At 41.0% G+C, this 72,089-nt stretch overlaps 1 protein-coding gene and 1 long non-coding RNA gene across 3 annotated transcripts; one reads left to right on the forward strand and one right to left on the reverse strand.

The window, feature by feature from the left end:
* Positions 1-9,037: 9,037 nt before the first annotated feature.
* Positions 9,038-13,150, reverse strand: LOC144495957 (uncharacterized). Its single transcript, XR_013498365.1, has 2 exons — positions 12,946-13,150; positions 9,038-12,226 (listed from the first exon to the last, which is right to left on the reverse strand). It is a non-coding gene; the product is annotated as an uncharacterized LOC144495957 (long non-coding RNA).
* A 62-nt stretch (positions 13,151-13,212) lies between these two features.
* Positions 13,213-42,637, forward strand: tmem33 (transmembrane protein 33). Of its 2 annotated transcripts, none has more exons than XM_078216740.1 (8): positions 13,213-13,351; positions 14,959-15,012; positions 29,288-29,382; positions 33,860-34,047; positions 36,373-36,440; positions 37,949-38,082; positions 38,254-38,337; positions 41,313-42,637. In XM_078216740.1, exons 2-8 carry the CDS (start codon positions 14,971-14,973, stop codon positions 41,440-41,442), a joined length of 741 nt encoding a protein of 246 aa, XP_078072866.1. In that variant the 5' UTR covers positions 13,213-13,351; positions 14,959-14,970; the 3' UTR covers positions 41,443-42,637. The 2 variants fall into 2 exon arrangements, with proteins under 2 accessions (XP_078072866.1, XP_078072874.1); XM_078216748.1 differs by having other exon boundaries at positions 13,213-13,286.
* Positions 42,638-72,089: the final 29,452 nt, after the last annotated feature.

Here is a 72,089-nt window from a genome sequence, read left to right on the forward strand (position 1 = left end):
TAGGGAAGGAAAGGAGAGAGTGCAGAATGTAGTGTTACAGTCATAGCTAGGGTGTAGAGCAAGGCCAACTCAATGCGAGGTAGGTCCATTCAAAAGTCTGACAGCAGCAGGGAAGAAGCTGTTTTTGAGTTGGTTGGTATGTAATCTCCGACTTTTGTATCTTTTTCCTGATGGAAGAAGGTGGAAGAGAGTATCTTCAGGGTGTGTGGCGTCCTTGATTATGCTGGCTGCTTTTCTGAGGCAGCAGGAAGTGTAGCCAGTGTCAATGGATGGGAGGCTGGTTTGAGTGATGGACTGGGTTTCATTCATTTTGTTGCAGCTGTTACAGGCTGATTCCAGTGGTTGAGTCTTCAGTTCAGGTATAGTACAGTAGATTTCAGTTTTTTATCCAGCTGTGATCCTCCTGCCGACTGATTGACTTTCACAGTCAAAGAGAGAGTTTTAGGTGTTCCTGCAAAAGCTGCATATTTTGCAGGGGCCCTGCTTCAATTACTGGATCACCTTCAGTGTGGCAAACTTTCAGCTGCTTTTCTCGTGGAACACACACAGACATACCTTGGGCAGCTGTCTCAACTAACTTTTAACCCCCATCTTTGGATATTGGAACTAGAGCCCACTAGTTAGTCTAGGCAATTTTATCCAGTGTCTTTGGATGAGATAGCCATTATGCTCTTTTGCCTTTATCAGAGATGGCATTCAGTCTTTGAACCTTTTAGAATTACCTTGTCTGGAACCACAGGGAGAGGTTCCATTGTTCCTGAAACATCCTAGCCATTCATGTCAGTGGCTAGTGGTACGTTCTCAGCCATTTTTAGAGTCTGCATCCTTTTTAAAAATATAAAATCTCGGGTCTTTTTAAAGTCCAATATTTCTGTGTATAATTCCAGGATTCTTTTCTCCATCATCATTACAATTATCTTTTGCTTGGAAATTAAACACTGACTCCAGGGCAAACAAACCTCGTACTATTGCAGCTAAGATAATGTCTTGATATCCTAGCATGAGTTGGTACTGTAATTACAAATGATTGATGTTGTGTGGATATGGTTAGTGTGGATAGCTATTTTGTGGATTCCAATAGTCAGAAAAGTTTAATCAGAAATCCCCGATCTCAAAGAATGGTACAGAGAAGAATTGAATGGTCCCTTAGGAAATATGCCAGTGTGGAGACAGGTAAATTTATTTTATCCGGACACGAATTTCAGTAGCTCGGCGCATCAAGGTCCTTGGTTGCTGCAATCTATCCAAGATACTTAAAGTACTGAGATTATTATAGCTGTGGTTTAACAGAGAGTTTTACACCATAAATTACTGAATGGAAGAATATCAAACACCTTGGGAACACCTTCACATGTTGGTCTTTCATGTTCAAGCTTTGTGACTTTTCTAGCAAAGACTTTCTTACATATTCTTTCTATATATATATTGTTGGTTTCATGGAACTTCCTAGATCACTGCACTGTAAATGCTGTATGTAACATGTATCACGACCATCAGTCTTTGAAGTGGAAAATGTTTCAATTCAGCAATCAATCCGTCAGCATTTTACAAGCAAATCATCATTTTCATTGGGAGTGGAGGTGGTCAAAGTGAGATAATCAGGTCAGTCTGAAGGTGGGATTGGAGGCAATTAGAACCTGTTTATTTTGATGCCACCCCTGCAGTCTGTAAGATGCTATCTGATTAAGTGGAAAAAGGCACTAACGGTGGTTAGACTCACATTGTTAGATGTCTGTGAACCTGAGGCAGAAATATTTTTTAACCAGCTGTCAGTTTCAGAGTCACATTTATAGCTGTGCTTATTCAGTTTTTGACTCGAATAAAGTTTTTTTAAAAATAACAAACTTTTAAATGTCCCGTTAAAAACTTTCATTCTCCCTGCCTTGGAACTTTTTGCAGCACAGTATGCCTGGTTGTTTTAATTTAGTTAGACACATCAGCCAATTTGCACCCACAAACAACAGTGACTTAAATCATCAAATCTTCACCATTGTGAAGATTCACTGATAAGGAGGTGTCTCCTGGTTTGAATGCAGTTTGACTTGATCATTGCACTTTTGGAGTTGGCAGGCCATCTACATAACAGAGAATGGGTTACAACGGTGACAAATTTTATTTAATTAACAAAAAAATCACTGAAATTCCCATGCTAAGGATATTACTACAGTATACACTGTGACAGATTATTGACTTGTCTGTGGGTGTGCTGCACATCATGGTTATATTCGACAGCAGTGAAAACCAACTTCAATTTATTTAGTGAAATGCCCTTTGTTACTGTACACTCATTTGAGAGAGCCTGCACCACCTGTATTGAAACAGACAATATTTGTTGGGAAATGTGAGGTGTGATGATTAATAAAGTTAAACATCAAGCAAAGATTGGAGACAGTCAGTTTGATCCACTCGTGTGTAAAATTCAACCCCTTGGAATTGTTAATTCAAATCATCCATTTCGTGTAGTCCAGTCTATTTCAATTATGATTGTCATCTTTAATGATCCTGATTTCTAATTCAGGAAGATAAACCTTTTAAACAAGGTCAAAAGAGCAATGCATTAGATCAGTATTTAATGCACTCAATAGACATTTTAACACTGATAGTAATCAATTTAAAATGCATAGGTTAATGCCTCCATAAGACAGTGATCAGAGTAATGTCAAATAAACATGCCATATGTTTACACAATATTACTGTCCGCAGTCATGTTAGTCTCGTGTGATTTAAGGTTTTAAACACTGAAAATATGCTTTGAAATACACAGGTTGATAAACATTCAAAATGGAAATGTATGGAAATGTTTTTGTTTCCATGCTATCGAACCTTCATTGTTCCTTCTGAAAATGCCAAAACTAAAAGTTCCAAGTAATAGATGGCTACCACATCCGGTGGCATTAAGCTGAATATTTTCAGGTTGGTCCCATCCTAACATCTGGATGAATTCTGGGTAGGGAACCTGGACGTGGCTATGGTGGGCCTGAGAAGCAGCCAATGATGAAGCTGCCTCCGAGTGCCCTGTCCAATTGGGGATACTGGTCAGGTTCCATTCAGCATGGTGTGTGGGTGGCACCACTGGTCACCTTTGCAGTGTGGGAATTGCAGAACCACCAACAGGAATGGCAGTGGCATCCTCAGTGGAAGAGCTGCTATTGAAGCAGGGCAGGCATTAGCGGAGACACCGGGGCCTATTTTACCATTTTAATTCTAAGTGCTGGGCAGATTTGAAACTGGGATTGTTTTAGATCCAACTTTTAGACCTGTTCTGAGGCACCCCCATATATACTGTGCCTGCAAAAATATCACTGATTCCAAATCGCGCTGCAGAAGCCTGTGGGCGGGACCTAAAGTGCCCGAAACCCAGCAGCTCTGATCGGAACTGCCAACTGCGCATGCGCAGAAAAAAAATGATAGAATTCTGCTCACCTGCCATGTCCCTCCTGGGCCTGATAATGTCTCCCCCTGGCCCCCACTGACATTGCCCCACCTCCACAACATTATTGACCCCTTTATCCCCCCCACCCCCACCACCACCCAGACCAATCGTGGGCCCCTCCCCCCTTCCCCCCACCGATCTCAGGCAGAGTGATCTACCCTCCCCCTTCCCCTCACTGATCTCAGGCAGAGTGGCAGCGGACCACCTTCTCCCCCCACCCCCCCCCCCCCCCACCCCCACCCCCCCATCACCACATTGATCTCAAGCAGAGAGCCGTTGGACGCTCGGCACTTACCTCCTCACTAACCCTCACTGATAGAGCGCCCGAATTGGACTTCTATGGAGCATGTGTTTCGCGCCAATTCCGGATGGGCGAACGTGGTGGTAAAGGGGGAAGTGCTGGTAAAGTTGGGCGTGCAGCCCATTATTCAATTTAAATGCATGCATGATCCCAACTGTGGCCATTTTCAGGCCTTGGTAAAGGAGGAACTGCCACGGAGGTGGGCGCAGATCGTGCTACTTGCCTCACGCCCGACTTTACCAAACTTACATGCCCGAAAACGGGCGCAACGCGATGGTAAAATCGGGCTCACCATGAAGTGGCTGCAAGTGTTTGCCTTCTGCATGAAATTAAAGTTTGTAAACACATCTAAAACCTCAAGTGAGTTGTTCCTTGGACTCCACTGCAAAGATGGCTTCGGCCTCCTGACACAGCAGGGGACCCATGTGCTATTGGGAACATTTCTTGCCTCGCACTCATTAAGCTTCAGGAAAGGCAATAGGAGGCACCGTGTGTCATTTCCATTGGACAATGCTTCCAATGCTGTCTCTGCAAACCTGGAAAAAAATCAACCCATTCGCCAAAACTTTCTGCATCTGATGCTGATCAATCAGAAGATTACGCACTTACGTAACGTTGGCTCGATTCTCTCTCCACAGATGCTATCAGGCTTGCTGAGATTTTCCAGCATTTTCTGTTTTTGTACACATTTACCTGGTTACATTTAAAATGGTCGGTCCTCCGATGCAACATCCTCAAGAATCCCCTTAGCGCAGGAACCTCACAGAGGAGCGGCAAAGAGAATCGGTGCATATAACACAGCCCAGTGTTATGGCTTAAGTTTAACTATCCAGTGTGAATTTTATTGAATGGGTGAAGGGATGAATGTTAGTGAATGAATGAATGAGTAGGGTGACTAGGTGAGAAGTGATTGGGTTGGATGGATGAGGTAAGTGGGTAATGGGTAGGGAAGCAGTTGGGTGAGGTGGGTAGATGGGTTGCGCAGTAGTCAGGTAGGATCTGGTGTAGTGGAAGGATTGTCAGCTCAGGGAGCCAAGGAGGAGCCTGGGGTCAGTGTATATCTTGGTGGGTGGGGTGGGGGGTGTCGGGGGGCGGGGGGGGCAGTTGGGGGGGGTGGGGTGTTCAGTTCTGGTGATACCCGGGAGTTGGATTAGGAATTTTCTGTTTAATACTTCCTGAATAACTATCCAGGTAAGTACATGGAGCACACCAGGGTGATAGGGAGTGGGATAGCTTGATCTTGGTTTCAGATAAAGCTCGGCACAACATCGTGGGCCAAAGGGCCCGTTCTGTGCTGTACTGTTCTATGTTCTATGTACATCAGAACTGTGCAAAGTCTCCGACTTTAATTCAGACACAGCGGAGACTTTAGCAGATGGTCCCGGGGAGGAGAGAAATTGCTCATTGGAAGTTAAAACTTCCACATTCGGGTCTTCCACAGGGTCCCAATCTTGCATCTTGCATCTTATGTTTGGTCTCTGATGATCCAGCAGCCAGAAGATCTGTATCATTGTTTCCAGAAATATTTGTCTTATTCATACATGGAATGTGCATATCACTGGCTAGGCCAGCATTTATTGCCCATTCCTAATTGTCCTTGAAAAGATGCTGTTGAGCTGTCTTCCTGAACCGCTGAAGTCCATGTGGTATAGATACACCCACAATGCTGTTCGGGAGGATGGTTCAAGGATTTTGACCCAGCGACAGTGCAGGAACCGCAATATATTTCCAAATCAGGATGGTGAATGACATAGAAGGGAATTTCCAGGTGGTGGTTTTCCCATGTGTTTGCTGCCCTTGTCCTTCTGGATGGGAGTGGTCATGGGTTTGGAAAGTGCTGTCTAAGTAGACTTGGTAAGTTCTTGAAGTGCATCTTGTTTGTAGATGGTACACATTGTTGCCACTGTGCATTGGTGGTGGTAGGGGTGAACATTTGTGGAAGGGGTGCCAGTTCTGGATGGTGTTGAGCTTCTTGAGTTTTGTTGATGCTACTCTGATCCAGGCAAGTGGAGAGTATTCCATCACACTCCTGACTTGTCCCTTGTAGATGGAGCACAGGCTTTGGGGAGGCAGGAGCAGAGTTACTTGCTGCAGGATTCCAAGTTTCTGACCTGCTCTTGTGGCCACATTATTGAAATGGCTAGTCCAGTTAATTTCTGGTCAATGGTAACCCCCTGGATACTGATAGTGGAAGATTCAGTGATGGTAATGTCAATGAATGCCAAGGGGCAATGGTTAGATTTTCTCTTGTTGATGATGGCCATTGTCTGGCACTTGTGTGGCACAAATTTTACTTACCACCTGTCAGCTCAAGCATAGAATCATAGAATCCCTACAGTGCAGAAGGAGGCCATTAGGCCCATCGAAACTGTACTGACAACAATTCCACCCAGGCCATATCCCCGTAACCCCATATAATTACTCTGCTAATCCCCCTGACTCTAACAGGCAATTTATCATGGTCAATCCACCTAACCAGCACATTTTTAGACTGTGGGAGGAAAGCAGAGCACCCAGAGGAAACCCACACAGACACGGGGAGAACGTGCAAACTCCACACAGACTGTCTCCCAAGGCCAGAATTGAACCTGGGTCCCTGGCACTATGAGGCAGCAGTGCTAACCATTGTGCCACCGTGCTGCCCCGAATGGATGGATATAGAATGCATGGACATAGTTCATGTCTTGCTCCATTTTGACATGAACTGCTTTAGTATCTGAGGAGTTGCCAATGGTGCTCATGTTTGACATGGCTTTTTACCTTTGTGAATGAAGAACTGAGGCTGTTCAGCTGCAGGTTTGCCCACTTCTGCACCTACAGGATTGGCTTGGCTCTTCCCATTTTAAGGTATGTGTGGTTATCAGAAGGGGGTAGTAAAAGCTTTAGCTGTATTCACATTCCAATAGACTGCACCATAACCAATTTCAATGTACAGTGTCCATTGATCAGCACACTAGTAGACCTGATGAAATTGTAAGGGTTATTAGAACACCACAATGAAAAATAGTGGGACAATGGTACTTGCCCCGATGATAGGTTAGTACTTATCCCTGCTTGTTTACGCAGCTCTTTCTGCTCTAGTTGCAGCAAGCAGAGGCAGCAGGCATATCAGTGAGATTCTTTAGGTGATCTTTTTTCTTAATTTGATTTGATTTTTTATTGTTATATGTATTGGTATACAGTGAAAAGTATTGTTTCTTGCATGCCATACAAACAAGCATACTGTACATAGAGGAGGAAATGAGAGTGTGCAGAATGTAGTGCTACAGTCATAGCTAGGGTGTGGAGAAAGATCATCTTAATACGAGGTAGGCCCATTCAAGAGCCAAATTTCCTTAGCCTCCTAAATAGAGGCATTTTGTAAATGTGTTTAAAAGATGTTTAAAATGCACAAAAAATGAAATATATTTTTAAAAACTTTGGTTCATCTTGACATTCTGCTGTTAATTCCATTAAAAATTACTTTCATATGTAACAAAATGAAGCACCTGTAATTAGCTTCAGCTTAGGTTTATTGGATTTTGCTATGTATTTTAAGCAGTGTTGTTTATTCCAGTTTTAAGAGTCTCTCTGATGCAATGTTGATCCTTATTAATCTCTTAAGTAGCGAATTTGCTATATGTAGCTTGGCTATTTCAAATGCTTTAGGAAAGTTTAATGCTTCAAATGACATTTGCACGCCTCCTGGAAGATGAGGTGAACTATCTCTCTGATTGGTATTCCATATTGCAGTGCAGATTAAAAACTTGATCTCGAGATTATCTGACAGCTGCAGCAGCTGTTCTTGAGTTGGTTAGTACGTGTCTTCATACTTTTGTATCTTTTTCCCGACGTTAGGTGAAAGAGAGAATGCCCAGGGTACGTGGTTTCCTTGATAACGCTGGCTGCTTTTCTGAGGCAGCGGGAAGTGTAGACAGTGTCAAAGGATGCAAGGCTGATTTCAGTGATAAAAGATGGAAGGCTGATTTCAGTGATGGACTGGGCTTCATTCACAATCCTTCGTAATTTTTTGTGGTGTTGGACAGAGCAGGAGCTGTACCAAACTGTGATACAACTAGAAAGAATGTTTCTATGGTGCATCTGTAAAAGTTGGTGAGAGTCGTAGCTGACATGCCAAATTTCCTTAGCCTCCTAAGTAGAGGCATTTTGTAAATGTGTTTAAAAGATGTTTAAAATGCACAAAAAATGAAATATATTTTTTAAAACTTTGATTCATCTTGACATTCTGCTGTTAATTCCATTAAAAATTACTTTCATATGTAACAAAATGAAGCGCCTGTAATTAGCTTCAGCTTAGGTTTATTGGATTTTCATAGAATCATAGAAATCCTACAGTGCAGAAAGAGGCCACTTGGCCCATCGAGTCTGCACCGACCACAATCCCACCCAGGCCCTACCCCCATATCCCTACATATTTTACCCACTAATCCCTCTAACCTACGCATCTCAGGACATTAAGGGGCAATTTCAGCATGGCCAATCAACCTAACCCGCACATCCTTGGACTGTGGGAGGAAACCGGAGCACCCGGAGGAAACCCACGCAGACACGAGGAGAATGTGCAAACTCCACACAGACAGTGACCCAAGCTGGGAATCGCACCCAGGTCCCTGGCGCTGTGAAGCAGCAGTGCTAACCACTGTGCTACCGTACCGGCCAGCATTTTGCTATGTATTTTAAGCAGTGTTGTTTATCCCAGTTTTAAGAGTCTCCCTGATGCAATGTTGATCCTTACTAACCTCTTAAGTAGCGAATTTGCTATATGTATTGCCATATGTAGCTTGGCTATTTCAAATGCCTTAGGAAAGTTTAATGCTTCAGATGACATTTGCAAGCCTCCTGGAAGTTGAGGTGAACTATCTCTCTGACTGGTATTCCATAATGCAGTGCAGATTGAAAACTTGACCTTGAGATTATCTGGCCATTGCTGCTTTTGGACATTGAGCCTTTAAAATTAACAACATGTCTTTCCCTTCCCTTCCTCCATCTCTACATCCCTCATTTCCTTCCCTGCTTCCCCCCTCTCTCTATTCCTCATTTCCTTCCCTCCCTCTACCCCTCATTTCTTTCCCTTTCATTTCCCTTGCCTCCCTTCACTCCCCCCTCTTCCTTCCCTCCCTCCATTATTCCCTTCCCTTCTTCCTCTTCTCTTCCCTCCCACTCTCATTTTCTCCCTCCCTCCATCATTCCATTCTCTCCTTTCTCTTCTCTTCCCTCCATCCCACTCTCACTCTCTTTCCTCTCTCCATCATTCCCTTCCCTCCCTCCCTATTTACAAAAATAAGGCAACAGAACCATTGTGGTAGACTGAAAAAATATATTTCATTGCCAAGAATTTGGAAAAGATGAGGTAGTTCTTATCCCAGATGTCAAACTGCTGCTTAAGCTAAATGTTAATGTCAATATGGTATCAACATTTTGTATTTATAACAGCATTTTTGTTAATAAATGTTTTTCATTAAACTTTACAGACTGCTACAAATGTCTTATTGCAACATCAAAACAAATACAAGATAATTATATCTGAATAACAATTGAAGTGAACAATATATTTGAACAGGAAAATGTTTAAATGAAGACATAAGTATACTAACACAAAATAAATCAGATAAATGCTTTTTAAAAATCTTGCTATCGTGTCCTGGAACACATTTAAGAGCTTCTAGAGAGAGCTGAAAACTTGTGCCCGAGGGAACTGTTTCCATTATAACACTTATGACAAGGTCAGAACCATTTCCAAGGTAACAGCATTTTATGACACTTGAGAAAGTTAGCAAAGAGACCTCAAAGAGACACCATTAGTACCTTGTACTGCAGCAACACCTCGCTACCTTTATACTCCAGTTCCCTTGAATTAAAACCAGCATTCAATTTGCCTTCCCTATTACCTTCTGCGCCTGTATGCTAGTTTTTTGGGTTTCATGAACACGGACCCCCAAACCCCTTTGTGACACAGCTTTCTAGAGTCTCTTTCCATTTAAATAATCCACCTTCTATTCTTTCTTGCAAAAGGAACAATTTCACGTTTTCCTACATTGAATTCCATTTGCTAATATCCTGCCTATTCTGAAGAGCTCTGGTCCCAGCACTGATCCCTTTTGCATTCCAATGGTTACTGCTCTCCAACCTGAGAATGTCCCACACCCCCACCTTATTGCTACTTGCTGCTTTGTGTTGCCAGCCAATCCTCTATCCATGCCAGAATATTACTTCCAACGCCATGAGCTCCTATCTTGTTTAGCTGATTTTTGTGTGGCATGCTATCAAATGCCTTTTGAAAATCCAAATATACAATATCAACTGGTTCTCCTCTAGCTACTCTGGCTGATACTTCCTCAAAGAACTCATTTGTCAGACATGATTTCCCCTTCATGAAACCATCTGCTTGATCAGATTATGACTTTCCGAATGTTCTGCTATTCTCTCCTTAATAATTGACTCTAATATTTTTCCAGTACCTGAAGTTAGTCCAACTGGCTTATATTTCCCAGCATTTGCCTCCTTCCCTTTTTGAAAAAGTGTACCACATTGGCAGTTTTCCCACCCTTTGGCACAGTTCCAGAATCGAAGGATTTTTGTAAAATGAACACCCCCTTATGGAAACAAAATGAATTTTAAAAAATGCATTCACAATCTCTGTCACTACCTCCTTTAGGATCCTGAGGTGCAAACCATCAGGTCCAGGGAACTTGTCAGCTTTTAAGACTAATTCTTTGGCTCATAGCTTTTACTATTTCTGGTATGCTTTTAGTAAAGACTGATGCAAGATATCTGTTCAACTCCTCTGCCATTTCCTTGTTCCCTATAATTACTTCCCCAGTTTCATTATCTAAGGGGCCAATGCTTTCTTTTATCTCTCTCTTCCTTCTAATATATTATTTAAAAGTTCTGTATCCCGCTAGCTTGCTCTCATTGCTTATTTTCTCATTCCGGATTATTTTCTTAGTCTATCTTTGCTGCATTCTAACCTACCCTACTCTTCAGAGCTGCAACTAAACTTTGCCAGCTTATCGCTGAAAACCTCTGTCCTCGTTTGTGGCTGGGATTCTCCAGTGCCACTGAAAGTGAATGGAGCTTAAGCTGGAACACCAAAGTCTCCATTCTCACTTGTAGCGGGGCAGGCAAATGAGATTAGAAAATCCCATCCTATATGTTTCCGCTTTCAATTTCATGGTTATCCGTGGTAAAGAGAAACAATTCTTTGGAGAAATTTTTTTTTGGAGAAAAACTCCAAAGATCTGTGGATTAGGTTGATTGGCCATGTCTGGGTGGGATTGTTGTTGGAGCAGGCTCGATGGGCCGAATGGCCTCCTGCTCTGTCAGGATTGTATGAATTTCCGATGGCTGAGCAGTTGACAACCAGATTTAAGCTGATTGGTAAAGGAGCCGGTGGTGATATGAGAAAAAAAATGTTTCTGCAATGTTTGGATAGTAGATACAAATTCAATGGTGACCTTTAAATTGGAAATGGATAAATATTCTAGAAATATGGGGGAAGTGTTTCCAACAAGATTGCTCTTTTAAAGACTCAGCAGAGGTTGTACGGGCAGAATAGCCTTACAACATTCATTTGTATCCCACTTCAAATACTTCTTAAAATGAGGACCCTGTCTCTTCTTATAAGTGGCACAATGACTGCTGCCTCACAGCACCAGGGAACCGGGTTCAATTCCGGCCTCAGGTAACTGTGTAGTTTGTATGTTCTCGCTGTGCCTGCGTGGGTTTCCTCCGGGTGCTCTGGTTTCCTCCCACAGTCCAAAGATGTGCGGGTTAGGTGGATTGGCCATGCTAAATTGCCATTTAATGTTACATAGAAACATAGAAGATAGGAGCATGAGGAGGCCATTTGAGCTTGCTCCGCCATTCATTACAATCATGGCTGATCATCCAACTCAATAGCCTAATCCTGCTTTTTCCCCATAACCTTTGATCCCATTCGCCCCAATTGCTATATCTAGCCGCCTCTTGAATACATTCAATGTTTTGACATCAACTACTTCAAAGAACAACAAAGAACAATACAGCACAGGAACAGGCCCTTCGGCCCTCCAAGTCCGCGCCGCTCCCCGGTCCAGGATTGAATCCGGAATCCAGGATCCCTGCCCAATTTTCCAGCCTATCTACATCCTAATATCCTATCCACTGAGCTGTCCCTCACAGCTACGATGCTTTGTTCATCACAACCTATTAACTCACCCCCACCCCCCCATTCCAGACCATGTGATCTCCAGGGAGAGGCGAAAACCCAGAGTGAAAACCCCAGGGCCAATATGGGGAAAAAAAAATCTGGGAAATTCCTCTCCGACCCCCTGAGGCGATCGAAACGAGTCCAGGAGATCACACTGGCCCTGATCAGAAAATGCTTCCCAACCCTATTCATTTCCACTTCTGCTTTACGAACACCATCTGACTTTCCTGCCCCCGAGACAGGTTCCCAACTATCCGCAGTCTCGCTCTGTACTGGCACCAGCAAGATGATCATAGAATGAAGCCTTGAAACGAGAAACAAAGAACAATTAGCCCGCGCCGCTCCCTGGTCCAAACTAGACCACTCTTTTGTATCCCTCCATTCCCACTCCGTTCATATAGCTGTCTAGATAAGTCTTAAACGTTCCCAGTGTGTCCGCCTCCACCACCTTGCCCGGCAACACATTCCAGGCCCCCACGACCCTCTGTGTGAAATATGTCCTTCTGATATCTGTGTTAAACCTCCCCCCCTTCACCTTGAACCTATGACCCCTCGTGAACGTCACCACCGACCCGGGGAAAAGCTTCCCACCGTTCACCCTATCTATGCCTTTCATAATTTTATACACCTCTATTAAGTCTCCCCTCATCCTCCGTCTTTCCAAGGAGAACAACCCCAGTTTCCCCAATCTCTCCTCATAACCAAGCCCCTCCATACCAGGCAACATCCTGGTAAACCTCCTCTGTACTCTCTCCAAAGCCTCCACGTCCTTCTGGTAGTGTGGCGACCAGAACTGGACGCAGTATTCCAAATGCGGCCGAACCAACGTTCTATACATCTGCAATATCAGACCCCAACTTTTATACTCTATGCCCCGTCCTATAAAGGCAAGCATGCCATATGCCTTCTTCACCACCTTCTCCACCTGTGACGTCACCTTCAACCTTCCTGTAGTAATGATTTCCATAGGAATTAGGGGGACTAGCTGGGGTAAATGCATGGGGTTACGGGAATAGGGCCTACCTGGGATTGTGTTCGGTGCAGAATTGATGGGCCGAATGGTCTCCCTCTGCACTATAGGATTCTATGATTCTAATATGTTGGTAGCGCCTGGGTGGGATTGTTATCATTGCCGGCTCCATCGGCCTCCTCCTGTACTGCACGGATGCTGTGACTCTCTGAACTTGCTGCCCCATGTGCTGTGACTCAGCTCTGCGGAAGGGCGGCCCCGCCCATATCAGGAACTCCTCCGGGGAGGGGAGCGGGGAGACCACTGCGCCTGCGCACAATAGTGCCGGAAGCGTTTGCGCGGCATTCGGACTGTTTCCGGTTGACGCGGAGCCCGAGTTGAGGCCGAGCTGAGAGTGAGTCTCCCTGACAGCGCCGGCAGCGGGCCATCCCTCCCTCCCCTGAGTGTGCGGCTGACCAGGTGGGAAGGCCGGGCGGCGCGGTAGGGGGGGCCGGGGGAATGCTGCCGGGAACATTATCCAGTTGCGGCGATGGAGAGGAGCTGCCGGCATGGGGGAGGGAGGAGTGTCGGGGCAGCGCCATCTTCAGACTGGGACAGGGTGCGGCAGTGATCCAGGCCTCACCGCTTACCGGGAGAATGGACCTAACCCCCGGGCTGGCACATTACAGCCCGAGACGCCGGGCTACAGGGCTCGGCTGTTTGATTGTCTGTGTGGAGGGAGGAAAGTAATTACAGCCCCAGAGATTTCTGCCAGTAAGGTGCAACTGTCTGGAAATGTTAAAACTCAGCGATTGGCAAGTCTGCCCCAGCTGGACGGGCTGCCGAAACTGGAACCCAGCCCGAGCGGTCCCATTTTCTCACAGTCTAACCTCATTTTAACGTCTTAGTGTGACTTGATGAGGTGAAAATTTGGGAATCAGAGTCTGGAGAAGGAATTAGATGTGCCCATCTGCACTTCCACCCCTCACCTGTTTGGTCACCCTGTCACCTGCTCCCCCAACCAGGAGGTTGGAAATGGGATGGTTGTCAATGGAAACACGGGGGGGGGGGGGGGGGAGGGGTGGTGGTCAGTTGGAGGCACAACCCCACCTCTGTGTGCTTTGGGATCCCCCAATGCCCTTCAGGACCCCCCCCCCCATGCCCTTCAGGACCCCCCCCCCATGCCCTTCAGGACCCCCCCCCCCCAATGCTCTTCGGGACCCCCCCCCCCCAAATGCCCTTCGGGACACCCTCCCCACCCCCCCCCCTCCCCCTCCCCAAGTCTGCACCAACAGCAATCCCACCTCGGCCATATCCCCGTAACCTGACATATTTACCCCGCTAATCCCTCTAACCTACGAGCAGCTTTCATTCTTGAATTGCATTCACTGCTGCTTCATTACTGCTGGGCATCAATCCTTCTATATTTCAAACAAGGTTCTGCGAAGGTACTCTTCAACCCAACATATAATGTATGGGGAGAAGAGATTATAGGAAGATCTGCTTATACAATTGAGGAGACACTGGCATTGGTGGTTTTGTAATAGGAATATGATGTACAGTGAATGCCTAATTTAAAATAATTTAATTTTAACATCAAACTATCATTTTGTTTTGATATTTACAAATTTCCCTGAAATTCAGACATAAACTATCCGGCTCGGGTCACTGTCTGTGTGGAGTTTGCACGTTCTCCTCGTGTCTGCGTGGGTTTCCTCCGGGTGCTCCGGTTTCCTCCCACAGTCCAAAGATGTGCGGGTTAGGTTGATTGGCCAGGTTAAAAATTGCCCCTTAGAGTCCTGGGATGCGTAGGTTAGAGGGATTAGCGGGTAAATATGTGGGGGTAGGGCCTGGGTGGGATTGTGGTCAGTGCAGACTCGATGGGCCGAATGGCCTCCTTCTGCACTGTAGGGTTTCTATGATTTCAAAAGACCATTGACGTGAAGCTTTTCCTTGAAGCAGAAGTGCTGTAACAGTTGTGTCGGAATTCGGTGCTGGCATCACCCCATAGATTATAATTAGATGAATGGTCAGTGAATGCATTTTTTAAAATTTATATTTTAATTAAAATTTTGTTTTTCTTTCAGCATTATTCAGATATGGCAGATGCAACTAGAAATGGCCCTCAGGGTGGTATCTTGGTGAGTACAGCAGAATACTCTGTCATAGTTCATGACCAGTTACTGTCACAACCATTAATTTGTCTACTCTTTTGATCTTGTGTCTCCTATAGTTCTTTTTGAGCAAACTATGTGCACTGCTATCTGTTGAGATTTGTCTTCAAAGACAAATGCAGACTGTTTGATTTTTCACACATCATGTTCAGAATATGTTAAAGTAGTAGTAGTAATGGTCCTGGACTTGTATTCAGTGACTTGGACTACTGATCCCAAAACATGAGTTTAAATCTTTTCTTGCCTCGACCTTAAATTTGAGAATTTAACTTCAGTTTTAAAGCAAAATTTGGATATTGAAACACCAGGATCAATAAAAGTACGATAGTGAAGCTGTCAGATTGCAGTAAAAATGTAACTCTTTCACTAATGTCTTCTCCTCTGCTTCAATTCCCCTCCCTTTCAAATCTGCCGCATCACCTCGCTCCTCAAATAAAAACCACGAGCCCTTCGTCCTTACAGACTACCATCCTGTCTTCAACCTTCCTTTTCTCTCCAAAGTGCTTGAACGTATTGTTGCCTTCTAAATTTGCGCCTATCTTTCTAGTAATTCATGTTTGTCACCCACTAAGGAACAAAACAAAAAGCAGCTTTCATTCTTGAATTGTGAACAAATCTACTTCTTTACTACTGGGCATCGATCCTTTTACATTTCAAACAAGGTTCTGCAATTGTAAATACTCTTCAACCTAACATAATGCATAGGAAGATGAGATTACAGGAAGATCTGCCTAAACAATTAAGCAGATGGTGGTTTTGTAATAGGAATATAATGTACAGTTTGTGTCTTCCACACTACCAAAATTACTCTTACTAATATCGCAAATGTCATCCATGTGACAAAGGCATGTCATCTCTCACCCTTCTTGATCTATCCATAGCCTTTAGCACATTTTCTAGCGACCCCCCCCCCCCCACACACCACTACCATCCAACTTGTTGCGACTGCATGCGCCTAGTTCCATTTTTATCTATAATTGTGACCAGAAAATTGCCATCAGTGGTTTCTCTTCCCATTTCTGCATAGTTAGTTCTGGTGTTCTGTTCTCTTCAGTACTGGTTGAGCAGAGACTTTCTCCAATTAAATATCAGGAAGACTGAAGCCATTGTCTTCTGTCCCCGCCACAAAATCCATCCCTCTACCTAGCAACTGCATAAGGCTGAAATTGATTATTTGCAACCTCGGTGTCAGATTTGACAATGAGATCAATGTTCAACCACATAGCTGTCGATTGCAAAGTTGAGTAGAGTAATTGTAGATTGAGAAGTATAATGTTAGAATTTGGTGTTTGTAAAATTATAAAAAATTGTAAAATGCTAAGATGTGAAAGCATTGCATGGTCCCTTTAAAATATGGTGCTTTTTCTGTGCTTGGAGAGTTTAAACAAATGCAGGTGAAATGGGGTCCCAGACTGAAATATTTGTATCGAAGGGCCAGGCAGCAGTGTTGCCAAGACAACAAACAAGCTTTTAAATTTTTTTGAATCAGTTTAAATCAGGCACTTGGATACCAGCAATCTATTAGATTTGAATTTGATGGTTTTGGCAACTTGGGACCAATCCTATTGTAGGGGATGTCGATATGCCATCACAGGTATAAAAGAAGAGGGCAGTGGGAAAATAAGCAGAGAAAGCAACTGCCATTTGCCAGAGTAACAGCTTCATCCATGGCTTAAGACAAAGCCTCATCTCGATAGCGAAGGTACCAAAGAAGATACAAGTTCCAGACTGAAGAATCAGCAGAGAAAGCCCAGAATGTTCTGGGAGACACCAAACCTGGTTGTAATTTAGAGAGTGACTAAAATTCAATTTTTTTTGTTAAGTGGGAATTGTATTTATCTAAACAGCATTCCATTGGAATCCTGTTTTATTCAGTTTGTTAATAGTTTAGTTAACTTGTTCACTGTTAGATAAATTGTTACTTGACTTTAGAGAGAGTGTCAGGTAGTTATTTTGATTTAACCACTAAAATTGCTGAAGAGCAGATCGTAACACTTGACACTCACTTTTACAGATTGAGGTGAGGCACTTCTTTGAGTGGTTAGGTGTTAGTTCTCAGAGAGGGATCCACCTCCGCTTCATAACACTGACCATCAAGAAGATCGCCTGTATACACCTCTGATATTGCTGGTCTCCACCCTTGCATCAGATCTTATGAAGTCCTCATTCATGCCTTTGTTAATTCCAGTTTTGACTTTTCCAATCCAGTCCAGGCCAGCTCCTCGTGCTCTACCCTCCATAAACTCGAGATCATCTAAAACTCCATCTGTGTCCCAACTTCAACAAATGCCTTCGCCCAAAACTACTGACTTAACATTGGCTGCTGGTTAAACAACATCTCAGTTTTAAAATTCCAGTCATTGTTTTCCAATTCCTCCAAGGCCTGGTCCCTTCCTACCTTTATAATGCCCTCCAGCCCTAAAACCCTCCAAGATATCTGACCTTTAATTTTGTTTCTTTAAGATCCTTGGTTTTTAGCACTCCACCATTGCTGGTGTGCCTTTAGCTGCTTAGGTCCTAAGCTCTGAAATTCCCTTCCTACATCCCTTTGCCTCGCTACCTTGCCTTCCTTCTTTAAGGTGATCCTTAAAATTTAGTTCTAACCAAGCTTTTGGTCATCTGTCCTAATATTTTATGTGGCTCGGTGTCAAATGTTTGTTCATAATGTCTCTGTAAAATATATAGGAACATTTTATGTTAAATATGCTATGTAAATACAAGTTGCTGTTTAGGGAAGAATATCTTTACCCAGTCTTGTTTATGTGGTACTAGTTCAAATTGATTGTTATCTACTCTCTGAAATGCCTAGAAAGTCAGTTGTATAAAACCAGGACAATTGAGGATGGGTACTAAATTTGGGCATTGCACAAACACCCAGATCCGAGAAGGATTTTTTTTGGAAATCTCTAGTTCTAATAAATCATACATTAATTTTACAGTTTTACCTCTGGCTCCTGAAGATTGAGCTGCAGAATCTAGCTAACTTTATATTTTACGCTCCCCAGAGGTATCCATTTGAGCTTTACAGAAAGAAAAGATGATTGACATCCTTAAAATTTAATTGTGTTCTTGTCTCACCATGTCTCCTATTTTGTCTCCGCACAGTGCTCAGTTGAACTGGGTTTTTGGAATAAACAAATTTGAGTTAACATTTTAAATATATTGCCTGTATAGGTGTTCCTATTCTGCATGTTTTTTCATGGCAGAGACATCAAACCACATTCAGTGCACGTCTGTTATTGCAATGTATGTTTAGAAGTTCCTTGGCTACTAGAAGTCCATAGTACCAATATTTAAATGTCACTATTGAAGGAACTGATGATTATAGTCATTGATTTTTTTCATTTGCAGCTTGTCTTTTTTAATGGGATTATTGGCGCCCTTACTACTTTACTCAAAAATAGACATTGCCAAGCTATTTAGTAGGTTGTTGGAAATATTTATGGGAATCCATTGAACATCCTACTCTTGGATTGGATCTTTGGTCAATTTTCCCTGTATGTTTCTGGCCCATGAGTTTGGAAGTGTGTTCAGTTTTTCTTTTCCACTGTTGCCTGGTTATCATCACAGAATCTATGAGAGTTTTTAAGTTTTACTTCCTCTACTGATTGTTTAATTTTTAAGTCCCTAAATTTCACAACTTCAGCTACTTCCACATCCTTTGACCCCTCCCTATTTTCATAATCCTGTCTAGGGATCCACTTCCCCTCATAGATACCCCATATGTTTCCTCTAGTGATCTAACATGAGTGGTTGTTTTCATACTACACTGCATAACAACACTCTTTCTTTCTCCCCCCCGCCCCCCCCCCCCCCCCCCTCCTCTTTAAATCCAACCAGACTGTTGGATGAAAGGCTTCTCTGCCTGTTGGCCTTCTCATCCACAAAAGGTTTGGGCATTCTTTCTCCAGTTCCTGGTGCTCATGAGCTTACAACACTAAAATGTCTCTTATTGAGCATTCATTAGCAAGATGATTTAAAGAGGTCACAGATTGGCTGGTTATGGAAATAGAACAAACATGGTGCAATATAAAGTCGGGGCTAAATTTTGTTACTCGGACAAATGTTGAGGGAGATTATCTTACCCTCCAGTACCTCAGCTGGCAGTAAATGAAATGGGAAGAATTCCATCCCGCAGTATTATCATCCCTCACCTTGAGTTTATTTCTTAAAAAAGTTTAACAGATATGTGTTTTTTCACGTGCAGAAATTTGTCTTTAATCTCACATCTTTATTATGCAATTAAACTGGTGTAGCTCAAAACAATTATTTAACTGCTTCCTTTTCCCCAAACTGAAAATGAAGGCGAGCAAGCAGCAACACAGGTATGAAAATGCCATCTCCTGCAAGTTTCCGTCTTGTTGCACGCCATCGTTACTTGGAATCATATCGCCATTCGGTTATTGTCGCTGGTCAAAAATATGGAACTTCCTTTTTGACAGCACTGTAGATCTACCTACACCACATGTGCGGCAGTGGTTCAAAACGGTGGCTCAACGACACCCTCTCAAAAGCAATTAGGGATGGGCAATAAATGCTGGCCTTGCCAACAATGCTCACAGCCCAAGAAGGAATTTTTAAAAAGCCTTCAGTGTCTGCTGTACTACACTCTTGAACCATAAGATGAAATTTAAACTCTTCAGGATTAATAACGGTGACAGTTTATTTTCATGTTATCTCCTGAGCAGTGCCATGAAAAACCTGCCTGATCCAAATGCACCATCTCCAATAGATTAATTTGGATGGGCAATAAATGCTTGTCTTGTCAGCAATATATACATTTGAAGAATGTATTTGGTTACTATGTTGTCACATTTTCTTTGTACATAAATTAAAAAAGCTGAAGCTTACTTGACATTGACGGAGAGAGAGAGACAGCGTGGTTTCTGGTTGCTTTTAAAGCTAGAACAGTGACACTCCCATTATTAATTGGTTTTACATTCCTCCCATTTGCAGCCCATAATATTCCAGGTTGTTTAAGTTTGGGCGCAGAACAGCATGTTAGAGGACCCTGTTGCTTCATGACGCTTGAAGTTGCATAATCAAAGCTTCCCACAGGGGAGATGCTTTCCCCAAAGAATCCATTATTGTATTGTTGGCTGTTACTTTTATCCAGTTTAGTTTCCATCACCTTTTATTTATTTGATATCAAAAATGCTGCATGGGTCATAACATTTAATCTGAAAATATATTGATAAAACCTGACAGGAGTTTCCAAAGAAAAACCTCATTTAAACAGTGTCATTTTACCTCTGATATCTGTCATGCCTGTAAATCAGGCAATGATTGGATTTTAATGTTAAAAGTTCTATCATGTAAGATCAAAGCTCAGGGCTATAATTCTAAATATAGCTTCGAAAGCCAGCATCTATGTGCAACCCCTTTCCAATTTCACTGGGTGGCAGAGCAACAAATGCAGTTTTTATGTATGCAGTAAGAAAACATCCAAAGGCACTTCACTAAGGCAAACTAAGATAAAAATGAATGCTGAGCCAAAGGAAGAGGTAGTCGGAATAGTAACTAAAAAGTCTGTACGAGAGGCGGATTTTGAGATGGGTTTAAAAGAGGTTTTTCAAGAAAGAGAGGCTCTGGTGCATAGGGAGGAAATTCTAGTCATAGTCATAGAGGTTTACAGCATGGAAACAGGCCCGTCAGCCCAACTTGCTCATGCCATCCAGTTTTTACCATTAAGCTAATCCCAATTGCCCACATTTGGTCTATATCCCTCTATGCCCATGTAACTGTCTAAATGTTTTTTAAAAGACAATTGTACCTGCCTCTACTACTTTCTCTGGTGGCTCGTTCCAGACACTCAACACCCAGCACCAATCCCTGAGGCACACCATTGGTCACAGGCCTCCAGTTTGAAAAACAATCCTCTACAACCACCCTCTGCCTTCTGTCGTCAAGCCAATTTTGTATCCATTTGGCTACCTCACCCTGGATCCCGTGAGATTTAACCTTATGCAACAATCTACCATGTTGAATCATATGACATAGGAGCAAAAATAGGCCACTCGATCCATCGAGTCTGCTCTGCCATTTAATCATGGCTGATACTTTTCTCATCCCCATTCTCCTGCCTTTTCCTCATAACCCCTGATCCCCTTATTAATCAAGAACTTATCCATCTCTGTCTTAAAGACACTCAATGACCTGGCCTCCACAGCCTTCTGCAGCAAAGAATTCCGCATATTCGCCACTCTCTGGCTGAAGAAATTCCTCCTCGTCTCTGTTTTACAGGATCGTTCCTTTAGCCTGAGATTGTGCCCTCTGGTTCTAGTTTTTCCTACGAGTGGAAACATCCTCTCAACTTCCACTCTATCCAGGTCTCTCGGTATCCTGTAAGTTTCAATAAGACCCCCCCCCCATCCTTCTAAACTCCGAGTACAGATCCAGAGTCCTCAACCGTTCCTCATACGACAAGCTCTTCATTCCAGGAATAACCTGTCAAAGGCCTTGCTCAGGTCTATGTAGACAATGTTGACTGCACTGCCCTCATCTACCTTGGTTACCCCTTCAAAAAACTCAATCAAATTGGTGAGAAATGATTTTCCACTTACAAAGCCATACTGACTGTCCCTAATCAGTCCTTGCCTCTCTAAATGCCTGTAGATCCTGTCCCTGAGAATACCGTCTGACAACTTACCCACTACAGATGTTAGGCTCAGCGACCTGTAGTTCCCAGCTTTTCCCTGTAGCCCTTAAATAAAGGTGCAATATTTACCACCCTCCAATCTTCAGGCACATCACCTGTGGCTATCAATGACTCAAATATCTCTGTCGGGGATCCCACAATTTCCTGGGATGCACTTTATCAGGTCCCGGGGATTTATCTACCTTGATGCACTTTAAGACTTCCAACACTTCCTCTCTCTAATATGTATAATTCTCAAGACATCACTATTTATTTTCCCAAGTTCCCTAATATCCATGCCCTCCTCAATAGTAATTATTGATGAGAAATATTAATTTAGGATCTCACCCATATCTTGTGGCTCCGCACATAGATTACCTTGTTGATCCTTAAGGGGCCCTATTCTCTGCCTAGTTACTCTTTTTTGCCCTTTATGTATTTGTAGAAGCTCTTTGGATTCTCCTTTTCCTTATCTGCTAAAGCAATCTTGTGTCCTCTTTTTGCCCTCCTGGTTTCTCTCTTAACTCTACTCCGACACCCTCTATACCCTTCTAGGGACCCACGTTCATAGCTCCTTGAAAGTGGAGTCAGAGGTGGACAGAGTGGTGAAGAAGGCATTCGGCATGCTTGGTTTCATCAGTCAGAACATTGAATACAGGAGTTGGAATGTCTTGTTGAAGTTGTACAAGACATTGGTGAGGCCACACTTGGAATACTGTGTGCAATTGTGGTCACCCTATTATAGAAAGGATATTAGTAAACTAGAAAGAGTGCAGAAAAGATTTACTAGGATGCTACCAGGACTTGATGGATTGAGTTTTAAAGAGAGCTTGGATAGACTGGGACTTTTTTCTCTGGAGCGTAGGAGGCGGAGAAGTGATCTTATAGAGGTCTATAAAATAATGAGGGGCCTAGATCAAATAGTCAATATCTTTTCCCAAAGGTAGGGGAGTCTAAAACTAGAGGGCATAGGTTTAAGGTGAGAGGGGAGAGATACAAAAGAACAACACAGCACAGGAACAGGCCCTTCGGCCCTCCAAGCCTGAACCGATCATGTGTCCCTAACTAGACCATCCGTTTGTATCCCTCTATTCCCAGTCTGTTCATATGGCTATCTAGATAAGTCTTAAATGATCCTAGCGTGTCTGCCTCAACCACCTTGCTTGGTAGTGCATTCCATGCCCCCACCACCCTCTTGTGTAAAATACGTCCCCCACATATCTGTATTGAACCTTGCCCCCTTACCTTGAACTTGTGACCCCTTGTGTTTGTCATTTTGGGAAAAAGCTTCCAAGGGCACCCTATCTATGCCCTTCATAATTTTATAAACTTCTATTAGGTCACCCCTCAACCTCCGTCTTTCCAGGGAGAACCACCCCAGTTTACTCACTATTGTCACTATAGTGGTTTGGGTGGCACATGTGGTAAGAAATATAGCCAGGTGGAGTGGCTTCATTAAGGGGCAAGGTGTTGTCACCTGTGACCCAAATTTTCGTCAGAGCCACAATTTCGATGTGGTTATCCAAAATGAGGTTGTAACTAGCAATGTTTCTAGCCTTTCTCATTCCTCTCCTATCCCAGAGTCTACTGTTCTTCACCTAGACCATAAGACATAGGAACAGAATTAGGCCACTCGGCCCATTGAGTCTGCTCTGCCATTCATTCATGGCTGATATTTTTCTCATCCCCATCCTCCTGCCTTTTCCCCATAACCCCTGATTCCCTTATTAATCAAGAACCTATCCATCTCTGTCTTAAAGACACTCAATGACCTGGCCTCCACAGCCTTCTGCGGCAAAGAGTTCCACAGATTCACCACTCTCTGGCTGAAGAAATTTCTCCTCACCTCTGTTTTAAAGGATCGTCCCTTTAGTCGGAGGTTGTGCCCTGTGGTTCTAGTTTTTCCTACTGGTGGAAACATCCCCCACATCCACTCTATCCAGGCCTCGCAGTATCCTGTAAGTTTCAATAAGATCCCCCCTCATCCTTCTAAACTCCAACGAGTACACACCCAGAGTCCTCAACCGTTCCTCCTGAGTTTATTTAATTATTAGTTCATCACAATTTCTTCTGCAAGTCATCTATTTGTCTATAACTTCCTTCATTGCCCCAATTTATTTGACGTATTTCAACCCATTTTCTTTAATTCCCCTCAATTTATGAATCTGAGCTTATTTGTTGCTAAAATTTGCCTGAGATAAGGCAACAACAAATTTAAATTTAGTTCTTAACTTAGAATATAGTTTTTTCAAAATGTCATTGACCCTACAGAACTGATGTCCTTACTGTTGCTCCTTGAAAGTGGAGTCACAGGTGGACAGAGTGGTGAAGAAGACATTCACCATGCTTGGTTTCATCAGTCAGAACACTGAATTCAGGAGTTGGAATGTCTTGTTGAAGTTATACAAGACATTGTAAGGCCACACTTGGAATACTGTGCGCAATTCTGGTCACCCTATTATAGAAAGGATATTAGTAAACTAGAAAGAGTGCAGAAAAGATTTACTAGGATGCTACCGGGACTTGATGGATTGAGTTATAAGGAGAGGCTGGATAGACTGGGACTTTTTTCTCTGCAGCGTAGGAGGCTGAGGGGTAATCTTCTAGAGGTCTATAAAATAATGAGGGGCACAGATCAGCTAGATAGTCAATATCTTTTCTCAAACGTAGGAGAGTCTAAAACTATAGGGCATAGGTTTAAGGTGAGAGGAGAGAGATACAAAAGTGTCCAGAGGGGCAATTTTTTCACACAAAGGGTGGCGAGTGTTTGGAACAAGCTGCCAGAGGTAGTAGTAGAGGCGGATACAATTTTGTCTTTTAAAAAGCATTTAGATAGTTACATGGGTATAAAGGGATATGGGCCAAATGTGGGCAATTGGGATTAGCTTACGGGTTTTTAAAAAAAAAAAGGGTGGCATGGACAAGTTGGGCCGAAGGGCCTGTTTCCATGCTGTAAACCTCTAAATGTCATTGCATTTAATAAATATTTCACCTAAATTCCCACTCCAGCCAAAAGGTCAATTCACGGAATTTCAGTGAAACCCCCTCCACACAGTAAGGCAATAAGTCTGATTTTGTTGAATTGATTTCACTCTATTCCCTATCTGATTCTCTTTTTTCTAATTTCCATCACATTAAACCCATATTTAAATTTACTTATTGATATGAAAAAACTTAAGCAATTCATTGCTTTGGAGATTTGATTTCTGCTTCTCTTTAGCTTATTACTTTGCCACAAGTCAACATTTACTTAACTAATTCATTTATTCAAGCACTTCATTTGTTCAGTTCATTACTAATTACATCTAATTCCTCACCCAAAAGTCTAATGAATGCGTAATCTCATAATGTTCCTAACCCATATGCAGATTAATCAATTTAAACCAATACAGTCTGAACTACCTGTGCACAATGCCACAGGCATCTTTAATGCACATTACACAAAAAATCTCCATAGGATATGCAGTTCTTATAAGATCTGCATTTACTCAAATACTTTCCTAGTTGCAGTTTGTTCATAATACCTTTATGGTTAGAAAATAAAGAATCCTCAAACTTAATTGTGAACAGACCAGAGGTGATCTACCTTGCATAATTCCAAGTACCCACCTTGGCACACAATTGGAAACATGTCTGGAAACCAGCCATGCTTTCAGAGCACTGAAGATTCATCTGAATGAAGGACCTATATTAACCTGATTGAATTGTTGAGAATCCAAATCACAGACTGGCTTTCACATGTGTTATAACCATGATGTGAAGTTGTCGGCGTTGGACTGGGGTAGGCACAGTAAGTAGTCTCTCAACACCAGGTTAAAGACCAACAGGTTTATTTGGTAGCACAAGCTTTAGGAGCGCCGCTCCTTCATCAGGTGAGTGCCTCCTGACGGAGTGCCTCCTTCAGGCACTCACCTGATGAAGGGGCAGTGCTCCAAAAGCTCGTGCTACCAAATAAACCTGTTGGACTTTAACCTAGTGTTGTGAGACTACTTACTATGTATTGTAACTGCATCCTTAAAATTCCCAGTGAGGGGGGATATGGATCTGTAACTGGGTTATGATCACGATTGGCTGTCTGTTTTCTGTAGGAAATATATACTGCTTGCTTAAGGCTGAGTCTTTTGGTAGTTTCACAAAACAATCTCTTCACACAATTGTTCTGTGCTCTGAAATTGAAATCGTTTGGCATTTTACCGATATCCATTTTCCATTTGGACATTTCTTTGGTTCATTCAATTATTTTTGTCCTTTCTAATTGTGGGTGGTTGTTTGAACAATTATGTATCATTTACTTTGTTTCTCAGACTGGTAAAACGTGGGAAGTAGTGTTCTAGAAGCATTAGAGCTGGGACCACTTCATTTGCATAAGATTTAGACTTGGGAATCAGGAAATTTAAAAATTTGCAGATGGTGGACGCAGTTAATATCGTGGGGAACAGTGACAAAATATAGAAATACATTAATAAACTTGCAGACTGGGTGCGTGATTGGCAAATATACTTCAATATAGATAATTGTGAGATTCATTTTATTAGGCAAAATAAGGAGGCTACATATTCCTTGGGAAATGTTTCTAAAAAGGATAGGCGTCTAGATGCACAAATCAAAAAAAGTAACAGTGCTGATTAATAAGACTATTAGAATAGCAAATAATGCACCATGGTTCATATCTACATGGGCAGAATTAAAAGCAGGAAAGTTATGTTAAACTTGTTTAGAACCTGGTTATACCACACACACTACTGTGAACAGTCCTGGTCCTCAAATGATAAAAATATATGGAGACAGGTGCAGAAATATTCATTCAGATGATAGAACTGAGAACTAATACCTGTCAGGAACGATTGAAGTGGTTGGGACTCCATTCGCTAGAATGTAGAAGGCTTCAGGGTGACATGAAAGGGGTTTAAAATTATGAAAGGCTGTGACCTTCTAGATATTGAAAAGTTGTTTCCACTTGTGTCAGGACCAGAACTATTGACCTTAAATTTAACATTGTAACTAATCAATCCAATGGGAATTTGTTTCCTAGAAAGTGGAACTTGCACAGGCGCAGTTGAGGCAACCGGCATCGTTGCATTTAGGGGAAAGCTAGATTAACACATTCAAGAAAAATAAATATAAGGATATGTTGATGGAGTTGAATAAAGAGGGATGGTAAGAGGCTCATGTGAATATAAACACCAGCATGGGTTTGTTTCAATGCTATAAATACTATGCAGTGTCTCTGTACTTGATCTGTAACGCTTACAAAGTATTCCTTAGCATTTGGTATTATTAGACTATTTACCTTCCCATTTATAGGCACCATTCCCGCATTTTCATCTTTTCAGCTTGTTACATTAGCCTTCCTTCTGATACTTCTGTGAAACACTATTAAGATTACAACTGGAAATGGGGTTTTATTAAACTTCAAATAAGTACATTAAACAAAATAAGTTATTGTACTCAAAATGTCATTAAAGCCAATTAGCAATCCTAATATATAGCACAGGACAAATCATTACTAGAGTGATTATGGCACAGGAAATGGCCATTTAGTTCATTGAGTCTATGCTGGCTCTCTGCAGAGCCGTTATAGCCAGTTCCATTCTACTGTTGGAATTTCTGTTTAAAGGATACTTGCAATTATAACCAAACTCAAAGGAAGCTTTTAGAAAGTTCGAAATTTCATCAGATCAACATCCTGGGGATAAACATTGAGCAGAATTTGAACTGGACCAGCCGTATAAATATAGGACTATGAGAGCATGTCAGAGGCTGGGAATTCTGCAATGAATAAATCATCTCCTGACTCCCCGAAGTGTCTCCACCATCTACAAGGCAGCAGTGTGATGGAATACTCCGCTCCTGCCTGGAAGAGTACAGTTCCAGAAACACTAAGAAACTTGACATCATCTAGACATAAATAGGGTACAAAACACTTATTAGGCCAGGCCATAGTTTGAGTACTGTGTGCAGTTCTGGTAACCACACTATAGGAAGGATGTGATTGCGATCGTGTGCAGAAGAGAGTCGCCAGGATTTGGCCTGGGCTCGAGCATTTAAGCAATGAAGGGAGGCTGGTAAGCTGGAGCCGTTTTCCTTAGAAAACGGCGCGACATCGAGGGCCGAAGGGCCTGTACTGCGCTGTAATGTTCTATGTAGAGCAGAGAAGGCGGAGGGGGCATCTGATCACAGTGCACAAAATTATGAGGGACATAGGGTAGATAGGAAGGAACCTTTCCCCTTAGTGGAGTCAATAACCAGGGGTTTTACATTTCCCTTCCACTCAGAGGGGTCAAAGATTTAAGTTAAGGAACAGAAGATTTGAAGGGGATTTGAGGAAAAATGTTTTCACCCAGAGTGTTGGTAATCTGGAATTCCTGGTAGAGGCGGGAACCCTCAGATCATTTAGGAAAGTATTTAGATGAGCATTTGAAATACCATAGCAAAAAGGCTATGATCCAAGTACTGGAAAGAAGGATTAGAATAAATAGGTGCTTTATGGCTGGTGCAGACACGATGAACAGAAGAGTTAAGTACTCCCAGACCAGGGTCACAATATATATAATAGTCAATAGTGCAATTACACCCGAGTTCTGAAATGCTGCATTTCTCATATTAAACTACATTCTACTGGAATTTAACTATTCCTAGGTTTATCGTATTTTAATCTTTTTGTATGTTGGGATTGGAATGGTAGAAAATCCCAATTGTGTCCAACGCAAACATGGCAAAGGCTGAAGCTGCACAGCTCTACAGACATTGGCAGGGGCAGCTGTCAACATATCCCCAAAGCTACACTGGCTACTGAGGGTAGGGGGAATAATCTTAAACTTAGAGAAACGCCATTCGGGGGTGATGCCAGGTGCATCCCTTGCACAAAGAACAATGAAAATCTGGAACTCTGTAGGGACTCAGTTCCAGTTATCTGTCAGCCATACTGTGCAGAAATCCACTTCCTTCCAGTTATAAGAGACCAAAGTTGGACGACGAGTTACAGAAAAGAGCAGGAGAGATAAAATCGAGAATGAGTAGTTCTCGAAACAACTACTGCAAAGCCCTCAGCTTCTTTCATCCAAAAGCATGCTCCCAGTTCCCAATCCCAGGTTTTTTCTTTCTCTGGCTCCTGTGGCAACACTGTTTAAAACCCACAGCAGGCCACGGCACATTTGCAAGCTTAGCAGTTGGGAGCCATTGGATTAGTGTATGGACCAGTTCTAATGAAATATAAACCATTTGTTGCCGTTACAGATGCTGTTGGACCTGTTCAATTTATTTCACATTTTGGGTTTGCAATGTTTGATTATACTTTGTGAAGAAAACCACTGCTAATTTCGAGGAACTTTTAAGTTACAAGTTTACTCAATACTCCTGTTGATCTATAAATAATTCGCAGGTGAATGTCTAGTACTTGAAGTAAATTGACATTTGTGATTTTGGTAGATGTGCAGACTTTTCTAATATTGCCTGTGGCTTCTCTTGACCTGATTAGACCTATCTCACCTAATGCAAGGATTCTTTTCAGAAAGAAGCGATTGTTATGTAAACACTCATCAGTAAGTTTTTGGCACTGAGTATTTTATTGATAGTCCATAATTAGTTTACAAATCTGTGTTTCAGCAATTCATGATGGCGAACAAACTGGAAGCTGCCATGTGGCTCTCTCGGCTCTTCACAGTGTACTGTTCCATCCTCTTTATCTTTCCTTTCATGGGGTAAGTGTTGTTACATTTTGGATCCGTATTAACACAGAAGGCTTCTTTAAAAATAGAAATACTATGATGTGTCATTAAGTTTGTACATTGATGCATTTTATATTAGTATATTTTGGAATTGTGGTGATTTTGAAAGATCAGAATTGTTACGCCACAGAAGGAGGCCATTCAGCTTCTCAGGTTTGCATCGGCTCTCCAAATGAACATTGAATTTTGTGCCATTCCTCAGATTTTCCTCTATACTCTTGTTTTCTATTCAAATAATGATCGAATGCCCTCTTGAATGCCTCGATTGAACCTGCCTCCACCTCACTTCCAGACTATACATTCCTGATCTGAAGCACTTCTTTTGTGAAAACGTTATTTCTCACATCATATTTGTTTCTTCTGCAAATCACTTTAAATCTGTGCGCTCTCATTCATGATCCAGTTACAAGTGGAAACAGTTTCTCCCTATGTATTCTGAGCAGCCCCCTCATTAATTTTAATACCTCTATCAAATCTCCTCTTAGCCCCCTTCTGTCCAAGGAGAACATTCCCAACCTCTGCAATCTACCCTCATAATCAAAGTTTCTCATCCCTGGAACCATTCTTGTAAATCTCTTCTGCATTCTTTCCAGTGCATTCACATCCTTCTTAGTGTGCCACCCAGAACTATGTGCACTGCTCCAGCTGAAGTCTTGTACAAGTTCAGCATAACCTCCTTGCTTTTGTACTCTATGCCCCTAATAATAAAGCCCAGTATACTATATGCTTTAAATGATTGATCTTTCTACCGGTCCTGTGTGGTGCTGAGCCCAAAATATAATTGGATGTTTGAAATTAAAGAATTGGGCACTCTAAATTAATCTACAGTCAGTTCCAGCAAATAGCCAGCAGAAAATCGGACCTGGCCAAAGTTCGTATATACAGAACTCAGGCTGCTGGGGCATGTCTGGATCCGGGCGGATCGATAACCAATAAAGTGATCATTGCTCCTATTTGATATACAAGGGCCTATTGTCCGCAGCCTAAACGGGGCCAGACTCCAGGCGCCCGGGGTAGGCTCAGGTGTCTTGTCAACAGGTCATCAACTAGACTATTGGGTGCTGAGACCCTGCCTCCCAAGACCCCATTGGCAAAAGGCCAAGGGCAGGTGGGAAAAAAGCGCGAGGCCACAGGGGGATAAAATAGACATTCCGGATATCTTGGGAGTGAAGACTCAAGACGGGAGACGACCCAGACCAGACCAGAGGTAAGGAAGAAATGGCCAGTGAGAATCACCTTCATAAAGATGAGCCAGAGGGACTGGATCTACAGCCTACCAAGCCATCTTTATGGGTAATATAGCCGAATCCTGGGTGCTTTCTTGAATACATAGTGGATAATTTACAGGTTAACTATTTAATACAGTTTGTTGGTTTATATCAGTGTCTGTCCTTTGTTCTTTTCATAAATAAAGACACCTGGGTAAAACTTTGACTAAGAAGCTGGTTGAAGTATCTGAATTGGACAGATACAATACCTGCTACCTTCAAAGATCTATGCACATGTATACCCAGATCCCTCTGCTCCTGCAAGCTCTTAAGAACATTACCCCTTATTTTCTATTATCTTGTTCTTTCTACCAAAAAGCACCACCTCACATTTCTCCATATTGAACTTCACCTGCCACTTATCTGCCACTCCATCAACTGTCTATGACCTTTTAAAGTTCTACACCTCTTCACAGTTTACAGTATTTCCAAGTTTTGTGTTATTCACAAACTTTGAAATTGTCCCCTGCATACCAAGATCTAGATCATTAATATATATCACTGACCCCAGGGAAGAAAAACAAACAAACCTTCCTCCAGCCCAAAAAATATCCATTGACCATTATTTTCTTCTTCCTATTACACAGCCAATATTGTATACATGCTGCTATTATCCATTTTACTCCATGAGCTATGAATTTTCCTACAAGTTAGTTGTGTGATACTGCACCGAATGCCTTTTGAAAGTCAGGTGCATCACACCAACAGCATCACCCTCATCGATCCTTTCTGTTTCTCTTCAAAAAATCTCCAAGTTAGTTAAACATGTTTTTCCCCTTTAGAAATCCATGCTGGCTCTTCCTACTCAACCCATGTGTTTCCATGTGCCTAGAATAATTGCTTTTAGAAGCTTGCCTCCCACTGATGTTAAACTGATCAGTATGTAATTGATGGGGCTATCTTTACAACCTCTTCTGAACAAGGTGTAATATTTGCAATTATCCATTTCTCTGGCACCTCTGAAAGATTATGGGTAGTGTCCCTGCAATTTTCACTCCTTTCCTTCAATATCCTTCGATGCATCTTATCTGATCCCGGTGCTTTGTCAACTTTAAGTACTGACAGTCTATTCACCACTTCTTCCTTATTAATTTTGAACTCTGCTAGGGACAGAGTTTTCTCATCTGTCAACATGGCCTGGGTCGCACCTGCCTTCTTTGAAAAGATGGATGCTAAGTATTCATTTAATACCTCAACCATGCCCTCTGCCCCCATCTACTAATAAAGAAAATGGTGCAGGGGAAATTAATGGGGTTAAAGGCTGACAATTCACCAGACCCAGATAATCTGCATCCCAGAATATGAAAGCTAGTGGCAGAAGTATTGGATGCATTGGGTGGCCATCTTCCAAAATTCTATAGACTCTGGAGCAGTTCCTATAGATTGGAGGGTGACAAATGTAACCCCACTATTTAAAAAGGGAGGGAGAGGGGAAAAAAATGGAGAATTACAGACCAGTTGATCTGACATCAGTAGTGGGAAAGATGCTAGAGTCTATTATAAAATGTGATAACAGAATATTTGGAAAGTTTTAATGGGGTTGGACAAAGCCAGCATGGGTTATGAAAGACAAACCATGCTTAGCAAATGTACTGGAGTTTTTAAGGATGTAACTAGTAGAATAGATATGGGAGAACCAGTGGATGTTGTGTATTTGGACACTCAGAAGACTTTTGTTAAGGTCCCTCATAAGAGGTTACTGGGTGAGATTAAAGCACATAGGATCGAGGGTAATATTTTGGCAGGGATCGAGAATTGGTTGCCAGGCAGGAAACTTTTTTTTCCCGATTACCTATGAAAGGATATACTTGCCTTAGAAAGAGTGTAGCAGAGGTTCAATAGGCTGATACCGGTGTTGGCTGGACTTCCCTATAAGGAGAGATTGGTTTGACTGGGCCTGTATTCACTAGAGTTTAGAAGGATGAGAGGAGATTTGATTGAAATGTGTAAAATTCTAACAGAGTTTGACAGACTGGATGCAGGGAAAATGTTTTCCCTTGTTGGGGAATCTAGACATGATGTGGAGATGCCGGCGTTGGACTGGGGTGAACACGGTAAGAAGTCTCACAACACCAGGTTAAAGTCCAACAGGTTTATTTGGTAGCAAATACCATAAGCTTTCAGAGCACTGCTCCTTCGTCAGATGGAGTGGAAAATGTGACGAAGGAGCAGCGCTCCGAAAGCTTATGGTATTTGCTGCCAAATAAACCTGTTGGACTTTAACCTGGCGTTGTGAGACTTCTTACTGGGGAATCTAGAATCAGGGAACACAGTCTCAGGATAGGGGGGTAAATTATTTTAAACTATGCTTGCCTTTATTAGCCAAGGCATAGAATTTAAGAGAAGGGAGGTTATCCTGGAACTATATAAACCATTGGTTATTCCACAGCTAGAGTATTGTATGCAGTTCTGGAATCCACATTATAGGAGGAATGTGACAGCACTGGAAAAGGTGCAGAGGATCCAGGGATGCAGACATTTACTAGGATGTTGCCTGGGCTGGAAAGTTTTAGTTGAGAGAGATTGGATAGACTGGATGTTCCTATTGCTTTGAAACAAATTGCATAATGTATGTTGTCATATATGTATTTAAATGGTGGTTATTTCGGATTTTTTATTTTATGGTGAGACACTGGGGAGGATTTGCCTCGCAATCCACTGCATGTTTCAAGATGGTAGAGGCAGCCAGCCACTGGTCCCGCCATTGTCAATGGGATTTCCTGTTGAATGCAACCGCCTGCCTGTCTGATCTTCCTCTTAGCCTTACTAGCCTTAGTCTCTAACTCCTCCTTGATCATTTCACTTGCTGACCTACTGTTCAAGTTCCCAATCCCTGTCGCGCTAATATAAATCTCTGCAGTCCTCTAATTCTGGCCTTTGGCACACCCTTGATTTTCATAGTTCCACCATTAAATGCCAAAGCTTCTTTGCTTTGAAAATTCCTCCCTGAATCTTGTCACTTTTTCTCCTCCGCTAACCTAGTCCCACCATCAGGTTCAGAATCCGATGAAGACCTACAATAATTAACACTCAATCCATAGATCTGTACTGTGTATTGATTGCTTGTATAAGTGATACTTACTGCCTCCAAGAATTGTAATATGAAGTTTTTAAAAATCCTAGAGTTTTTCAAAAAATGATGTGAAATATATTTATTAAAATCTGATCCTTTGTTTTTATAGGTTATATGAGGCTGCCAACTTTTACCAACGTGCCCTGTTGGCAAATGCCCTTACCAGTGCACTTCGATTACACCAACGCTTACCTCACTTTCAGCTGAGTCGTGCTTTTTTGAGTCAGGCCCTGTTAGAGGACAGCTGTCACTATCTCCTTTTCTCATTGATTTTCGTCAACTCTCATCCTGTTACAAGTATCCTTTAAATGTTGGCTGCATCTTAATGTAGTTAAGATTGCCTTACAACATAGAAATATTTTCTGTGCGTAAAAACTGACAGTCCAAACTAGCTTCCAACTATACTTCTATTGGTAAAATAATTTAAGTAATTTCTGTTGAGTACATTTTGTTAAGATGTATGTATTTTGCTTATTTAGGAGTTAATCCCAAATAAGATCTGTTGCAACTGTAAATATATATGTTCGTCTAGGAAATATTCTGTGATGTGGCTCATCATAAATTGACTACATTAAAAGGGCCGGATATTTTTATGGCAATTATTGTGTTCAGAGATTAGGATTAATATTAGCATTAGGGGCAGCCCTGGGATTGAAGGCCTGACGATCACTTTTAATGGGAGTGTCTCAAAGTCAAGAAGCTCTGGGGCAGAGAGGAGGAGTGTAAGGGTTTCAGGGTATTAAAGAGGAAGGTTCTATGAACACTGGCACAGAACCTCTAATTTGCGCAGGTTATTCCAGGATGGAGGTCTTGGGATGTGGGAGCAATGGGAATGTGGTTTTGGGTTTCTGAGCAGTGAAGGGGGAGATCCCAGCATGTTGGATTGGGGCTACAGTTCTGGGGAAGTGAGTACAGGGGGCCATAGAAACCAAGAGGTAAGTTTTGTAGCAGTGTGGAAGTCCAGGGTTTTGATAGTATTTGGCAGTATTGGCAAGTGTACAGTGTGTAGCAATATACTGTGGGAGGGTGGAATAGCAAAGTGGGACCCAAACTCACTTCGATCCTTTTGGAAATATTATATCCCACATTACAGACATATTCTCACTCATTAGCCCATAGACCCTGATTTTACCCATTATCAGCTGGTTTCTGTGATTTTATTCCTACCTTAAAGCAATTTAAGGTGCATTTTCTGCTCATAAAAATAAAATGAGCAAAAAGACCATCCTTTGTTAATATAGTGTCCCACTTTTAATGTATTGGAAAACAGAGTTTCTATTTCAGGCATGCCTGGCTTTTTAAATTTACATAAGAGCTAACACCTGTTAATAAAATGCTCAAAATTGTTTATGTGGATCACAAATTTATATAATCCTTAAGCTTCTGATTCAGCTGGGACCAGTTTGTTAACAAAACTTTCAGCAGCAATACACTAACCCATTCTCTATTAATGATATTGGTTCTCTAACCCGCAGCAAACAAACTACAATTACAGATGCTGCTGTTCACAGGTGTTAGCTCTTATGTAAATTTAAAAAGCCAGGCATGCCTGAAATAGAAACTCTGTTTTCCAATACATTAAAAATGTGACACTATATTAACAAAGGATGGGATCTTTAGCCCATATGCTCCATGCGCGGGATTGCTGGTGGGGATGCAAAATCCAGAGAAAAGCAGAAATCGTGAATCTTGCTGGTGAGGTCGCGATTTCTGATTTTCCCTGCACCTCGCCAGTAACGTAATCAGGTTCAGGTGCTATGGGTGTGAACCTGATTTTAATAAATTTAAATACAATTATGCAGTCCCCTTGCCAAATTATCCCCTCACTAAATATTCATACCTCGCCAACGTGACATCACATTGGCGAGGTTCTTGGCAGGTTTGGCCAGGCATAACCCTGTTGAAGGGATCCCTTCAGGGGTACAAGGGGGGAGAGGAAAATGGCCAGGCAGTGCAAACCTGGCAGTGCCATCCTGTGCTGATTGTGGGGGATGGGGGAGGGGATGTGAATGCTGGCAGTAATGGCAGAGGGGAGGGAAGCTGACTGAGATGGTCGGGCCAGCCAATAAGCTTCATTTTCTGATCAGGGCACCCTTTAAAGAAGGCGCCTTAATCTCAGTGCAGCCAGTCTTGCCGGCTCTGAGGCCCCGCCTCGCTAGCATAACAGCATAAACCATGCTCACTTTATTTTCCAGACTAAGAGCCGCCCCCCACCCACCCCAATCCTGACTATCAGAATGCACTTATCGAATCTTCAGTTTCTATTGATGCATGTTGAGAAATTCTGCAGACTTCATACTAGCTCAAATCAACATCAAAAACTTATTACCAATCATTCCTTCATTTAATTCGTTTTGAATCTTGTGTGGAAAATGGTTGCTGTATTCATCAATGTAACAACTGTGTTTCTGAAGTAATTCTTTAGCTTTAAAGTGCTTTGGGGTTTGCTGAGGATATAATAGGTGCTACAAAGTGCAACTTAATTCAGCTTCATAATGAAGTTCCTGAATATAGAGTATTTCCAGATTCATGGTAATTTCTAACTTAAGTCCGTTAATATAAATTTTACTTTGCAGTTTTATTACTATAGTGAATGGTATCTTCCTTAATTATCTGCTTTAGTGAGTATTTTTCCAGTTTTCCTGTTTTCTCTGCTGCATGCGACAGCCTACACAAAGAAAATATTTGATGTAAGTATTGGTGTTTTTGAATGATGTCCTGGCCTGCATGTTAGTGGTCAAAGTTTATCACTTTATTGAAATGTAACATGTCTTTTTAATCTTAAATTGACAAAATTGAAACACTACATTTAAAAATTACTATGGCACTTTTATCAGAGATGAAAATGAATGTGGATGTGATCCATAGTACCATTTCATGAATGCTTTGCCACCAGCCAAAATATGTGGCAGGCTTGCATTTGTATATAGGAGACCCATGTTACAGAATCTACTAACCAAGGATGAAAGCATTTTTTAATTTACTATACTGTGGAATTTTGGTTGCTAACTGTTGAATAGAATAGTAAGCAAACTGTTGTGTAGTATGCACAAAATATATTACTAAATTACCTTTCCAGTGATTTTGATGAAGAGGTAAAAATATGGGTCACATCACTTCCACAGTGCAAAGATCCAGGTTTACATTTGGATGTCCATCATATGAAACATATATCATGCAGCATTATTTCTCCCATAAGCATTGTACTGAACTAAACAAATTTCAGTTTTATTTTGCATTTGTGACTCAGTTCGCGTGTTAAATGTACTGCTAACTGTTCTTATACTGCACATAGTGCTAGTACAGCGATCATTCACTCGGGGTGGCTCTGCGGCACGGTGTTAGCACGGCTGCAGCACGACACCAAAGACTGGGGTTCAATTCCAGGCTCAGGTCACTGTCTGTGTGGAGTTTGCACGTTCTCCCTGAGTTTGCACGTTCTCCCCCTGTTTGAGTGGGTTTCCTTCAGGTGCTCTAGTTTCCTCCCACAGTCTGAAAGACGTGCTTGTTAGGTGCATTGACCATGCTAAATTCACCCTTGGTGTACCCGAACAGGTGCTGGAGTGTGGCGAATAGGGGATTTTCACTAACTTCGTTGTAGTTAGTGTTAATGTAAGCTTACTTGTGGCACTGATAAATAAACTTTAAACTTACTGTCGGGGGATTGGCAGGGTAAATACGTGGGATTATGTATAAATGTGCCCTTTATTTGAAATTATCTTTCTTAAGGGACTGACTGATGCCACTGCTTGCAAGAGATATCAAAGGAAGGCCCAAATTTATAATTAAAACAGAGAATGCTGGAAATTCTCAAGTGGGGCAGCACCTGAGGAGGTAGTAAACTGAGCATTTCAGGTCAATGATCTTTCATCTCACCTGAAATATTCACTTTGTTTCTCTCTCCTCGGATACTGCCAGACCTGCTGAGTATTCCCAGCATTTTCTGTTTATACTTCAGATTTCCAGTATCCACAGTATTTGGCCTTTGTCCCACATTTATAAGGGCTGACTATTGGATTTTAAGAGAAATTACTCTGAGATCTGACTGTCAGCAGCCTTGCAGTTTTCATAACTTTTGGGTAGTGTTGGGACAGTTATTTCATGTTGCATAAATCGGCATTCAAGTTTCTATTTACAGCCAGCAATTAGCTGGAAGGGCAGTCAGTATTCTTTCATTGTCCTCTTTCTTTCCTTTCAGATCCTGGGTCCAGCCAGTTTGGCTTTTCTGAGATCCATTTTGGATAAAATTTCAGCCAATCAGCAGAACATTTTGAAGTTTATTGCCTGCAATGAAATTTTTCTGATGCCAGCTACAGTCTTTATGCTTTTAAGGTAATATATCTTCAGTAGACCCATGAACCTTTGGCTCCACAAATTTAAATTAAAAGTACATTTGCTGTTTAAACAATCTAACTATTTGCATATATGTTTAATAGTTCAGAAGTAAGTAATTGAGAGGGATGAAGTACTGTGTAATAATTTTGTATTCTTCCACTTTTAAAGTGGGAATGGAAGCTTGCTGCAGCCTTTCATATACTACCGATTTCTTGCACTCCGTTACTCCTCTCTCAGAAATCCCTACTGCCGGTAAGTATTTTCAGTTTTACAGATATGTTGGCTAAAGGTCTTAGAGGTACTAAATCTAAACTGAAATCAATCTTGGGGTGGACTGTAAAATATTTAAACGCAATTGTAATTTTTTTCCCATGCAGGTGTTTGCTTTGGTCTAATAGCAGAAATAGTTATTTGCATGTATACACAACATACCCCCTAATGGTTAAAGATTCACTGTATAACCGCTTCCTAATCTAAAAGTGCCAACTCCAACATGGTTAGAAACACTGGCTTTATAGAAATAACAATATTGCTGTTGACTGTTCTTCTATAGAAATCAGTACTAGATGCTTGCTTTTCATGGTACATATCAATGATTAAGACTATTGAGGGAATGATTAAGAAGTTTTTAGAGATGATTTATGGCCATGTAGTTAATAATGAGGAAGGAAGCTGTAGACTGTAGGAATATATAGACTGGTCAAGTGGACAGAAAAGTAGTAAAAGTGATTCAGACGCAAGAGTGCTACTAACTGAACTCACCTGACAGTGATGATTTTTGTCAACCCTCTTTCCTGGATTTAGAGGGGCAGGATTCTCAGGTGGGAAATTCAAGTGAATCATTACATCAGAATCTGACAATCACACAGTTGATTGGGACTTGTACACCAACGGAATGAGAGAGTAAGCTTGCAGAAAACATAATAACTGACTGCAAAATCTTCTATAGATATGTGAAGAGAAAAAGACTGGTGAAGACAAATGTAGGTCCCGTACAGTTGGAATCGGTGAATTCATAATGGGCAATAAGAGATGGCAGACCAGCTGAACAAATACTTTGGATCTGTCTTCACTAAGGAGGACACAAATAACGTTCCAGGAGATAGAGGGAAGGAAGAACTGAAGGAAATTCTTATTGGTCAGGAAATTGTATTGGGCAAATTGCTGGGATTTAAACCCGATAAATCCCCAGGACCTGACGCTCTGCATCCCAGAATACTTAAGGAAGTGGCCCGAGAAATAGTGGACACATTGGTGATTATTTTCCAGCATTCTATAGACTCAGGAAGAGTTCCAATGGATTGGAGGGTAGCTAATGTGACCCCCATTTTTTTTTTAAAAAGAAGGGAGAGAGAAAACGGGGAGTTAAAGATCAGTCAGTCTGATATTTGGTGGTGAGGAAAATGCTGGAGTCGATTATTAAGGATTTAATAACTAAGCATTTGGAAAGCGGTGACAGGATTGGTCCAAGTCAGCATGGATTCACTAAAGAAAAATCGTGCTTGGCAAATGTTCTGGAATTTTTTGAGAATGTGACCAGTAGAGTAGACAAGGGTGAACCAGTGGATGTTGTATATCTGGACTTTCAAAAGGTTTTGACAAGGTCCCACTAAGAAATTAGTGAGCAAACGTAAAGCTCTTGGTACTGGGGGTTATGTATTGATGTGGATGGAGAACTGGTTGGCTGCCAGGAAGCAGAGAGTGGGAATAAAAGGATCCTTTTCAGAATGGCAGGTAGTGACTAGTGGGGTACCACAGGGTGCACTGCTGGGACCCCAGCTATTCACAATATACATTAATGATTTGGATGAAGGAATTGAATGCAATATCTCCAAATTTACAAACAACATTAAGCTGGGTGGCAGTGTGCGCTATGAGGAGATGCTAAGAGGCTGCAGGTTGACTGGGCAAATGCAATATAATGTGGATAAGTATGAGGTCATCCACTTTGGTGGCAAAAAACAGGAAGGAAGATTATTATCTGAATGATGGCAGTTTAGGAAAAGGGGAAGCGCAACATGAAAGCTAACGTTTATTTACTAGTCACAAGTAAGGCTGACATTACTGCAATGGAGTTTCTGTGAAATTCCCCTAGTAGCCACAGTCTGGCACCTGTTCGGGTCAATGTACCTAACCAGACTTGGGTGTCATGGTAGAACAGTCACTGAAGGCTGGCGTGCAGGTATAGCAGGCGGTAAGGAAAGCTAATGGCATGCTGGCCTTCATAGCAAGATGAGTTGAGTACAGGAGTAGGGATGTCTTGCTGCAGTTATACAGGGCCTTGGTGAGGCCACACCTTGAGTACTGTGTACAGTTTTAGTCTCTAGCCTGAGGAAGGACATTCTTGCTGTTGAGAGTGTCCAGTGAAGGTTCACCAGACTGATTCCTGGAATGACAGGACTGACATATGAAGGAACACTGAATCGACTGGGCTTGTACTCACTGGAATTTAGAAGAATAAGAGATGATGTTATAGAAATATATAAAATCCTGATGGGACTGAACAGGCTAGATATGGGAAGAATACTCCCAATGTTTGGGAAGTGGGGAAGTGCATAATTAGGGGTCATAGTCTAAGAATAAGGGGCGAGCCATTCAGGACTGAGGTGAGGAAGAACTTCTTCACTCAGAATTGCGAACCTATGGAATTCCCAGGTTCAGAAAGCTGTTGGGGCCAATTTTTCAAGATGGCGCCGGAGTGAGGCGACGACTTGCAAGCTGTGCCCAGCATACCTTCTAATTCTATCTTTTACACTCATTCTATGCTTCCAAAACTTCATTTGAACTCTTCTAAGCTCTCTAACAATGCTCCTTCTCGACACCCTAGCTATAACAGCAACACTACATTCTGCACCCTCTCCTTTCCTTCTCTATGAAGGGTATGCTTTGTATAGCGTGCAAGAAACAATACTTTTTACTGTATCCCAATACATGTGACAATAATAAATCAAATCAAAAGTTTGTTAGAAATGTTCAAGAAGGAGCTGGATGTGGCCCTTTTGACTAAAGGAATCAAGGGGTATGGAGAGAAAGTGAGAATGGGATACTGAGTGCATGATCAGCTATGATCGTATTGAATGGTGGTGCAGGGTCGAATGGCCTACTCCACCTATTGTAGGATTCTATGATTCTTTGTAGTTGAATTTTGTTGCTAATTATAGAACTTAAATAATCCTGACTCCTATCTAAGATGTTACTAACTCTCTCAATTGTGTTTTCATATGCAGAAATCTCTTTTCGGAGCTGAAATTGTTATTACAGCACTTAATTATGAAACCTGCCTGCCCTGGAATTTTGCGAAACATGTGTCTTAACTGCATTTCTTTTATAAGCCGATTGGCTCCCACTGCAAATTGAAATGAGCTGGAAACAATAAATACTCAATGAAAGATGAATAAATATCCCGAGCAAGTGGTATCCGTGTTAGTTGCTGTCAATCCCAGATATATTCCAAAAGCCTCTGTATTTTTGTAAAAACCCCTTTCATATGAGATTTTATCTTGTAAACTGAAACAAAACTGAAATTCAGTTTTAAAGGATTTCAGTTAAATTGCTTAACTGGAATAGTTACTTAAGATATTGAACAGCTAAAATGTTAGTATTGGCTTTTTAAAAAAACTGATTTAATTAGGTACTGATGATCAAATCAAAATTTACTTTTAGTCAACACAAGAGGAAGGGAAGATGTCGTCAAAGGTCTTGTTACGCACTTGTTGGATGTTCATGATCTTCTATTGTGATATCTGTACGCAAATGTTATTTTCTACTTGTGTCCTTGGGTACTGGTACCTGCCTGGTAGGGACTGAATAGGGTCTATCTAATTCACTGGGTTACAGATCATAGACTGTGTGCAGCCTGAAGTGCTATATGTAGAATTAAGCACTGGTAAACTGACATTGGATGAATTGTTGCACTGTACTTGGACGTCTGTTTGCCAGTCAAGCAGAATACCCAATAGTTTATCAGAATGAGGTTTGGATAGTATGAATTTAGAGTTGGATTATGATAATATTCTGAAGTAAATATTACTAGAGTATGAACTAAATTTGTGCTGGGGGTCTTTGCAGAATAAAATGTGTAATATAAACTGGGCATTGAACACGCCAAGTGTATTCTGAAATGTGTTCGGCAAAGCGTTTCACATTATCTTCCTAAAAAGGTCTGATGATTTATGGCAGACTTTCAATATTTGAATGTATGGATATCATCTTTAATGCATGTAACTTTGTCCCAGTGATTGCACTGAAATAATTCCTCTGTAGTTGCAAACATTTTCATCTTTCCTGTGAGAACCTGTATTGGTACAGAATGTTCACAATGAAATTCAAGCTAAATTAGCTAGTAAATTTAAAAATAAACTTTTTGTAAAATATTATGTTATAAATTTCTTACTTTACAAACCAAATATTTATGGAACCAATTTCTCATCCCTACAAATGGAAAAATTACAGTTTTGTGTTTTTTTTAGATTTCTGTTGTCTATGCTTTGGAATTTATTGTAGGAAATTTTATTGACTGAAATTCCTGTACCTAATAAAGCTTAACACTGAAGTGTCTGTCTTATTTTCAACAATCCAACTACTGCATTAAAATGCTCATTAAAAATATTTAGAGTTAGCTATCAGTTAGGCATTGCTAAAGCACAAATTTTCAATCTTTTATTTGGAGGCATTTTCTTGGTTCTCTATCATAGTCGACTGTCCCTCGATTTGAAGATATATCTACTCAATTGTGAGTTTCTGCCATGGGTCTTATGACTGAACACTGATTCTCAACCTACAGATAGCTTTGAACACATGGGGCAGGATTTGTTTCCTGCTGCTCTACCTCATTATTTTAACAGTTGTTGCTATTTTGAATAATTGGTAGCATTCTCCTCCCAACCATTAATGTCAGTGCCACTACACTTCAAGAAGTATTTGAATGTCTCAAGTATTTGCTTTGTCCCACTGTGGAACACTGATCATCTGAGAATTGAGAAAACAACCTGGCTGGGGAGATGCTTTTCAGCCTCTGTACTTTGAAGTTGACTTTGTAAGGGTTTTGCCTGAATGCTTATGGAACTAGCTTCAAGAAAGACACTAGTGTTTGTTTGATCATTCTTCCATTGAATCTGGAGGATACCATGGAAGTATTGCTGATGGTAGTTTTTCTATTACTCTTGTGTGTCACTGGTCTTGCTGCAGTCCAGGATTGGGGTGACAACAACTGCTCTGTCCACTACGACTTGTCAACATTTGTTGGAGATGAGGCTGGAGCCGCTGATTTGGTATTGGATTACTTCATCAATAGTGGTCTTTTGAGGGAGGTGGTTGCAATAGGATGTGCTTAAAATATTTCAGTGTCTCCTTTAACATATGGGAGGTAGAATATTTGGCTGACCAGGTGTTGGTTGATATGAGTTTTGTTTTGGCTAGACTCAAAGATGGACAGAGTTTCTCAAATGCAGAATTGGTCACCCTATTATAGAAAGGATATTAAACTAGAAAGAGTGCAGAAAAGATTTACTAGGATGCTACCGGGACTTGATGGATTGAGTTATGAGGAGAGGCTCCCAGGTTCACAGCCCCGCCCATTACCACTTCTCAATAGCCACAAGACTTGACAAATGGACCGTGATGGAAGCCTGTCTGTGACTTAATTTGATGAGGTGACCTTGGGGTGCCAACACAGTCCACGTGATCTTGACAGGTTGGTGGTCAAACTTTGGTGCCATGTGGAACCACAATGATTGGGGCTTCCTTGCCATTGCAGCCTTTAGAGCTGGTGAGACTCTGTTGTCTTTTTTCTACCATTGAAGATCTTTTCACCACACTGTCTGGCATCTCCCCCTAACTTTACTGCCATGCATCAAGTGCCCTGACAACATAACTCGACAGATTATCAGAGTGCACAAGCCTCTCTACCACATTAAGCCAGTGATTCATGTATATCATCAGCACGTGGTAAGACTTGAAATTACGAAGTATTGGTTTGTATCCTGAGCCTAACTTTGTTTTCAGTTGTCTTTATCAACTCAAGGTTTCTGTGCATTCATGCATCTCAGTAACTGCTTTATTACTTCCAAATGTGAGCCACAAGTGATCCATCGAATAAATAGGTGCTGGAGTAAGCCTTTTGACTCTTTGTGCCTGTTCTGTCATTTAACAAGATTATGGCCTCAATTTCACTTTCTTGCCTGCTCCTTTGTAGATCAAAAATCTGTCGAACTCAGCCTGAATATGTTTAATGACTCGGTCCTCACTGATTTCTGGGGTAGAGAATACACACAAACTAACACACAACTAGGAGCTGGAGTGGGCCATTTGGCCCCTCGAGCCAAGCCAGCACAATTTGGTAAGATCATGGCCAATGTGATTGTGCAGCCTCAACTCCACTTTCCTGTTTACCCCCTATGACCTTTGACTCCCTTATCAACCAAGAATCTGTCTAACTCAGCCTTAAAAATATTAAATGACTGTGTGCTCACCGCTCTCTGGGGACGAGGAATCCACTGATTTCATCAAAGAAAATATTCCTTATCTCTGTCGTAAGTGGAAGATCGCTAATGTTTAGACCCCTAGGTCTAGTCTCTTTCAAAAATGGAAAATTCCTTTCCTCATTTATCCTGTCAAGTCTCCTCAGGATCTTGTACGTGTCAATGATTGTCAGCCTGTAATTTTTTTCAATATGCCTGATGGAAAGTAATAAGGGCAGGAGAGGCTCCTGGTCAGCCATACTACAGGAGGCAATGGCAAATGACTGCCAAGCATAATAGTGGGCAAATCCAATAGAAGTCCATGGTTGCCAATGGCCTCTTAGGGTATGGTACCTGAAGGAGGAATACCTTGTATGTAGATTAGTAAAATGCACAATGGGCTAGCATTGTACCTTGAACTTCAAGATAATCATTACTAATGAACAAAATTGATAATTCAATCTTTCTCAACTTTTTTATTTCACAAATGTGCCTGTGTTGTTTATCAATGTGTCAAAGGTGTCTGAATAGTACAACTGATACTGTATTGAATCTGTGCTGCTAGGTAGATAATGTTATTTTACTATGCATCAGGTGTGGCATCATGATATTAGTGAATTGTAGTGTATTGTATCAGCTGTTACACTGCTGCTGATAGGCATACTATAAATTTGATGAGTTGGGATGAAGATAATTCAATCAAATTTGGTTGCAATTCAGATATCATGTATAGTTGAACCTATGCCACCAGGTATGGGGAAAATTGGGAGTGGTGAAACTGGAATATTTTAAGTAAATATGAATACTGTCTGTTCTCAATCAGGCTGCAGACACCAACAAAGATGTACAAGCAGCAAAAAATCTGAGAACAGGAAGTACAGTGAGGATAGAAACAATGAGGCTTCCTTTATAAAAAAAAACATTGCGAGAATATATTTACTGCATTGGTTTCTCAGCAATCACAGTGAACACTTGCAACCTTGCTATTGATGTTGGCAAGACATCAACAAGGAAAACAAAATGATTGAAATTAAAGCAGACGCATTGAGCAGTGTGTAATTTTATCTGTTGTTCGCTATTTGATCTCAAGTCCTTTTCATTCTTTCCTTGCCTCTAGTTTCTCTTGTATGATCAACTCTTCTAAAGGCATCTCTCTTGTATAATGCTATCAGTAGGAAACAGGCTTGATATTCATATTGATGCGTCATTATTTCACCCTATACCAGCAGCTCGACTACTTAAAATACCAGCCTCTGTGTCCCCATGAGAATTCTATTGTTTAAGTCTGTTTATTATCTTATTTTCCAATGCACTATTGGGGGAAGTGATTGTGCACATTGCAAGTTTGCTTCCATTAGATGCAGTATAGTTCACGTGCTTTTATATTTTGTGGCTCACCAACCAGAAAAAAATTGATCGAATCACTTTACTTGAACGATGATAATGTTTTTGAAGTAGGTTTGGAAATTTTGAATGGTGATAGTGGTTAATCCATACAGAGCACGACTCAGTTTGCATTTAACTCACTGTTCAGTCACTTTGCTGCTGAAGTAATTAAAATTAATTTTACTTAAAATGTTTATTTGCGTTTTCCAAAAAATACATTTAAATATTTATGTTTGTGGCAGATCAATGGCATAGACCCATTGAATTATTTATTTTAAAAAGGTATCAGAATAGCAATCCAGAAATATAATTCCACATCATCAGTCCAAACAAACTGGAATTATGAAGTTTTCCACTGACATTCACACTTCTTGAACAAAGCTGAAGCAAAGGGGTGTGCCCTAACCAACCCAGTGTCTATTGTATACATTTGCAATGTTCTTTATTTCAAAAAAATTAAGATGGGAATTATGTGATTTAAAATCATTGGTCATGATTCTCCCGAACTAAGTACCCATGCAAAGAGGGAAACCAGTGTGTTCCCCACTGGCATTGGCAGTGTCTGTCAGATGGGATTCACCAACCTGAAAAATGCAAATTAATGCATCACGTTAAACCTGCTCTCAGGGGAGTACCACCAACCCCTCAGCAAAGAGGGGCATCCTCTCCTCCCCCCCCCCCCCCCCCCCCCCACCACTTGAATAACGGGTCCTCAGCCACACCATGCAGTCATGAGGGTGACCCAACCCATCCCCCTCAGGTTCCTCCCTTAGCACCCCCCACTCAGATCCCTCCCCCTCAAACCCTCACTCATGCCCCCCTTCAGGCCATGTGCCTTGACAGTGCCAATGGTGCCCTGGCACTGACAGCCTGGCCTGGCACCTTGGCCCCAATGTATTCACAGCTCTTGTTTGAAGTTTCTGAGCCTTCCTATAAAGGTGAAACATTTAAAACATTCTCTGTGCCATTTAAAATCTTTGATCTCTTTCAGTTTCATTAATGCAATGCTTTGATATAGGCTTTCATTCACAGCTTAATGGATTTCTACTCAGCCTCCAGTCAACTGTTTATTCACCTTTCCCTTCATGCTTGAATGCATCTCAAGTAATCCCATTGTTCCTAACTGCAATGGTTGCAAATATACTAAGTTTGATAGCTGTTTCTTCAAAGGGAATAAATGTTTTCACTTCCTCTTTTTCAGATCATAACAGGCAGCAATCCAATCGGGGCCAGTGGAGTGGGTGAATCCCAATAGTCTTCACACTCTGCACAAATCCCGTTCTTTTTTTTTGGCCACCATCCTGTTCAGTTGGGTATTGGGAATCTCGCTGGCCATTTGACGAGGTCAGTGAATTCCCCCCTCCATTGTCTTCAAATTACATAGGAGCACAAAAATCTGAACTCTTAAAAAGTTTTTTGTAAAATCTAAAAAGGTTTAGGAAGGTTTAATACCTCTGCTAGAAGAAGAAAAATTTCAGAGGAGTATGTTAAGGGTTAATGCACCCATATTTTGCTGTGTTATTCTAGGGCACGTGTAAAATGTTCACCGATGAATTTCATGATTAAGCTTCAACAGTTCAACCCATGAACAAGTACCACAAGCAGTTGAGATGCTAGCATACAAATAACTGGAGGGAAAAAAATCAATAGAATAGGTTGGAGTTAGGTGATGGATGGGAGGATGCTCATATGGAGCATAAATACCGACGATGTGTTGAACCAAATGGCTTGTTTCTGTTCTTTAAACTTGCATTTAGCATTGAAAAATGTTTCACAATGTAATCAGACAAAAATAGGTGCTGAATCAAATAATCAGATATTAGAAAGGGTAACCAAAAGCTTGGTCAAGGAGATGAGTTTTAAAGATGTTTTTAAAGGAAATGAGGAGGTGGGGGGAGGGGGTTAAGGGATTGAATTCTAGAGCATTGAGCATAACAACTGAAGACAGTCAAAGGGCCAAAATCTGAGAATGTGGATTCTTTGTGAGGAAGAGGATGTCAAAGAGTCAGGTTTACAGCATGGAAACAGGCCCTTCGGCCCAACTTGTCCATGCTGCCTTTTTTTTTATAAACCCCTAAGTTAGTCCCAATTGCTCGCATTTGGCTCATATCCCTCTATATCCATCTTACCCATGTAACTAGCTAAACACTTTTTAAAAGACAAAATTGAACCCGCCTCTACTACTACCTCTGGCAGCTTGTTCCAGACACTCACCATCCTCTGTGAAAAAATTGCTCCTCTGGACACTTTTGTATCTCTCTCCTCTCCCTTAAACCGGTGCCCTCTAGTTTTAGACTCCCCTACCTTTGGGAAAAGATATTGACTATCTAGCTGATCTATGCCCCTCATTATTTTATAGACCTCTATAAAATCACCCCTAAGCCTCCTACGCTCCAGAGAAAAATGTTCCAGTCTATCCAGCCTCTCCTTATAACTCAATCCATCAAGTCCCGGTAGCATCCTAGTGATGTCGGAAACTCAGCTCAGTTAAAGCTTATGAACAGAATGCAAAAACAAAACACGGCAGGTGCTGGAAATCTGAAATAAAAACGAAGATGCTGTAAATATTCAACAGTCTCGTCATCTGTGGAGAAGCAGTTACATTTTTGGGTTTGTGACTTTTCATCAGAGCTTCTGATAAAAGGTCACAGACCTGAAACATTAACAATTTCACTCTCCATAGATGCTGCCTCGTTATGACTAGTCTGGTTCAAGCTCAGACAGCGGCTGCAGAGAAGGATGACATCAGTGGAGTTCGCAGCAGGGCCTGAGGATACTGGTTTCAGTATTCTCATAGCTTAGTTGGAAGAAATTGTGGCTCATTCAATACTGAACGTGAGATAACACAGAGACAAATAAGTAATAGAGAAAAAGTAGAGTTGGGTGTTGTCGACATCTGTGTGCAAGTTGAGCCCATATAGAAGAAGAGTTTAAGTTTATTTATTAATGTCACAAGTAGGCTTACTTTAACACTACCATGAAGTTACTGTGAAAATCCCCTAACCGCCACGCTCCGGCGTCTGTTCGGGTACCATGAGGAAGAATTTAGCATGATCAATGCACCTAACCAGCACATCTTTCGGACTGTGGGAGGAAACCGGAGCACCTGGAGGAAACTCACACAGACATGGGGAGAATATGCAAACTCCACACAGACAGTGACTCAAGCTGGGAATTGAACCCAGGTCTCTGACACTGAGGCAGCAGTGCTAACCACTGTGTCACTGTGCACAGAGGAGGACTAACAATAAATCCTCGGGTGGTGGGAGGGTGGGGTACCAGGGGTAATGGTATGAGAAATGATGCCACTGTGAAGCTCCTCTGGCTACAATCGTTTAGGGACAAGTGGAACCAAGCAAGGACAGTCTCCTGAAAATGTTGGAGCATACTGGTGTGGTTGGCTGTTGAATGGCTACAGACAAGTCGAGGAGAGCTATACACCATTGTCACTAGTCACAGAAGCTGTAATTTGCAACTGTTTTAGATTGTTTCAAAGCGGGGGCCAGAACCTATTTAGAGATTTTCAAATGTTGGCATGGAAGTTATATGACAACCACAATTCACAAGTTGGACTCAAATATGACAAACCTGTATAAATGGGCTTAAATTAGCAGAAACAATAAGGGCCTTAAGGACTTGTGCTATAAAAATGCATTAAAAAAACAGAAAATGCCTTGGAAGTATCTGAGGATTTTAAAATGCTTAAATCATTACAGTGGAACACAATAAAAATGTTGTTTACTAACTAACGTTCAGCAGCAAGTCTAATAAAAGTCTTCCACATTGCAGGTATTTGTGAAAACATTAACTATCTTTCTGTCAATCATCTTTCTAATGGATCAACTATTGGACATAATTCTATGCATCCCTTTGAGGGAATAAAATATTGCAGCATAGGACTTCTACCTGCTTTTTTGCATTGCAATTCCCAATCTCAGGGATGGGATCATTTAGAAATCTGATGGTCATTTATGTCTGCAGCAGTGCAACAGTTATCGTCACACAGAGGTAGAACTTGGAGCAGCGCCTTTGCACTCAGAGGAGCAACTAATGGACAGAAGGGAAGTGCTGAAGAAATGTTCCATATTATCTTCAAGGAATGGAAAGGTGTGTTTATGAAAATAATTGATTTGTCAATGATTGTATTTGTCTTCCTCATTAATGGTACATTACAAAGAGCAAGAATATCACATGACAGAAATTTAACATGCACAATCATAACAGATCTTCACCAATTATGACTCCTCCATCAGGTTTGTACCTCTGTCCTGCCCTGCAGTACTCAGACTTTCCATCCTAATTATTTAATGTATTTTTGTTAATCTGTGGTCTTGTATAAATTAGTAATTAATGAAGAGCTGCCCTGCCACCTTACAGATTAAACAAATTTGTTACTAGATACAGGTTGTGGTTACAAAGATGACAAGCTTCATGGATTTGGTCTCATTGAATGGCGGAGCAGACTTAATGGGCCAAATGGCCCACTTCTGTCATTCTGCCATACTTGTTATGATCTTATGGTCAGTTTTATGAATAGGTCATAACTCAGAAAAAAGATCTCTTTTAAAGGCGCAACCAATTTGAAAATTGCATTTTCCCTTTCTATCTGAACTCTGAAAATATAGCATTTCTCTTATTTAAGATAGAATAAGTGCTTTGTTTTACAATAGTTATGCAATGCTTCTTCCAACCCTCCAAAGTTAAACTAAGTGTAATATATTTCTGTGATTAAGGAGGTTATAGCAGGGTACTTAGAAAATTTGAGTGCATTTAGACAGAATCAACATGGTTTGGTGAAAGAGAAATCACATTTGACTGATCTGAATTCTCTGAGGGTGTAGCAAGTTATATGAATAAAGGGGAACCTGTAGATATGGTGTACTTGGATTTCCAAAAGGTGTTTGACAAGGTGTAACATCAAACATTATTACAGCAAATAAGAGTTCACGGTGTATCATGGATCAAGGATTGGTCAGTTAACAGGAAGCAAAGAGTAAGGATAAATTTTCAGGTTGGTAAACTGATTAGTGGAGTGCCACAGAAATCAGAGCTGGGGCCTCAACTACTGTATCAATGACTTGGATGATGGGACAAAATGCATGGCTGCTAAATTTGGTGAATTCACAAGGATAGGTAGGAAAGTAAAATGTCAGGAGGACAAAAAAATTGGCAGATCAAGTATAATGTGGGAAAATGTGAACTTGTCCGCTTTGGCAGGAAGAATGGAAAGTAGTTTATTGTTTAAATGGAGAAAGGTTGCTAAACTGTGGTACTAAGGGATCTGTTTGTCCTGGTTCATGAATCACAAAAAAGTAGCATGCAGGTTCCGCATGTGATTACAAAGGTAAATGGAATGTTGTGATTGATTGCAAGGGGAGTGGAAAATAAAAGTAGGGATATTTTGCCACAGGGCGTTGGTGAGGCCACTTCTGGGGTACTGTGTATACTTTTTGTCTTGTAACTTGAGGAAAGATATAATAAGACCAGAAGCAGTTCAGAGAAGGTTCACTTGACTTTTTCCTGTGATAAAAGGTTATCTTATGAGGGAAGATTGGGTGTGTATCCATTGGAGCTTAGAATAATGAGGTGATCTTATTAACACATAAGATACTGAGGAGACTTGACAGGATGAATGCTGAAAGGATGTTTCACCTTCCTTCTGAGAGAGGGTCATTAGTCTGTGGATTTCTCTTTCACAGAGTGCCGTGTAGGTAGGGTCGTTGAATTCTTGTAAGGCTGAGATAGATAGATTCTTGATTGACAAGAGAGTCAGAAGTTATAAGGGGGAAAATAGGAAAGTGGAGTTGTGGCTGCAATCAGATCAGCCATGACCTTATCAAAAGGTACTGGCCTGGCTTGAGCTGAATGGCCCATTCCTGCTCCTAATGTTTATGGTACATCTACACAGGATATCATTCTAAACCTTTGTTATATTTAAAAGTCATTTTAATTTGATAATATCCGTACTTATGGTAATTCCAGAAATAGAATGTAGAACTGATTTCCCAGTCATTGTTAATACCTTAATAAACTGAAATACATATTTTGTAACTGAGATTTTCTATCCAAGGATAGAATCCAAGGATCTCACTGAAAAAAGAGACATGCTGTTGAAGCCTTTTGTCTTGCACCTATCAGGACAGACTCAAAAAAGTCAAATTTCAAAGCAAGCAACAATTTATACTGCATGAGAAAATAAGCTGATTTGTTGCAAATTGACTCTGATCATGGCATTGACACAGTGAATGCACCAGGGAACTATTGTCCCCCATGCTCTTGTTTAATTCAAAAAAAGATGCAATGTCTGGACATGTTCCTTTTGCCTGCAGAGGACAGGTCCCTGTGTATGAATATATGTAGCTTCAAGCTTGCACATGAGCAAATTGTTTGGGCCCTATTGACAAGATTGCTATTCAGCGAATCCTATCGTGTGGAAATGTAGGAATCGCAACACATATTGTCCAGCGAAGCTGGGTTTGTGATAGACAGTGGTAGAGAATCCATTAGCATATTTCTCAACTAGCATGTTGAAGAAAGGGAACTCATTAGACAACTTTATTTTAAAGGTGATTTTGAGCTTCAGATGGAGCACATTAAGGTGTGTAAAGAAATTTCTACAGGCAGCTACAGATTAAGATATAGCTAACTATGTATGGTATCTAGATATAGCACCTGTGTATCAAAAATATGAAACCAGTAGGAGATTAGGGGTCATTCCATCAACAACACATTTCTCACAGAAACAGAAGAAAATGTGAGCAAGAGCTGGGTCTCAGAGCATTTCACATTTAATGTAAATGGATTTGGATTTTCAAAAATTACCTTTAGTCATTCAGTCGCACAGAACTTGAGTATTGCTGAAAAAGAGACTTTCTTTGCTACAGCTTTTCATCTTGCACTCATCAGGATATTTGTAAATGTAAAGGAAATCGACAAATTTATACTGTATGAGAAGAGCATGTTGATTGGTTGACAAGTGGATTCTGATTGGTAGAGATGTTGCCATGGAGAATGCATCAATTGATGGTGACTGACAATTAACTGCCAAGCATTGTTGTAAATTTAAACTCGGCAGCTTGACTCTGATTGGTCAAGGCATTGCCCTGAGGAAGCAGCGATTGGCTAACACAGGTGTAATTGGTGTACATAGTCTTTCTGCATGCAAAGAATAAACCCTGTGTATTAATATATGTAGCTTCCATACATGCACTGGGGGAATTCCAACTCTAAAATGTCTCTTTATTTTTTTCTCAGACCACACTTTTAATTTGACTGTAAGAATGAACTTGAACATAGGTCCCAGAGATGAAATGACATTGTCTGACCCACTGCACCAACCAATTCCTGAGTTTTTCATATTTTCTGTTTCAAAGTCATGATGTAGATCTTCATCATAGAAATCATAGAAACCCTACAGCACAGAAAGAGGCCATTCGGCCCATCGAGTCTGCACCGACCACAATCCCACCCAGGCCCTACCCCCATATATTTTACCCACTAATCCCTTTAACCTACGCATCTCAGGACAATTTTAGCATGGCCAATCAACCTAACCCGCACATCTTTGGACTGTGGGAGGAAACCGGAGCACCCGGAGGAAACCCACGCAGACACGAGGAGAATGTGCAAACTCCACACAGACAGTGGCCCAAGCCGGGAATTGAACCCAGGTCCCTGGAGCTGTGAAGCAGCAGTGCTAACCACTGTGCTACCGTGCCGCCCTTCTTCATATTTTGAAGAATGTGAGAATGTATATAAAATATATCTTTTGAGAAGTTAGAGCAGCACTGAGAATATATCTCCGAGGAACACTGCCAACATATGAAGGCATTTATGAGAAGGAAGTTTGGGTAGCAAGGGAATATTGTTTGACAGACGGAAATACAATTCTGTGCATAAATGATAGAATGACTACTATATATAATCAACTGATGTCTAATAGTACAGAGTGGAATTTGTTGAATAGGAAAGGTGATAAGGTCCAACAGACAGTAATGTGAGTACAATGTGCATTGTAGTTTACAATATAATTTTCCATTAATATCCAACAGGTTCTAAAACAAATCCTATGTTTGATCAATATGCAATAACGATAATGCATTTGTTACATTATTCAGTTAAAAACTTTTAAAAATCATGATTGATGTTTGTCATTATGTCCTTATGTCTGCAGGAATATGTATCTGGCTACTTGTACAGCAGCTGCTAATTCAGTCACTGGCAGCTGTCCTGCATTATAAGGCACCTTATATCGCACATCATTAAATGATGCAAATCAGTTTACCCTGCTTGTGCCCTACACCAAAATTTACATAGTGTAGCAGCAGGTTTAAAACAGATGTGAATCCAGTGATTGGAATCAAGCCAAGGTAAACTATTTGATTTGACCTTCCTTTTGCAATATCTCTTTGTAAACTTTGGTCGCTATCCTTCTGTGCAACAGAAAAAATAAAACAGCCAGTGATTTGACTGAGCCTGACCCATTTGAAAGGCAGAACTATGGAAGTGAAGTAGGTATAAATTCAAACTCAATACAATCTTTTGTGTGAATGGCTCAAACTTTAAAGTTGGAATGCTACAGAGATTTGGGTTATGCATCTTTTAACATTCTTTCAGATGGAACTGCACCAGATTGATTGTGATCATTTTTGACCCTGTTCAGCAACTAGTTACATTGACATTTCTCACAAATATTTAGAAGAAGACAAGAAATAGAAGCAGGAGTGGGCCATCAGGCCTTTCAAACCTGCCTTACCATTCGGTATGATCATGGTTGATCTATGCTCCTTTTCTATGCCATTCCCCCATAGCCCTCTATTCCTCAAACTATAAAATATTTATCCACCTCCACTTTGAATACCTCTAATAATCCAGCCTCCACCACCCTTTGGAGCAAAGAATTCCAGAGATTCACTACCCTCTACAAGAAGATATTTCTACACCCCTCAGTTTTAAATGACCAGCCCTTTATCTTGTAGCTATGTCCCTTTGTTTGAGACTCTCCCACTAGTGAAAGCATTGCACCATCTACCCTGTCAAGCCCTTTCAGGATCTCATATGTTTGAATAAGGTCACTCCTCACTCTTCTAAACTCCAAGCAATACAGACCCAGACTATTTAGTCTCCCTTGATAGGACTACTCTCTCATCCCAGAAATTAGCCTGGTGGATCTCCTTTGGACTGCTTCCAAAGTCACTATATCCTTTTTTAGGTAAGGGGACCTAAACAGTACGCAGTATTCCAGGTGAGGCCTCACCAACACCCTATAGAATTGCAACAAAACCTCCATATTTTTGAACTCCAACGCCTTTGCAATAAAGGCTAAAATGCTGTTTGCCTTCTTAACTACTTGTTGGACCTGCCTGCTAGCTTTATGTGATTCATGCACTAGAACACCTAGATCCCTCTGTACTTCACTCACCTGCTGTCTCTCTGCATTTAGATAATAATCTGCCTTTTGATTCCTCCTACCAATCTCCAATGTGCATAACCTCACACTTCCCCACATTGAACTCCATTTGCCAGGTTTTCGCCCAGTCATCCAATCTATCTATATCCCATTGCGAAATCACAATATCCTCATCATAACCTGCCCTTTCACCTGTCTTCGTATCATCGGCAAATTTGGAAACCTTGCATTCTACTCCTTCCTCCAGGTCATTAACGCAAATACAGATGTTGCAGAAATACAAAACTGTTTATCTAATTTGGAGAAATTAGTATCACTATCAGCTTAATTGTTTCTTGTGTGAATAATCTATTCAAACTAAATTCTGTTAAGTAATAACATGATTAAAAATACTGCAGTATACGATATAAATGAGATTATCAAATCATTCACTAAAGAAACAAAATCTATTTTTGTCTTAAGCAATGCTTCTGTACCAACAGCTAAAACTACAAAGAAAATCAATTTCAACACATCAATTTAGTTCTTTTACATGACAACTTGGTTGTATTGGTGTTGATTAAGATTTTTACCAGCAACACGGGATTCTGTATTGAAAATATTCTGGTCCCTCATGTATCCCCAATTTTAAATGTACACCATAGTACGCCATGCCTTCAGCTGCCTCAGTCCAAGGTTCTAGCATTCTGTCCCTATGTCTCTTTAATTCTCTGCCCCCCCTACCCCTTACTCCTCTTTGACCAAATCCTTAATCATCAGAAATAATACTTCCATATATGGATCGATATCAAATTTTGTTTGAAGATACTATTATGAATTAAGTGCCTTGGATCATGTAACAATGTTAAAGGTGCTATATAAATGCAAATTGTTGTTGACCTCAACTTATTCTGATGTGGAGTGAAGGTGCAGTAACAGTGAAGGTATCCACCAGATATTGCTGCCAAAGTATTTAATACTATAAACCAAATGAGTAGCCTATGCCAACAGTATGACTCATGGTTTTGAATATATATCATTCATGTCTCGTTGCAATAGATTTTAAAACAGAATACAAAAGATTAAACTATACTTGAATAAAATTAAAACTCAACATGTTGTCATATTTTGCCAGATATATTCAGTTGTTTTCGAAAAATCAGTATAATTTGGTGAAATAAATAATTGAACGCTTTCAGCTTTTTGATACACTCACGAACAAAAGCTGCTGTCTCCCAGTGCCCCAGTATAAAACAACCAGTGGTGTTTTTCAATGAGAAAAATGTCGTTAATTCAGCTAATTGTATAATGACCTAGAAATTGCTGGAAAGATGGTGCTGCATGTACAATGCCATTATTACTTTGTAAATAATCCAGACATTTTCAGTGAAGCAGACATAAATTGTCGTATGCTACACTTTAACTATAGACCAGTGAGCCTAACGTTGGTACTGGGGAAGTTGCTTGAGTCTATTATCAAGGATTTCATAACTCGGCATTTGGAAGGCAGTGGTATAATCAGACAAAGTCAGCATGGATTTACAAAAGGGAAATCATGCTTGACGAATCCATTGGAATTTTTTGAGGATGTAAATTGACCGAGGAGAAACAATGGATGTGGTTTATTTAGACTTTCAGAAGGCTTTCGACAAGGTCTCACATGACAGACTACTATGTAAAGTTAAAGCACATGGGATTGCAGGTTATGTCTTGAGATGGATAGAAAGCTGGTCAGCAGATAGGAAGCAAAGAGTTGGCATAAATGGATCTTTTTCTGATTGGCAGTCAGTAACCAGTGCGGTTCCGCAGGGATCTGTGCTAGGATCCCAAGTTCACATTATATATTAATGATTTGGAAGAGGGAATTGAATGTATTATCTCAAAATTTGTGGATGATACAACGGTGGGTGGAAGGGTGAGCTGCGAGGAGGATGCAAAGATGCTTCAGCGTGATTTGGACAGGCTGAGTTTGTGGGCATCTGCAGGGCAGATGCAGTATAATGTGGATAAATGTGAGGTTATCTACTTTGGTAGCAATAATAGGAAGACAAATTATTACTTGAATGGGTGTAAATTGAGAGAGGTGGAGACGCAACGAGACATTGGAGTCCTCGTGCATCAGTCGCTGAAAGTAAGCGCACAGGTACAGCAGGCAGTAAAGAAGGCAAATGGTATGTTGGCCTTCACAGCGAGAGGATTGGAGTACAGGGATAGAGATGTTTGCTGCAATTGTATAGGGCATTGGTGAGGCCACACCTGAAGTATTGTGTGCAGTTTTGGTGTCCTTATCTGAGGAAGGATGTCCTTGCTATAGAGGGAGTACAGCTAAAGTTTACCAGGCTGATTCCTGGCATGGCAGGTCTGTCATGTGAGGAGAAACTAAGTCAGTTACGATTATATTCACTGCAGTTTAAAAGAGTGAGAGGGGATCTCATAGAAACTTATGAAATTCTAACAGGGTTAGATAGGGTAGATTCAGAAAGAATGTTCCCAATGGTGAGGGAGTCCAGAACTAGGGGTCATAATTTGAGGATAAGGGGTAAACCTTTTAGAACTGAGGTGAGGAGAAATTTCTTCACCTGAAGGGTGGTGAATGTGTGGAATTCACTACCATCAAATGTAGTTGAGACCAAAATGTTGTGTGATTTCAAGAAGAAATTAGATATAGCTCTTGGGGCTAAAGGGATCAAGGGATATGGGAGAAAGGGGGGGATCAGGATATTGAATTCAATGATCAGTAACAATCAAAATGAATGGCGGAGCAGGCTCAAACGGCCGAATCGCCTACTCCTGATTCTAGCTTCTATGTTTCTATGTTTCTTTTTTATACTAATAGTGGAAGGAGCTGGAGGAAGAAAAATGCACACAATTTAGCAAATTGAGTAAAATACATGGAATAATCAACTAACCTGGTTGAATTGAACATTTGACCACAGAGGTAGGTAAAAGGGGTAAGGGGGATTCTTACAATATGCACAGTACTCCCTTCTCACCTAATATGTAAAAAGCCCAACAAGGGAAGATTTGCTATTGGCTCTAGTAAGAGGGATAATGTAGCACAACAATGCAAAATATCTAAAACAGTGTTCAATGGAATGCAGGGAAAATATATTTCTTTAAAAGGAAAGAACAAAATAAACACTAGTGGAACTCAATAGATAAATGAAGATATCAGGGTTAGGAAAGATGCATAGATTAAGTAAATAAGCAGTAGAGAAGTGCAGGATAAGAGATGAAGCCACTAGAAGAGAAGCCAAAAAGCAATTAAGAAGGCAAAGAGAAACTATGAAATTGAATTACAAAGGAACATAACACAAAATAGTAAAATATCCTACAGGCGCATCAATTAAAAAAAAGAAAAGCTGTGGTGGGAATTGGACAATTAAGTGATAGAGAGGATAATACTATGTGAAATTTTAGGGAGATGGCGGATATTATTAAATAATTATTTTGCTTTGGTATTTACCAGAAAGGTAGAAAAAGGGAGACTTGACATTGAATGATGATGTGAGCAATGAGATAAAGCATTTAGAATTCAAAAAAACAGGCGATATATTGAATAAACTAAGTGAACCCAAGGAGGACAAGGCCTCGATGGATTGGTCCCAATGGATTGCATCCATGTATTTAAAAAGAATCTGGGGAAAAGACATTACCACTCATATTTAATAATTCATTCAAAAAAAGGTTTAGAGTCAGAGGAGTTCCAGACAGTTAATATGATTCCTATATTTAAGAAGGAGGACAGAACATGTCCAGGGAATTCTAGACCAGTCAGCTTAACATTTGTGATAAGAAAAATAATGGAATCCCTACTAAAGGAGAGCATGGAAGAATATCTAGAAATGAGAAATATAATAATGAATAGTCAGCATAGATTTCAAAAGGGAAAATTCCACTTAATGGAACCTTACTGAATTTTCTGAAGTAGTAACAGACAGCGTCGACAATGGTAATGTGGTAGATATAATTTATATGGATTTTCAAAAGGCCTTCAATAACATGTTCCATGAATAAGGTTAGAGATTGCAGTGAGGGGATAAGTGGCAAAATGAATTTTAGTGGGCTTAAAGACAGAAAATAGAGAGGGGGAGCAAAGTGTAGTTATTCAGAGTGGCAGTAGATGGGAAGTGGTGTTCCACAAGGATTAGTGCTGGGACCACTGCTGTTGACAATATACATCAACGATTTGGACTTGGGAATCAAAACGCAAGCTCTAAATTGGTGTTTGTCAATAGTGAAGTGAACTGCAACAAATTACAGGAGGATATTAATAAACTTGCAGAATGGGAAATAATCAACAAATGAGGTTCAGCACAGATTAATGTTTGATACACAGATACATTTTGGTAGAAAGGATAGGGAGGTCACATTACTTGGAAGGTAAAAGTGTAGTTGGGACAGAGGAACAAAGGAACCTTAAAGTACAAATACACAAAGAAAGCAAAGAACATGCTAGACTTTATTTCGAGAGGGTAATAGTTGAAAAGTAGAGAAATTATGCTCAACTTGTTGATTAAAGCATACATGGAGTACTGCATACAGTTCTGGTTGCCATATTATAAAAAGGATGTAGGGACACAGGAGAAGGTGCAGAGAAGATTTGCAAGGATGATGCCAGAAATGTATGTGTATACATATCAAGAAAGGATGGATAAAAAAAGGTTGAAGCATGGTCTAATGGAATTCTTTAAAATGATGAAATATTTTGCTGGAGTGCATACAGAGAGAATGTTTCTTCTTGTGGGGAAGAGCACAGCTAGAGGCCATCAATATGGGATAGTCACCAAAAAATCCAAGAGGGAATTCAGAAGAAAATTCTTTACCTAAAAAGTGGGAAGAGTGTGGAACTTAATACCAGAGACAGTGATTAAAGTGAATGGTGTAGATGAACATAGGAACAGAGGAAAATATGAATTAGGAGCCGAAGCAGGCAAATTCAGCCCTTCAAGCCTGCTCCACCATTCAATCAGATCATGACTGATCTCTCCCTGGTCTCAAATCCACCTCCCCATCTGTTCCCCATATCCCCTTTTCCTTTTTTATTAGAAATATATCAATCTCCTTCTTGATTCAGACTCCAGGGCGCTTTGGGACAGCAAGTTCCACAAATTTACCACCCTCTGCGAGAAGTAGTTCCTCCTTATCTCAGTTTTAAATTTACCGCCTCCTAACCTATACCTGTGACCTCTTGTTCAAGATTGCCCCATAAAAAGAGACATTTGGTCTATATTTACTTTATCAATCCCTTTTAAAATTTTATATACCTCGATCAGATCCCCTCACATCCTTCTAAATTCCAGTCAGTATAAGTCCAAACTGTTTAATCTTTCCTCATACGTCAACTCCTTTATCCCTGGGATCAATCTAGTGAACCTGGATGCATTTAAGAGAAAGCTAGACAATAATTTAAGGTGGGAATAAATAGTTACGACAGTAGGTTTAGATGAGAAAAAATGGAAGAGGCTCAAGTAGAGTATAAACACTGGCAAAGTCTGGTTGGGCTGAGTGGCCTGTTTCTGTGTTGTATATCTTATGTAAGATCCATTTCTCCACAAATATTCGATGATTTGCAGTATTTCACTATTAGCCTTGACTAAACCGAACATTTTGCTACCTCTCCATGATTCTCTCAATTAAAAATAACTGCCATGAAATTATTGGGTTTATACAATTGATGCAAATGAACATTGTTATGATTTCTGTGGAGATCTGTAATGTTAAAAAAAGAAATTCAAACTTCCAGTTAACAGCTAAAAAGGATGACATGACAAGATTTCCAAGTTTTGAAATTTTTACTGTGGCAAACATTCTAAAAAACACTTACTAAACAATATTTTATTTTTGTAAGCATCTTCATATTTTAAACTGCAGAAATAAATATTCCTCTGTTTTACTTATCACACATCACTCTTCATGGAATCACAGTCCTTAAAGCAAACAATCTCCCAGGTTCCAGTGGGCTCCTGTATCCCCATTTGGATGAATAGTAACTTCGAACGACCATCTCCAGGCACTTTCCTCAGTTTTCAGTGTATTAAATGCACCATCAGTGGTAAAGTCTATTCCAATGATTCTTCTCCCCCTGACCATGCCTGGCTAAATTTCCCGGTATTCTTAGATGGCTGGAGGATGCATCTCTTCGACTAGAGAAGGTCACCCTTCCACAGGGTGACCTTCTCTAGTCGAAGCCACGCAACCTCTTCTATGCTGACCACACAGAACTGCTGCCTGTCTGTGATATTCACTGATTTGTAAGGAAGTTTGTAATTTGATCTTAAAAGTGACATCCTCTGCCCTCTTCCTCATTGCAATTAAACACGTTAACTTTGTACTCAGGTAGAACTCTTGGCTAGCTTTTCTTGACTCCAATCCCTTTCACCTGAGAAGAAAGTGGACAGTTTATAACACAACTGTTTTCAACCTAATGCATGTAATGCCTTTCTGGAACTTTGGGAGACTCAGAGATGACTCATTGTAAACGCAGCGACATTGGCTCTGAGTGTAAATACCTTCCACCTTCTTCTCAGTGAAACAATATAAGCCTTCCTTTGATCTCTAACAATCAAACAACTCAGGCTTACTGTCAGACAGGCTTCAGAACCAGTCACATGACCCTCTTCATTTTTTAAGTTTAAAGGTGTAATTCCAAAATCTTTTAAATCTCATAATTGCAACAGCCTCAGTACAGCCACTTAGGGCTGATAATTTATGTCATATGGATGTTGACAATTATATGATTTAATTTTCTGTCATGTCAATCATCCTTGGAGGTCCAGGAAAGAAACAAAACATTTGTAAGACTTCCGCAGGTAGTAAATTGTTCCCAGTGAACAAAGTCTGTCCACCATCTGCAAGGTACAAGTCAGAAGTGCAATACTCTCCACTTGCCTGGGTAAGCGCAGCTCCAACAACACTCAAGAAACTTAACATCATCCAGGACAAAGCAACCTGATTGTTAAAAAAACTCCATTCACCACCTTAAGCATTCACCCCCTCCACCATCAATACACAGTAGCAGCAATATGTACCATCAACTAGATGCACTGCAGCAATTCACCAAGCCTCCTTGAACAGAATCTTCCAAATCTGCAAACTATACCTCTGAGGACAAGGGCAGCAGATACATGGGAACACCATCACCTGCAGGCTCCTGTCCAAACCACACGTTATCTGGATTGGCAATATATCCTGGAACTCTCTCCCGAACAGTACAGTGGATGTACCTACACCACATGGACTGCAGCAATTCAGGTAGGCAGCTCACCACCACCTTCTCAAGTGCAATTAAGAATAAGCAATAAATGCTTAGCCAGCGACATTCACTTCCCATAAAAGAATGGATAAAAATGTTAAAACGTTTGATCTCTTGGCAGTATTTTTATACTAGTTTTGTTACCCACACCCTTGTTGGATTCGGAAGGCAATCATTTTTGGGATACAAACCTGTATCAACAATCTGAAATGCACTGTATCCCCAAATGATATTTTCTTAAAAACATGTATCTAATTTATTTGAGTAATTTGGGATTTGATGTGTTAAGTAAATAATGCTTGGGTGGAAAAAGGCAATGTTGAAACTATAGTTTCCAATGCTCTCTATTGCAGGTGCTCAACACATATCTGCACCTATCATAGAATAATTGATACATCAACAATGCCAGTATAGTTGCATCAGGATGTTAGCAATCAAAAAAATGGACCTTGATCTTTTCCCATCTAGTAATTTAAATGTTCCAATGAAAGTACTTTCTCTGTTTCTGATCATAATGATTGCGCTCATTCAATACTTTATTGCTCAAAAACATGTATTCACAAAGGAAGTGCGAGGATGGTGCAGAGGTATTGTCATAGAATCATAGAAACCCTACAGTGCAGAAAGAGGCCATCTGGCCCATCGAGTCTGCACTGACCACAATCCCACCCAGGCCCTACCCCCTTATCCCTACACATTTACCCACTAATCCCTCTAACCTACGCATCTCAGGACACTAAGGGGCAATTTTAGCATGGCCAATCAACCTAACCCACATATCTTTAGACTGTGCGAGGAAACCGGAGCACCCAGAGGAAACCCACGCAGACATGAGGAGAATGTGCAAACTCCACACAGACAGTGACCCAAGCCAGGAATCGAACCCAGATCTCTGGTGCTGTGAAGCAGCAGTGCTAACCACTGTGCTACTGTGCCGCATCAGAAGAGACAACATCATATTGCCAGCTCACGCTTGCTTCTTCCCACAGGCTATCTGTTTATTCCTAAAGAGCATGTCAGAGATTTTTCTGGAAAGTGTAAAGCCGCACTCTCTCGGAGGATTCCTCAACCACACGAAGTGGTTTAACTTTTTGTAGTTTAACTAACAGAAAGCAAAGAATGGGGATAAATGGATGATTTCTGGTTGACGATCTGTGACTAGTGGAGTGCCTCTGGGATCAGTGTTGGGATCGCAATTATTTACGATTTACATAGATGATTTGGAGTTGGGGACCAAGTGTGATGTGTGAAAATTCACAGAAGACACTAAGATGAGTGGCAGAGCAAAGTGTACAGAGGGCAGTGAAAGTCTGCAAAGGGATATAGATAGTCTAAGTGAGTGGGCAAGGGTCTGGCAGATGGAGTACAATGTTGGAAAATGTGAGGTCATCCATTTTGGTAGGAATAACAGCAAAATGGACTATTATTTAAATGTAAACTGCTGTGCAGAGGGACCTGGGTGTCCTTGTGCATGAATCATAAAAGGTTGGTTTGCAGGTGCAGCACGTAATTAAGAAGGGAAATGGAATTTTGTCCTTCATTGCTAGAGGGATGGAGTTTAAAAACAGCGAGGTTATGTTGCAGCTCTATAAGGTGCTCGTGAGGCCACACCTGGAGTATTATGTACAGTTTTGGTCTCCTTACTTACGAAAGGATATACTGGCACTGGAGGGGGTGCAGAGGCAATTCACTAGGTTGATTCCAGAGTTGAGGGGATTGGCTTATGAGGAGAGACTAAGTAGACTGGGGCTATATTCATTGGAATTCAGAAGAATGAGGGGAGATCTTATAGAAACATATAAGATGATGAAGAGGATAGATAATATAGTAGCAGGGAAGTTGTTTCCACTGGCGGATGAAACTAGAACTAGGGGACATGGCCTCAAAATAAGGGGGAGCAGATTTAGGACTGAGTTGAGGAGGAACTTCTTCCCCCAATGAGTTGTGAATCTGTGAAATTCCCTGCCCAATGAAGCAGTTGAGAGGCTACCTCATTGAATGTTTTTAAGGCAAGGATAGATAAATTTTTGAACAGTAAAGGAATTAAGGGTTATGGTGGGCGGACGGGTAAGTGGAGCTGAGTCCACAAAAAGATCAGCCATGATCTTATTGAATTGCGGAGCAGGCTCGAGGGGCCAGATGGCCTATGCCTGCTCCTAGTTCTTATGTTAAATAGGTGATTCAGGAGAATGTTTATTCGGATTTTCCCTGCAATGGGCAAGAGGGGAATACCTCGACCATTCCCACAACATGATTTATCTCAAGCCAGCCTTTTTTTGCCTTTGCAACTGGTGAGACGCATGGGGTAAAATTTTATAAGAATAGCGTCCAGATATCATGAAAATGGGAGAGTTGCAGATCCGTTTTTTGGGCGAGTTTTTACACTCAATCTTATGCATATAGTGCAAGAAAAAATTGGTTAGACCATTTCTAGTTGCTGCAGGCAGGTGTCAGGGCTTAATTGGGTGGCCAGCAGCCCTATGGTCACAACAGCGGCAAGTAGGAGCAAAGGTCATTGCTGGGACTACAGGCAGTCCCACCACCCCCACCAAAATCCAGGATCAGGGGTCTCATTGAGGGGGACGGTAGCACCATTCAAGAGGCTGGGGGGAGGGTTAAAGGGGATGACCCTGGGGTGGGATAATTAATTGGCCACTTCAGGACCTCAATAGGTCCACAGGTAATCAGGCTACCTGACACCTCTCCCGCTCTTGGTAAAATTTCTGACATTTCAGAGGAGAGTGAGTAAGTGGTGGAAAGGCCACCTACTGCATTTTATATGCTTCCCTTGCCTTCAAACCTTCTGAAGGGGAATGTAAAATCCAGCCCTGTGAACATTCTATAGGTCTGCAAATAGTGAGAGAGCGAGAGAGACAAAGGAGCAAATTCTCAGCGTAATCACAGAGGTGTGCAAGAACTATAGAGTGGTGATTTTAGGGGGACTTTAATTACCAAATATCAATTAAGATAATGTTAGAGCAAAGGGTAAGGGAGAGGAGGAATTTCTGCAAAGTATTAATCTGGTTCACTGGTATGGACGGCACAGTGGTTAGCCAAGGACCCAGGTTCGATTCCCGGCTTGGGTCACTGTTTGTGTAGCGTCTGAAATGTTTTCCCCATGTCTGCGCGGGTTTCCTCCGGATGCTCCTTTTTCCTCCCACAGTCTGAAAGACGTGCTGGTTAGGCACATTGGCCATGCTAAATTCACCCTCAGTGTAACCGAACAGGCGTCGGAGTGTGGCAACTAGGGGATTTTCACAGTAACTTCATTGCAGTGTTAATGAAAGCCTACTTTTGACACTAATAAATAAACTTTAAAAAATGTTCTCGGTCCATCTAGGAAGGAGGCCTTACTGGATCTGGTGCGAGGGAATGAAATGGGCCACATGGACCAGGTTTCTGTGGGGAACATTTTGATAAGAGTAATCATTGTATCATAAGGTAGAGATTAGAAATGGAGAAACACAAGGATCAATCTAAAGTTGTACTTCTGAATTGGAAGAGGACCATTGTCAAAGGGGTGATAGTGGATCTAGTCAGGAAAAAATGGAACCTAAACTGCTATAGAACAAACACATTGGTAACAAATTTGTCTTAATATGGTCTTAACTTTGAAACAAATCATGAATTGAAGAAGCCATCATGCTACTGTGGGTCCTTGGGGATTTGAAAATGCATTTTGTATTTTTTTGAAACTTAATATGAAAATTAAGTTATAAATGATAATTTTTTTATCACAGAGATAAATCAAGGTTTTCTTTTAATGTAAGAATGATTAACTGCCTGAAAACCTGTTCTAAATTAAGACTTATGACATAAAAGAGCTTCTTTTACTGAAAATGTGAAACAATTGAAATTATTAGCATAGTAGATTGGCCATTTTAGTATATTTTTGCTTACTGTTAGGCAGAGATGTAACGGATATATTTGGTAAATTTTAATTCAAAATGGGAAAATAATTTTGAAGTGAAATAATAAGGAAGCCAAACAATAATCTGGTTACTTTAAAAAAAAAATGTGTTTAAAAAAAGCAAATGTCTGCAATGCTAACGGACACATAACACAGAAAATAACATAATCGGAAAAAGCACCAAGATTAATGGATGCAAGTATAAAACAGGACAGACAAGAAAAGACCATCATTTTTTATGTTATCGTGATTACTTTTATTTTTCTGTAAAAAAAAAACTGGCAAGATTTTATCCAGTGAAATAAACATAACAAACATTAATATTATCGATTGCTTTGTTTTGAATATTCTTGCAATATTTTTGTAGATATTGCATTTTTGTGCCATTTTCAGTAGCCAGGTATGGACAAGCTAATATTTGTTTCTATTGTTCTTCAGCTGTAATGGGATTTGTTCAGTCCATCTATAATAAGATTAAGATTGGTTTCGAAAAATTTAACCCACAGCAGTTTTTGCATGAGAGTGCGCCTAGAATTTTACTTCAATGGGGATTGCCATTGTAGCAAACTCTTATCCACACTCATATTCTTCTTGCATTTTTTCTGAGTTTATTGGCTTGTCTTTACAAAGGTAGTTATTTATTACCACAAAATCCAAATAACGATGTAGGCCTTTTTAAACTAATAATATAAATAATACTTAAAGTAGATTTTAAAAATCCTTGTAATACCTTTAAAAGATATAATGCCTTTTTAATTACAAGTATTGATTTCTTAAGATTACTATATTCAAAAATAATGTGGAATGGAAAGAATATTAATATTAGCTGCAGTGGTGACCAACATGAATTAAAAGGACAGTTGATGGGCTGAACATATACAAACACATACAATTAGACACAAATGCATGTGGACAAGTACATGCATACAAACACTTGCAAACCCCAGTGCACACAGCTAAGATTGCATATGCAGACAAGCACTCACAAACACATGCAAACCCAAACATATGTAAACTCACACAAGCATTTTTGCACACACATACGCACAAACACAAGCACAAACACAAAGAAGCACGCATAAACACACACACTGTTATTTATGTTGGGGCATGCTCCTTTAAGAGAATGGGTCAGGTGACCCAGGAGTCAAGCTCCACCTTGTGTGAGCTTGCCTAGCCGATCTTGTGCTGACTGTGTTAGGATAAAGACATGCTAATAAACTGTCCAAGTTAGTTTACTACCACTGACCTGGTGGTTTATTATTTGTCTCAATATCTGACCTCAAACATAATAACTGGCAACGGGGTGGAGTCACAGCCCATGGACTGCAATTCACCACTGATTTTCGAGAGGGAAAAAGACTGACGTTGTTGTCCTGGGCTCCAAAAACAGCGGGAAATGCCAAGGTACTGGGATAGCCACGAGGGAACAAGCCGAGACATGGAGAGGAGCGGTTGTGAGGGGACTCAGACTGCATTTTACGCCACAGAGATACTTGTAAGGAAGGCTGAAGCAGTGGTGATGAGGGGACTCAGGCTACAGTTGGAGGCCAGGTATAGGAGAGGGATCTCTCCACCCAGAAGCACTGAGACCGTTGGGAGGGAAATGGTTGTGAGGGGACTCGTACGACAGCCGATGGGTTGTAGGGGAGCAGAGTTGGTGAAGGAATGGTAGTGAGAAACGTGTGGAGAGTGGCAAAAGCACATGAAAAGCAGCTATAGCACGTGAAGATGGAAAAAACTCCCACCAAAGGATCCAGAAAATGATGGGCCAGTTCAGAGCAGGGGCCTATCAGTGAAGATGTGGAGAGCTGAATGCAATACATGGAGCTTTTCAGCTCTTATTTAAAGGCAAAGGAGGTAGAGGATGAACTAGCGGTAGCTGTGTTCTTAAGCAACCTAGGGAGTAAAACGTTTGCGACATTCGCCTCATGCACCCAGAGAAACCCACACAGCATCTCCTAGCAAAGCTGTGAGAAGCACTAAGGAATCAGTATGCCCCAAAGCTGCTTATGAGAGCAGAATGGTCCTGATTTTATAAGAGAATGCAATTGGAAAATGAATTTGCGCAATTTGTGGTTGTGCTGAAGAGACAAGTTGAGAACGACAAATTTGGTGCTCTCCGATAGGATGCCTTGAGGGATCTTGGTGGTATGGGCTTTGCAATGAAGCAATGCAACAGAAACTGCTGACAAAAAAAGTCTAGACTTTAAAGTGAATTTTGAGATAGTTACTCCCATGGAACTGGCTGCAAAAGAAGCAACATAATCGGGTGTTGGTGCCCAAGTACACAAAGTAGCCAAAAAGCAACAGAATGGGGTGTCAACATAGAACCCCGCTGCTGTGCCAAGTCCGGGAACAAAGAGCCCACATGCTAGACTCACAAAGCCCAATGCCATTGATGTAAGTGGGTGGGGCATATTGCCCGGAATTGTAGGGCGCAATTAAAAGAGGAAAAGGGGAGTCGGAGAGAGATGAACCTGAAGACTAGGCAGAAGATACCTGCCTTCAGCCAGGAAGGGGACAGAGGGTCTGCTGGATCGGCTGAGGAGACAGAAGAACCCAAATCGACAGAATTTCGGTTGAATATTTTATCAATTGGAGGAGAAGCCGATACATTCTGGGTCCTTCCAAAGGTGGAAGGGAAGGTAATCAAAATGGAAGTAGTGGTATCACTGATCCCGGACTCCGTATACAGAGACAAGTTGCAAACACTGCCATTGAAGCCTTCAAAAATCACCTTATGTACTTCTACGGAGCAAGTGGTGCCACTAAGGGCATATGTCCTGGTGAAGGTACAACTGAGGGACCAGTGTGCGGAGCTACCATCCTGTTTGGAGTTTGCATATTCTCCCAGTGTCTGCGTGGGTGTCCGCCGAGTGCTCCGGTTTCCTCCCACAGTCCAAAGATGTGCAGGTTAGGTAGATTGACCATGCAAAATTGCCCCTTAGTGTCCAAAAAGATGTGTAGGTTAGGGGGATTAATGGGGTAAATATGTGGGGTTATGGGGATAGGGCTGGGGTAACATGCTCTGTCGGAGAGTCGGTGCAGACTTGATGGCCTCCTCCTGCACTGTAGGGATTCTATGACTTCAGAGCTGCTGGTCCTTTGGACAAGCAGTGTGGAAGGCCTGCCCCTCTCCTTAATTGGCCACCTCCCCACCTGCTGGCTCTTAAATGCCTCATCCTCGGAACATCAAAGCTTCATCAGACTGATTCCTGGGATGGTAAGATTGTTGTATGGGGAGGGATTGGATATACTAGGCCTGTATTCACTGATACTTAGAAGAATGGAAGAGGATCTCATGAAATGTTCAAAATTCTGATACGGCTGGATAGACTGGATGCAGGGGTGTTGTTTCCTCTGACTAAGGGTCTAGAACAAGGGGTCACAGTCCCAGGATATGGGGTAGACCATTTAGGACTGAGATGAGGAAACATTTCTCCACTCAGAGGATGGTGAACCTGTGGAATTCTCTATCACCATGCCACCCTTGATGTATTAGGGGCATGGTTAGTTCTGGAGCACGTCTTCAGTACTATTGATAGGTGTTGTCAGGGTCCATAGCCTTTACTGCATCCAGTGCTCTCAATGGAGTATTGATAACATGTGGAATGAATGGAATTGGTTTAAGTCTGGATGCTGTGACAATGTGGACCTTAGAAGAAAGTCGAGATGGATCTTGTAAAGATGCACTTTCACAGACTTCATTAATAAACACAAAAGGTATTTATTTATTGGAATTATACAGCAGCCTCATGACTGTAGTTAGCTCCCAAAATGTTTCTTTGCATCTCCATACTCTAAGTCCCGATTGGTCTGTCTCACTATGGGGATGATTCCAAAGTCCCTTACTCTGCTGTGTTGCCCTTAAAGGGATAATCACCACAGATCTCCACTTAGCATTTCTGGCTGAAAGTGACTGATTTTATCTTCTGAAGGGTAGAGGGAAGAAGAGCCTTTTCTACTATTATGCTTTTGCATACTCTCGCAAATGCTGAAAAATCAAATATATTGGCCAGGATTTTCCCGTCCCACCCACCACAGGAATCAGAGCAGGCGAGGGGCAGACCATGGAAAGGTCTGTTGACCTCGGGCGGGATTTTATGGTTTTGGGACAAGCGAGGCAGTAAAATCCCATCCATTGTCTTGGCATCCACAGGTAGTTGGGTCAAATAAGGATGCCCAGAAAATGCTTTCCAAATTTCCCAATAAATAAAGCAACTCTCAAAAATAGAGCCAGTTATTTGATTCAAATATTTTTGTGGTAACTCAACCTTACTGAAACTGAATAATGTTTACAATGTGAGCCCAAAAAGCCAATATTCACACATCTGAGGCAAATGTTTTCATTTCGAGTAAAATCCAAGACCTCAACTCTCTTTTTGGAAAACAGTCCATCAGAACATGTAAATGTAGTTAAATATTAGAATCTGCTGCTGATGAAGTGACGTCAGAAACATTTCATATGTATAAATTATCCAAGCCAGGTGTGAATGTAACATGCGATCATTTTGCGATGAGCACATGAAGAAATAATCCTCCCCTTCACCAAAGCAAACAACTCTCGAAAATGTATTCAGAAAATAGAACTCTGCTCTTCTAGATCAAAGAAGTCAGACTTCATAAAATAACTATGGCTTGGGATTTCAAATATCCAATTACATTCAACCTGGAATTGAAAAATTACTTTGGTTTATCTACTGTTATGGTGCAGAAATGCTAATGCAGGCCTTAGAGGGCAGGTATATTTCCCCTGCTCATTTGACAAAATGTGAAACCCATTCAGTAAAATCCAATAAATGCAATAATCACAGTCTGCTGACACTAAAGAAAAAGGACTTTATTTGCTGTTTCTTTTATGCAGCAATTACAGGTCCCTATAGATTTCCAAATTGGATCAGCGCAGTGAATTAGACTTGCCATTACCTGTGAATGTGAGCCTCTGGATCCATATTTGTTTTAGGTTCTGCTTAAATCAGCAAGAATGATAAATCTGATGGTGTAAAATTGGAAATGTCAAGGGCATTCTGCAATGGCAGCTGTAATTTATTGTGACCCATCTTTGTACATGCATTTTATTGCAAAATATGAGACACTGTTTGTTTCAATTTAAATTAAATTATCCTTTTCATTTTTTGTCCCTGTTGCTGTCACCACTGTCAGATTTTTATATAATTTTTATTTCAGAATTCGCGATTTGTTCATTGTTTATATACCTTGTTCAGAAGCGCATGCATTATTTAACAGTTTATTCCTCCACTGGGCAAAATTTATACAATCTTTCAACGCTATTTGAGGTAATCACTGAGCAAGAATTGGATTTCATTTTAGGTAATTGTGAAAATATTTGCTCAAAAAATTAAATGAACAAAAGAGTGCATTAATAAATAAAGCACTGAATCTCAAACTTGTACGTTAAAGTTTGTTCAAGTCTTGAAATTAACAACACATTTGCAGTTTCATACCTGGGAGGACCGCTCAAAAATTGTGTGGAATGAGATCAGACACAGGAGTGATGAATGGGATAGTTCAAGAATTAACCTCTCAGTGGGGAATGCAATGCAGAATCAAACATGGTCAGTGCACATTAGTGATCATTAACCC

This window comes from Mustelus asterias, chromosome 1, assembly GCF_964213995.1.
Source record: "Mustelus asterias chromosome 1, sMusAst1.hap1.1, whole genome shotgun sequence".
In the NCBI taxonomy this organism is placed as follows: Eukaryota; Metazoa; Chordata; class Chondrichthyes; order Carcharhiniformes; family Triakidae; genus Mustelus; species Mustelus asterias.

Bases quoted from the DNA above. Each gene is read 5' to 3' on its own strand.
- tmem33 (XM_078216740.1), top strand. From the start codon at position 14,971: ATGGCAGATGCAACTAGAAATGGCCCTCAGGGTGGTATCTTG. The intron at 38,083-38,253 runs GTAATATATCTT...CCACTTTTAAAG, and splicing joins ACAGTCTTTATGCTTTTAAG to TGGGAATGGAAGCTTGCTGC. The intron at 38,338-41,312 runs GTAAGTATTTTC...TTTCATATGCAG, and splicing joins CTCAGAAATCCCTACTGCCG to AAATCTCTTTTCGGAGCTGA.